The sequence below is a fragment of the Eubalaena glacialis genome, chromosome 10 (assembly GCF_028564815.1).
Source record: "Eubalaena glacialis isolate mEubGla1 chromosome 10, mEubGla1.1.hap2.+ XY, whole genome shotgun sequence".
NCBI lineage: Eukaryota > Metazoa > Chordata > Mammalia > Artiodactyla > Balaenidae > Eubalaena > Eubalaena glacialis.
This window is the reverse complement of record NC_083725.1, coordinates 74015819-74076348: the sequence shown is the minus strand read 5'-3', so window position 1 is coordinate 74076348 and position 60530 is coordinate 74015819. Positions and strand designations below refer to the sequence as shown.

At 51.9% G+C, this 60530-nt stretch overlaps 1 protein-coding gene across 2 annotated transcripts; it reads left to right on the top strand.

Moving 5' to 3' along the window:
• Nucleotides 1–13445: 13445 nt before the first annotated feature.
• Nucleotides 13446–53719, top strand: LMO1 (LIM domain only 1). Of its 2 annotated transcripts, XM_061202954.1 has the most exons (5): nt 13446–13568; nt 17981–18240; nt 48385–48598; nt 51160–51285; nt 53370–53719. In XM_061202954.1, the coding sequence occupies exons 2-5, from the start codon at nt 18216–18218 to the stop codon at nt 53473–53475; spliced, it is 471 nt and encodes a 156-aa protein (XP_061058937.1). In that variant the 5' UTR covers nt 13446–13568; nt 17981–18215; the 3' UTR covers nt 53476–53719. The 2 variants fall into 2 exon arrangements, with proteins under 2 accessions (XP_061058937.1, XP_061058938.1); XM_061202955.1 differs by lacking the exon at nt 17981–18240.
• Nucleotides 53720–60530: the final 6811 nt, after the last annotated feature.

The window sequence follows — 60530 nt, the reverse complement described above, 5'->3', positions numbered from 1 at the left end:
GTGGAGAAAGGAGGGACATTAGGTTTAGAAGGCCTTGAAATGTTGACCTGAAGAGTTTGGACGAGATGCTGTTTGCTGGCCTGTTATACAACATTACAGAAGACTGGGTGGGGCCGGGGAGACAGCCTCCATGACCTCCTGTGCCCTCTCCTGGGGAAGCCCTCTCTGATCCGGAGCCAGATGTGATGCTCTCCCTTGCTGGAATGCCTGCGCTTCCCTCAGTGGGTCTGCCTAAGGTCTGAGCCCATTATGCCTCCTGCAACCAAGAGTGTGTTAGATGAGTTTCCTCTGGTTGAACGTGATGGAAATCCAACTTACTCTTAGAACATCTAATCCAAGGGAAGGGCAGGAATGGAGCTGGGTCTCGGGGGAAAATAGAATTAGGAAGCAGAACACTATCAGGCCCGTGTCTGTCACTGTCTCTGCTTGTCTCTTCATGCTGGCTTAGTCTTTGTCTCTCCACAGAGCAGCTTTATCTATGTGGCAGAGAATATGAGTCTTGAATTTTATATCTTACAGCTTCAGCCACCAGAGAGGGACTAACTCAACTCTCTTGGTCCCAAGTCCAAAACTCCTAGCAGGGGGGACCCATCAGTCTAGCTTGGATCTGGTGCCCACTCCAGGGTCCATCAGGCCATGGGGGTAGGATTGCGTTAAGAGCTGAATATCTTTCACAGGAGACATACGAATGGAATGATGGATGGGGGCAAGTAATGGGAGGTTGTGCTAAGCAGACATCTCATAGTTGTCTACTATAGTGAATGTGAACCCTGGTGCCCAGCGTGGGGCCTGAACATAGGAGGCACAAGACACTGTTGGCTGTAGACAAGGGGAGCACGAGGAAGGCTGAGAGGCTTTCGGTCGAGACTTACAAAGCAGAAGTGTCAGGCCCACCTCCACCCCTTGGCATGGTTCTTCTGGCCTTAGCAGATCTGGGCTTATCTTAGGCCATTCAGTCTAGATCAGTAGCTTCCAGCTCCTGAACTCCTGTTAGGATCACCCCCAGACAAATGCTCAAGGTCAGGTTAGGTCTGACTAGCCTAGGCGGCTCCCCTCTGGGGCACAGGTTTGTGTGTTATCACGTTGCTCTAAGAGTTGCTGAGCCAACTTGCTGGGGCCCTCGGGCAAGGCATGAAGTAGGAGGGTGCCACCTTAGCCAGGGACCCACCTGGGTCCTAGGAAGTGGAGTTTTAGGAAAGGCAGCCCCCTGATCTTTTTGTGTCCACAGACCTGGGTCACATCTTCAGGTTCAGAGAATCTGGCTTAGAATCAGCAGAAAAGGTGAGTGAGGGGTGGGGACTGCAAGAGGCCCCACAGCTGGAACAGTTGGGCTAAAATAGCCAAGGGTAGGGTCAGGATGAACACCTAACTAGGCTCAAACCAGGAATGTCTAGGCAGCCTAAGACAGAGACTAATCCCGCTGGCCTTGACTCCTGCTCCAGCTATGCCCTCAGCTAAAAAGATATACTTCTGCATATCCTTTCCCGCATCTGTCCCAGGGTCAGGCCCTATGTGACCATCAGGGAACTTCTTGAAGGAAGGATGAAGCAGGGCATATAGCAAGGGTCTTCTCCAGGCCAGGGGAGCATTCTGGGCAGCTTCCTAGAAACCAAAGTCCTGGCAAAGCAAAGCCTGGAATTGGAAACTTGGAACTTGAAGAAGCCATTTTATTGCGGGGGAATCAGGCTCAGTGTATTCATTAGGGGAAAGGCGAAGCTGCTGTAACAGACCCCAAACTGCGATGGCTTGAATAAGATGGAACTTTATTTCTCTCTCTCATAACAGGAGGTAAGAAGCTCAGGTTGTCAGGGCTGCTCTACAAGGTCACTCAGGGACCCAGCTTCCTTCCACTTTGTTTCCCTGCATCCTTTCTGGTGTTGTCACCTGCATAGTCAAATCTGGGTATTGGAATGTATTCTAGCTTATGGGAAGGGGGGAAGACAGGAAGCCCTGGATAAGCAACGTCCTTGTACACAAGAGAGGGAAAAGTAGCTCATATCTCTCCTGCCTACAGATGAGAATAGTAAGTTGTCTACACCTATTTGCAAGGGAAGCTGGGAAAGATAGTCTCCAGTTGGGCAGCTGCCCCGGAGGGAGGGGAGAACGGAGGCTGGGGACACCAACAGCAGTCGGCCATGCTGAGGAAGGGGAAGTTGCCTGAGATCTGCATGAAGTGGTGTTCAAACCTGCATCAGGATCCAGGCCTGAGCAGTCACCACCAAGTCTGAGAGGCCTCAGGGCAGCACCGCAGGCTCTTTGCGGGTCTGAATTAGCAGCCGGTCTCCAGGCTGTGGGTGACTCAGTCTGCTGGGCTGGGGCATATTTAGTGCAGGCCCTGAGTAGTGGCTGACTGTGACCTCCAGCCCTGACAGGACTCAGATATTTCTATGACTGACCACAGGAGGGGCCCAAGTGTGAGGGCTCAATGCCTGGCTTGGAGAAACCCAGGCAGGTCCTGGGTAGCAGCAGCCATAGAGGACTAGGTGCTTCCAGGGTGATGGGTTTTTCTCCAAACTTGTATCATTTGGGAGCTGGTGGGGCCTCTCAGACAGGCTGAGCGTGACAAAGAACCCCTTGGGCCTCTTCGATTTGGGGGCAGGGGTAGGACAGAAGGACCCCACTAGATAGAGCCTGGAGGAAGCAGACCAGGAGCGCTTCCCCATCAGGTTCATGTACCTTGGCCCCTGCCTGCAGCATCGGGAGGACGGCTTCTGGGATGCATGTGCTGTTGGGACATGCAGTTGTAGCTCCAAGGGGACCACCTGCAAGTGAGTGTGTTCACTCTGGTAAGCTTGTCGGGAAACTGTCTGTTCTCTGGGACTGAATCACAGTGCTCAGCCCACGGGCCGGTCGGCAGGAGTCCATGAAGCTCTGGTACCAGCCCCAGCCCCACGAGTACGTGGAAATGCCCGGCTTCGGAGACCCAGCCCAGGATCACTCCAGGTCTTCAGCCCTCGGTGGACAGGTGATTAGGAGGACGGGAAAGGAAGCAGAGGACCCTAATCATGCAGGATGATTATTCGGGATTCTGATTGGGATTGGGATTGGGATTCTGAAGCTGCCGATCAGGCTAGAGCTTGGTTGCTGGGGTGGCTGTGGCCTCAGAGGGGACAGTGGGGCTCCAGGACGCCCCCGTGGTGAGGGTCTCTGATGGGTGGGAGGTGCAGAAGAAAGCCATTTGGAGACTGAGTGTGCCGCACTCGAACTGCCGGGGAAGCCTGCAAGCTCACCAGCACCGCAGAGGGCCCTGTCATCACCAGTTCTCAGAACAAGCTAGATGACTAGATAAATAAAAGAGTGGAGGGAAATATTTGAGGAGACAGATTCTCCCAACTGTGGTTAGGGTGGTGGCTGTGAGAAGGGCAAGGACAAGTTCAGAATCTCAGAGTTGGGTTAGACCCCTGGGCCTTCTTGTCTGACCCATTTCTCCCCCAAAGCAGGGGGTTGGAAGAGAAGATGCAAACACTTACAACTTAACAGTTTTTCTTTTATCCCCATCACACAAATAAGTATAAAAATAACTATGTAATTAACTAGATCGTTGTGATAAGAGCTATGGAGGAAAAGCAGAGGGCCCTGCCAGACTGTAAGAGGGAGATCTAACCTAGTCTAGTCTGGAGGGGAGAGGCCACCCTGACGAAGAGAGTGACATTAAATCCCAGTCCCACGGGGTGAGCAAGAGGTGGTCCAAATGAAGAACATTCCATGTAGACGGAACAGCGAGCCTGCAGGCCCTGAGGCAAGCAGTGGTTCAGACAATGACAAGGGCAGCGACTGCAGGTGGGAGCAAGTGGTGGGTGCCCGTGATGGGAGGTGCTTCAGGAGACCCTACTTGTGCAGAGCCAAGGGACAGGCTGCGGATGGGGGCTTTCTGCGGAGAGCAACGGAGAGCCATTACAGCTCTGACGGTTGGTCGACAAAATCTGATCTGCATTTTGAAGACATCTCCTGGCTGCATACGGGGTATGGAGGCTGTATTAGTGGGCCTCGGGGTGGATGTGGGGAGGCTAGCAGGAAGCTCTTGCAGCAGCATGCAAAAGATACTGGTCCCTCAGACTAGTGCAGTCGTGGTGACTATGTGATTGGAGGGAGTGTCAAAAATGACTCCAATTTATTTCTAAATTTTTTAAAATTACAAGTTACTTATTCATTATAAGTAATGAAAAGATTCTAAAGGTACACAATGAAGAAAGTTGGTTACTTTGCCCTTAACTCCCGCCTTCCACTCTCACCTGCTAAGGCCACCCTGCTGACAGTCTGAACAGGAGCAGCCTTGCACATCTTGCCTTTGTGTTCATCTAAGCAGAGAGAGGTTTTCTTTTAAATGGGATATTACTTGCTACTTACTCTGCAACCTACTTTTCTCGCTTAACAGTACATCACAGACACCCTTCGCAATTCCATAGCTGTAGGTCTAACTCCCGTTTAAAGAGCTGCATGATGTTCTACAGCTGGGCTGTACAACAGTTTATTTGATCATTGAGTGACATTGATATCAGATAGTTTCCAGTTTCCTGCCACCACAAACAATGCTGAAATTATAAGGTTATCCTTAAATACGGGTGATTTTCCTCCGTAAGATATATTCCCAGAAGGAGAATTTCTGGGTCAAAAGGTATGTGCATTTCTAATTTTAATCAATAGCACCAGGTTACTTGCCCCAAATTGTAACAGATAGTGCCTGATTACTTACTCAGCAACAAATGAGAGCACCCATTTTCTCACGTTTCTAGCAGACCTTAAATTTACTCTTAATTTTTTTTTCCAATCTGATGAATTAAAGTAATGAAAACTTATTTTGCTTTAATTTGCATTTTCCTAAACAATAATGAGGGTAAGCATTTTATTGGCCATTTAGATTTCCTCCTCCCACAACAGCCTGTTCATACCCTATTTCCATTTTTCTTTTGGGCATTTGTCTTTTTCTTTACAATTTATAGAAACTCTTTGTATATACGACATTTTCCCTTTTACTGTTTTATATTTTGCATATATTTTTCTGGTAAATCATTTGTCTTTTTTCTTTGCTTATGGTATCTTTTGCCATCAAAGTTTTAAAAATTAACTTAGTATAATGTCTATCCTTTCTTTTGCTACTCTTGCAGATATCTCCCACCAAATTTATTCATGTTTTCATTATCCAAATCTATTCCATTTTTCCTTTAAATTTCTTCTAATATTTTCATTGTTTCATTTTTGTATTAAAATCTCTAACCCATTTGGAACATAATCTTTATGGGAGTGGGTAGGGATCCCATTTGTTTCTTCCAGATGGATAACCAATTATGGCAGTACCATTTTAAAAAATAGCTTTATTGAGATATAATTCACATACCATACAATTTACCCATTTAAAGTGTACAATATAATGCATTTTAGTATATTTATAGATGGGTGAATCACCACAGTCAACTTTAGAACCTTTCATTACCTCAGAAAGAAACCTTGTACCTTTTAGCTGTCATCCCACTATTACCCCCACTCATCTGCTTTCTGTCTCTACTGACTTGCCTACTCTTGACATTTTGAATGAATGGACTCATATAACATGTAGACTTTTGTGACTGCCTTCTTTCACACAGCATAACATTGTCAAGGCTCATCCATTTTGTGGCGTGTATCAGTACTTCATTCCTTTTTATGGCCCAGTAATGTCCATTTGTCAGCTGATGGACATTTGGTTTTTTCCCACCTTTTGGCTATTATAAATAATGCTGCTCTAAACATCACTGTACAAATTTTTGTGTGGACATGTTTTCAGTTCTCTTGTCTATATACCTAGAAGTGGAATTAATGGGTCATATGGTGATTCCATGTTTAGCTTTTTGAGGAATTACCAGGCTGTTTTCCAAAGTGGCTGCACCATTTCACATTCCCACCAGCAGTTATGAGTTCCAATTTCTCCACATCTTCAGCAACATTTGTTATTATCTGACTTTTTGGTTTTAGCTTCTTAGTGGGTGTGAAGTGGTATCTTATTGTGGTTTGGTGTGCATTTCCAATGGTGTTGAGCATCTTTTCAGGTACTTATTGTCTTATTTGTATATCTTCCTTAGTGAACTGTCTATTCAGATAGTAGTACCATCTATTATTTGTTTTCTCTGATGAACTGAAACTTTTATCATATATTAAATTCCTTTCTAATTTGGATCTATTTATTGGCTCTTTGTTCCTCTGATCTATTTGTCTCTTCCTAGCTTAATCCTGTACTGTTCAGATCATGGTGGCTTTGCAGTATGTTTTATTATCTAATAATGCAATTTCCCTTCAACTAATCTTTCTTTTCATGTTTTCCTAACTAGCCTCAGATATTTATTTTTCAAATATACTTCAAATTAATTTTTTTATACTTCTAAAGTACTTTTAATTTGGGATTCTAATAGAAATTGCATTAAATCTGTTTTTGAAAGGATTCGCTTTTTATGAGAATAAGTCTTTTCTTTGAAACATAGCTATCTTTCTATAAGTTCAGATCTTGTTATATGTCCTTCAATATGATTTCATAACTTTCTTCAAAGAACTTTACCTTTGTGATGGTTGTTGTTTTAAAATCATTCCTTGGTATTTTACAGTTTTGTCACTATTGCAAATGATCTTTTTTGTCATTTCCATTTCTATTATATCATTGCATTGAGAAAAAAAACCTATAGATTTCTATTTACCTTGTATTTAGCCACCTTCCCAATTATCTAACTAATTCTAGTAGCTTTTAAACTAAATTTTATTGGATTTTCTTGATATACAATCACATCATTTGTAAGCAAACATGTTCTTGTCTTTTTTAAAAAAATCAGCTATTCCGATTAGTTTATCTTCTTGTCTTATTGAATTAGTTAAAATCTCCAAAAAATGTTGAACATTAGTGATGATAATGAGCATCTTGTCTTGTTCCCAATTTCTGGAAATAGCTTCTGAATGTCATGTATTTGCTATTGGGTTTTGGTAAACAGTCTTTATCAAATTGAAATAATTTTCTTCTATTTTTCTTTGTTTTGTATTTTATTAGCAATATTTGCTGAATTTTATCAAATGATTTTTGGCATCTGTTACTATAATCATATTTTGTTCCTTTCATTTGTTGATGCACTGACTTATATTGATAGATTTCCTGATGCCGAATTATGTTTTTGGTGTTAAAATAAACCCTTTTTTGTATGGTGTAAACTTTTGATACTTTTCCCATATCTAGTAGCTAATATCTTATTTCAGATTTTGCACTCATTCAAACTGGTCTGTGATTTTTTTCTTCCTTTTTTAGTTCAATCTTTATAAGTTTTGGGAATTAAGAAAATGCTAGCTAATAAAACAAACCAAGAAACTTTCCGACTTTTTCTCTTGTCTGGAAATAGTTTAGGTAACATTAAAAATCACCTGTTTTTAAAGGTTATATAAACCTCATTTTTACTATAATCTGTGGCTTGAGATATTTTTAATTTTATTCTTAATTATGGTAAAATACACAAACATAAAATCCACCATCTCAACCATTTTTAAGTGTACAGGTCAGTAGGGTTCAGTACATGCACATTGTTATGTAATCAATCTCCAGAACTCTTTTCATCTTGCAAAACTGAATCTCTATACCCATTACACAAAAACTCCCCATTTCTCCCTTCCCTCAGCCCCTGGCAGCCACAATTCTACTTTCTGTCTCTATGAATTTGACTATTCTAGATACCTCAATATAAGTGAAGTCATGTAGTATTCATTTTCCTGTGATGGTCTTACTTTACTTAGCATAATGTCCTTAGGTTTCATCCATGTTGTAGCATGTGTCAAAATTTCCTTCCTTTTTAAGGCTGAGTAATATTCCATCATATATATACAGCATTTTGTCTACCTATTTGTCCAGTGATGAACACTTGAGTTGCTTCCACCTTTGGGCTATTGTGAATAATGCTGCTATAAACAGGGGTGTACAAATATGTCTTCAAGACTTTGCTTTCAATTCTTTTGAGTATATGCCCAGGAGTGGAATTGCTGGATCATATGGTATCTTGTAATGTTTTAATAGCAGAGTTTTCATTTAAAAAAAAATCTTCTGTTTATTGGCCTATTCAAGATATCAACTTCTGTGCTCAATTTTTCACAGTTTTCTACTTTGGTTGGAAATCATCTATTCTGTCTAGGTTTTCACATTTATTTTCATAGGCTTACATACATTATTGTTATAATTCTTTAACCTTTCCTGTACATGTGACATACCTCTTTTCTTATATCTAATATTGTATGTTTTTGCTTTCTTTTTTTTCTTAAGCAGGTTTGCCTGAAAAAAAATTATCTATTTTGTTGGTCTTTTCAAAGAACCAGGGTTGGACTTTCATTTTTTCTTTTAATTATTTTTCTATTATTTGTTTATTTTCTATTGAATTAATTTCTAATTTTTAACTTTGTTAATTTCATCTATTTTCTTTTGGCTTTGTTCTCTTTCTGATTTCTTAGATTAAATACTTAATTAAATTTTCTTTTAGTCTTTTTTTAATGTTAAAAGCATTTAAGATGCAACTATTTTAAAAGACCTCTGTTATAACTGTAATAAATATATAGAAAAAGTAAAAAAGCATTTAAGGCTATATTTTTTCCTCTGAGTACAGCTGTGTGTCATAAGTTCTGTATGGTATGCTGTTATACTAGGTGATTTATAATTTCAGTTTTGATCTTATTTTTGATCCAGTAGTAATTTAAGGGAGTGTTTCTTAATTGCCAAGCAGTATATACTTTTGGCCTTGAAATTAGTCTTATTTGACATTAATATTGCTGTCCCTTTTCCCTCTCTGATTGCATTTACTAGGTGTATCTTTGCCCATTGCTTTATTTTCAGTCTTCTTTGTCACCTTGTTTTGGGACTATTTCTTGTAAACAGCATTTGGCTATATTTTATGTTTTAACTTAGACCAACTGTTTTTTGATAGGGAAATTCAGTCTCTTCACATTTAGTGTAATATACTGATATACTTTACTTATTCCATCTTATTCCATATATTTGCTGTTTCTTACACACACACATACACACACACACACACACACTTCTTTTTGGTTACTTTTGCTGGCTTGGTTGAAATTCTGCTTTACTTCCAGATATCTGGTATTAAGAACTGAGTGGCTGGTTTACTGGAACAAAATGAAGAAAGATTTGGGGAGAAAATCATGAGCTCAATTTGTATTTTAAATTTTAAGATACCTTTGAAACAGCCAAGTGGAAATATCAAGGGGGCATTTGGAAACACTGGAGTAGAACTCAAAGGAGAAATCCTGAGTAAGGGCTACATACCCCAACAGCCGTGGACAGCACCCCAGGGGAAGGTGTTCGGCAGGGAGAGGTGGGCCTTTCTGTCTAACACCTCTCATCTCATAAGGTAGGAGGTGACATCATCTGCTGAGACTGCAGTGGAGCAGGGGGATGAATCAGACAATTGGGGGGACAAGAAGAGAAATGAAACAGAAGTTCAGGAGCATGGGAGAGCATGTGTGGCTTCAGGAGACCTTCCGGGTAGCGAGGGGCAGTGGGAACAAAGCCTTTGTTGGCCTGATGTTAATGATGCCCTTTGCGTCTCCTGCTGATCTCCACTGCCACCAGGCAAAGTTGGCAGTGGGGGCTGTTCCAGCCCATTCCTGCTCCCACAGCCTCTCCCTTCATGCCAGTCACATAGCTAAAACAGGTTGGAATATGGAGCCCATACATATGCCGGGTACCAGATCTTACACATTTACAACAATTAGCCCTAAACTCTCATGCTCTGATTCTCTTCTTCTGGATCCTCCTCTCCAAAAAGGTGTAAGACCTTCTAGGAATGCTTACATGTGTTATCCAAGTGCCCTCTGGACACTATCAGATTTGGAGTTCTGGATAAAGCCATTTTCTCTCTAACAGTCCCAGGGTTGGGAGGTAGGGTTGATGGGCTAGGGATACAGATGCCTCCCATATAACTAGAGCTGCTCCCCAATACTCTTGCCGTCTTGTCGTCCATTGCATGCATGTGCTGCCACCAATGACACCAAGCTGCTGACCTAGTTGCTCTTGTCCCTCTTTACAGTTACCTTTTGTTCCTAGTGACCAGCTCTTTCAGAGGAGGCGTCAATAGTAAAGCCGTTAGTGACTTGCTTCCTCATCTGCACCACTGCCCTCTTCCTATGGGAGTGCCAGGTGGAAGTGGGTCGGGCCTCGCTTTGCGCCATACCTGGAATTGTTGACCCTCCAAACTCCAGGGCTTGCTACTCAGTCTAGATGCCCGTGAGGATCTCCTTTCAGGAAGCTCACTGTCTCTCCTCCAGCGTGGTTTCTGTTGGGGACCTTGATCCTTACAGTAGGTCTGTCCGTGTCTGAATCTCAGGCATAGACTGAGTTCAGTGTCCTTCACCAGTGCTTGGGGCCCATATAAGTTCAGAGATGGGCTGGGCATCTGTTTCAGTATCCCTGACCACCCATCATGGTTAAACTCTCTGAATTTTCTCTTCCTCTATGAAAACCAGGAGGCTGGTCTTCTAAGAGCTCACACAGGCCCTTGGTGTGAGTGAGGGTGGGGGCAGAGGAGGCTGGGTGCTCAACCCCTCAGGCCGGCCTCTTTGAGTGTCAGATCTGGCCAAGCAGATCACTCAATTGCAGGGCCATGCTAGTCCACATGGCGCTTCTGTGCAAATTAGCAAAAAGTGCCCTCTTTTGGTGGGTGCAGCCCATGTCAGACACATGGCTTGGAGAGCAGAGAGAGGGCAGAATTTCAGCCCCCTCTTGTCCTGTTGGCCAGATGCCCTAGTGCCAGGAACAGCCGGCACCAATCCAGGCAGTGGCCATGCCCAGCAACACAGAGAACTAAACAGCATGGAGATCCAAATATTAGACCCAGAGGAAGCATGCACCTGGGTTCTGGTCCCATGCCATCTGAGATCCTGGGGAGGGAGGAAAGATGGTACCCAAGGTTCTCTCCTTCTGAGCCTCCATTCTTATATCTGAATCCCTCCCCTACCTCTGCAGCTCCCATTTTCTCCAGTGACCCAGTGTAGACACTTCATATGATATCTGTCCTTCCACTCCAGAGGAGAGCTGAAACTATGCCCTCAGGGGCTGACCTTATACTCCAGGGCTCAATGGAATAATCCACATACCACTCAGTAATCCAGACTTCACATAGATACACTCACTTAGAGAAACGTAGGGGAGATGTTTCCTTAGAGGGCTTTGAAAGGTGGGCAAGGGCTTTCTAAGCAGAGGGATGCCATGAGAAGAATCACTAGAGCAAGAACCTGCAGGGTGTGTTCAATTACAGTAAAGCAGTCCAGAGGGGCAGAAGTGTGAGATTGTTGTTGGAGATCAATAGATAGCAATTGAATTGAACTGAAGGGCAGTGGTTGTTACAAAGGCTTCCCCAGATCTCCCAAAGGGCCTGAAATGATAGGATAAGTAGTTAGGGCTTTGTCTTATGGACAAAGGGGAGCCATGGAAGCTTTTTGAGCAGGAGAGTAGCAGGGTCAGGTCTTGGCACCAGGAAGATGACTCTAGCAGCTTGTGCTGGATGGTGAGGAGGAGGATTTGCCAGACCTAGTCATGGCATGGCTATATTCAGTGCTCATGGGAGACTGAGAGCAGCAGATTTGGGAGATCATCCTGAAGAGTACCTCTGAACAGTCCGCTTTTCTTTACTGAATTGAATATAATTAATTCAATCATGTCACAAACTTTTCCCAATATGAACTGTGTGGGTCCATGTGCAAGGATGGAGGAGGGCAGGAGGAATCAGGATGAGCCCTCCCTTCCCCCCAGCCCTCTCTCCACCCCTCAATCAGAATGTGTTTTGATAAGTTGGGGCTTGGGGACAGCATAAGGGTGACAAGCTGTGCCTCCCCCACCAATTAAATTTTTTAAAAAGCGGCTATGGAAGGAGCGAATATTAGTTTCCTGATTTATAAAGCCAAATGGATTAAGCTCATTCATTGCCCGAGGAAACAAAAAGGAAATCTTCAATACCTCTGTGCACATTGAGAACAGGAACAATACCGGTCTTTAGAAAGCAGAAACCTAATTTGGGGGAATCAATTACCCTCTGTGTCCCTGCCTCTGTGGGCTATCTCACTGGCTCTCTCACTGGCTCTCTCTCAATAGAGATTTCCTGGGAGGTAAAATGTGGAGAAGTTGGTCGACCATAGGCACACCCTCCATTCAGCCTTACAGACAGGAGGCAAAGAAGTAACGTTTGTGGAGTTGGGTGGGGGGGTGTGCCTAGATATCAAGCACTTGTGGAAATGGGAGGGGGTGAGCTGGGACTGGGGAGGGCCTTGGAATAAACGCTGGAGAATGGGGGAAGTATAGGGATGTGCAGTGAAAGGGCGAGGGAAGGGGATGATGGGAACCTGAGATTTATAACTGGGGGGAGGGGGAGCATAGTCCAGTCGGTGCACAAACAGGTGATGGGGGGAGGGGGACACTGCCCCAGCCTGGGCACCGCCTCCTGATTCTTCCGGTTTCTCTTGTGTGGTCTGCACTTGCCCTTGTGGGTTTGAGCGTGCAGTGGGCAATGGCCAGGCAATTAGGCGAAAAGGAAAGGGGATGGTTGCCTACCACAGTAGCCAGGGAGTCACATTCACAGCCACACACAGAAGCACTCGCACAATCTCATACATTCCTGCGCTGGGCCTCGGACCCTCGCCCTCAGTCCCCAGACTCAGAGCCACACCCAGCCCGATGCACTCACAGTCGCACACGTGGAGTCCCACACTCACAAGGACAGGGTCACAGACTCAAAACGACACCCCACACACTCCCACCCGAAATCACACACATTCCGCCACCCCCAAGTCCCAGCTGAAGCTCACACAGTGGCTCACCACCCCACACAGCCCACACTCTGGCATGTGATCACACACACACACACAGAGTCCCTCACACGCACACACTCTGGCTGTGCTTTTGTGTTTTGTCAGAATTAATGAGAAAAGTTCCCGTGCCCTGCGGGTAATTAGTGTCCTTGGAGTTAAATAAGCTAATGGCGGGCACCTCTGGCCCAAGCAATTATGTTTGTGTATTGAATAATTGATTCAAAGGGGGGAAGGGCCGCTAATCAGATCTGAGCATAATGAATTGATTTAATTAACAGGGGAATCTGAGGGGCCCTGGGAAACGCAGGCTTCACTCGGCTGCGCGAGCGCTGCCAGCGCGCAGAGAAGGGCGCGCGGCGGCGGCGGCGGCGGCGGCGGCGGCGGCGGCGGCGGCGGCGGCGGCGGCGGCGGCGGCGGCGGCGGCGGCGGCGGCGGCGGCGGCGGCGGCGGCCCGGCTCGGGCAGCGGCTGCCGGCTCGGGCAGCGGCTGCCGGATCGGCTCGGCGATCCCGGCCCGGCGGACGCGCCCCAGCCCCGCCCCGCCCCGCCCCCGGGTTGCGCCCGCCCGCGCGAGCTCCCTGTCCGCTGGGCTCAGCTCCCGGCGCCCGTCCGTCCGCCCCCGTCCGCTGCAGCGCTAGCCGGGCGCGGAGCCCGCGCGGGGCCGACGGGAGCAGCGCAGGCGGGCGGTGGCGGAGTCCGAGCCGCCCGCCCCTCCGCGTCCTCGGCCCGGGGGGGGAACCATGGTGTTGGACCAGGAGGACGGTAGGTGCCCGGGGGCCCGCGGGCCGCAGGGTGGGGGCGGCGGCGTGGGCCCGGCCGAGGCCACCCCGCGCGGCGGCAGCGCCCCCGGCTCCCGGCTGCCTCGGGCCGCTAGGCTGCTTCCCGGAAGCCGGGCGGTGGAGGTGCGCGCGGGTGTGTGTCGGGGTGCCGGGCTTCTCAGCGGGATTAGGAAGTCACACGGGCCACCCCGAGCCCGCCAGCCGCGCACGCTCGGGCCGGGAACTTTCTCACTGGCTCTTGTCGCCTCGCAGACACGGGAGCGCCTCTCCGATCCGCGCCGCGGGCTTCCCCGCAGTGCCCGCTGGCCCCAGTCTCCCCGCCTCCCACTTGGGTATCTGCACGCCCTCCCCCTTCTGCACCGACTGCGGAACGGCTCCCCTAGGGGGATGCCCAGAGAACCCGGCACTGTCCTGGGGTCCCTCAGGTCTGGAACTTCATAGCTGCGGGATGGGTGACGTTGCTTCACCCCTGGCAGGGCTGGGGAGGACGCTCGCTATCAGCTCCCCCAGTCCAGCGTGCTGGGAGGTGCTCCGCTGGCTAGGGCCCGTGGATGGGCCATATATCCAAGATATCAGGGCCGGATTCACCTTGAAGCTAATGAATTTTAAGCTTCAGAGTCCTTCTGTTGTAATTTGTATTAGTGATCTACTGTTCCTTTTCTTAAAACCCCCCCACCCCAGTTGCATAAGGAAGCTTGGCTCTCCCAAAATCTGGACCACCCCTGGATCCAACTCACACCCTTCCCATTCTAACTGCCAGTCTCTCAGGAGAACTCACAGCGCTGCTGGCCCAAGGATCATTGCCAGTTGCTAGGGCAGTTCTTTGGTGCCCAGGAGATGGAGCCCTGAGGCAGGAGGCTGGGAAATTTGGGGTTGGGAGGCAGCTGCTGGTCTGCAGGGAAGGGTCTGGCTGCCTGGCCTTTCTCTCCGGCCCCACTAGTCCCTTGTCCCACCCTACCACATCCCACTACGGTGATTAACTGTCCTGGTTTGCCCAGGACCGTCCCTGTTTTATCACTGACAGTCCTGGATCCTGGAAACCCCTCAGTCCCAGGGCAAACTAGGACATTTGGTCGACAGCCTATATCGACAACCTTCTCTGGGCTGTTGTGCAGGGGTGGATTGGACTTCATCAAGTGAGTGGGGAGACTTGTTTTCTGGAGTGCAGATTCTGCCTAGGCACCCACAAAGCCTAATAAGTTATAACTGCAGCTTCCTAGAAGGCCTGTCCAGGGCTTCCAGAAACCAAAAGAGGAAAAGTTTGCCAACCGTGTACTTCTCCACTCTAGCTGGTTGCAAATCTCTGTGCATGGGCTGCTTTTGTGTGAGTAGGGGGCAGGGCAGGGCAGGGCATCTGAACTTGGCCAGCAGGCATCCTGATTGTTCTGCAAAGTCTGTAGATTCACCCTGTCCCGTCAACTGTGGCGGCCACAGGGAAATGGCCTTTGTCACTCCAAATACCCCTTTGAGTGTCACCTGTGAGGCCAGCTTGTAACCCCATCTTGGAGACAGCTGCACTGTGTTGGGAGCAGGGCCCTCAGGCTGAGGCACATCTGACAGGCTCTACTGAAGAGTTCTGGAATATCTGGTCTGCCTGGGCCCTCGGGCACCAAGTCTCCAACCTCCTCCCCAACCCCCAACCCCAATGCAGGAATCCTTCCTCAGGACTTTACTGCCAGGTACAACGACAAAAACTTTGTAAAGCAGCCAGGAGCACCCCCTCTTCCCTCACCGTAACCTAGGGGACTGATCAACTGGCCTCCCTCTGCTGTCCCCAGAGGCATTTCAAGGGCATTTTGGAGCACTCTTGGCAGTATGGAAGTGAGAGTATATGCTCATCACCTGTGGAATGTGTCAGGTGCAGACAACCTCCCCCAGCCCCAGGGGATCCGAGGACTGCACCCTGGTGTTGTGGGCGTGCCCCTGGACCTGGAGGCGTAGGAGTGAGCGTGGGTGCAGGAGTTACCTGCCTGCACAGCAATTACCCATAAGCTGAGAGGGAGGCCGCTGGATGAGCCAGGCTCGTGTCTGGGTTTGTAAACCCAGCAGGCCTCTTCCCGGCTGGGAGCTCAAGTCACCCGAACTGTCCAAGGCTTGCTGGGTAGCTCTGTGAAGCAGAAGGCCTCTGCAGAGGCACTTCTCCAGGTGAGTGTGGGAACTCAGTGCTCACCACTGGGGCTGCAGAGAGAGCTGCCTGTGGGCACAAGCAGCCAGCCCTTCACACACAGCACCGATCACCTGCTCAGTACCCCAAGGCTGCACCAGTCCCTGGGGTGGGGTGCAAGGCCCCTGACTCCCTAGAGGGTTGCTGGCTGTGTGGCTGCTAATTGGGCACCCTGGGGGCTGGGAAGAGCTGGTGTTGGGAGGGAGTCCCGAGCACAACACATGGATGAAAGAGTGAGCAAGTGGCCCCAGCTAATGGAGTCCAGGTTTGTGGGTCAGGACCAGACCCTGAAAGTCAGGAGAAGCAGCCCTGGAGGTCAGGAGTAGGGCTGCAGCCCTTGTGGAGTGAATACCTCCAGGTAGCACAGAGGTGTCTACAGCAAGAAGCTACCCCTTGCCAGCCTGTCAGGCCCTGTGCTTGCTACACTGTCTGGGCCCCTCACTCAGGCTGGGGTGAGGGGCTGGCACTAAATGTGCCGGCGGCAGCAGTGCCAAAGCCTCCCTCAGACCCTCAGGGTACAGTTCAGCTGCAGTGACAGGGGAGAGATCAAGCTTGCAGTCCTGAGGGATGGTGAGTCTGAGCAAAATGATATATTTAACATCAAATATACTCAAGGACTATTAGGATTAAGTATTCAAGATGAAGGGGAAAGCGAAACTCTCTGAGCTGCGGATGAAGCAGCTCATTAGAAGCAGCCTCTCTTCTGTTTTCTCAAAGCTTGACTTTCCTGCCTAAGATAGAGGACCATAGGCTGCGGCACCACTCCCCCATCCCCCTCCCCAGTCAAGCACCCTGCACTGGGGCCTCCCAGGGCTTAAGGGGCATGACCTGGCCTCCAAGTCTCCTTTGTACCCACTACATACCCTTCCATTGTCTGGGGTGCCACAGTTCACAAAGCACATTCACATGCATTATCTCCTCTGATCCCCACAGCAACCTTGGAGATAGCAGAGCAGGTCTCCCACTTCACAAACAGGGAAACTGAGGCCTGGGGAGAGAAAATGACTTGCTAAGGTCCACTGTTGGTAATAGGCAGAGATGGGATGAAGTCTCAACTGGTGGCCCTTTGCCCCTCCAGGGACTCCAGCTTCCTTCTCCTTGCCTGGGTCTAGTCCTCAGAAGTGACTGCGGGGATGAGCCTCTGACACATCTGTCTGGAGAAAAGCCATTAAGATTTTCATGCCATCCTGGAACTCTGTACTGTCAAGAAAATAATGCTCTTGATATTGAAGAGTGGCCTTCCTGGAGCAGGCAGCCTGGGCACCAGACCCAGGGCTCTGGGAGAAAAGCAGGGTCAGAGGGAGAGGAGATGAACACTGTCTCCCTTCCTGCCTCCTGAGTTACAGAGCAAGAATTGTCAACTCTGCAATAGCAGGAATCTTTGTTTTCACTGCTATATCCCCAGGGCCTTAGAATAGTGCTTGGTGCATAGTATATGCTCAATAAATAGTTGTGGAATGAAAAAAACCTTTAAGGCCATGCTGTGCTTGCGCAGAGAGAAGTTGAGACAGGATCCCATTCTCTATGGAGTCAGGATGCTCTTGGGAGGGGCTGCTGGGGTAAAGGTGGTGCTGTAAGACAGTGGGAAAATTTGTGCCCTGCAGGGGGTTAATTTTGCCAAACAATCCAGGAAGCAACCAGAAACCTCCGGCAGAGGAAGTAGGAAGGGAGGGCACGAGGTCAGAGAAAGATTGCCCCGTGGGAGGGGGGCAAAATCAAGGCTGAGGGGCTGGGAGTGACAGACAGGTGTGGTCCACCAGGCAGTTACTGGGGATGAGGACCCTGGGTCCTGAGCAGAGCCACACGCCGAGTTGGGGCCGACAGGCCTCCAGGCGGCGCTGCGGAGCCGGGCAGACGCGCGTCTCCACTCCCCATTAACCCGGGAGGGAGGGGGGCCTCGGGAAATGTGTGCATTTATTCAGTAGCAGGAGTGCAAACCTCATACATTGAGGGAGAAAGGCAGCGGGAGACGGCCGCCGAGATTCCCCCATCTCTTTGAATATAATTTTAGATTGAGATTCAGATTAAATCCGAGGGGAAAACACTTTATGAGGCTGAAAGCTGTGTCGTTGCCAGAGCCAGGGTTATGAGCTATCAAATGCAATTACATTAAGACAGATTATACTGGGCAAATTGAGCCATTTAGAAGGTGAGAATCAAAGAAACGGCTCTGATCCTCTCTTCCCCCTTTTCTCTCCCTCTCCCTCTCTCTCTCTCTCTCTAAATTGCAGTTCATAGTTCCTTGCAATTCTGAGGCACAAAAGTAGGTGAGACTGCTTTTGTATCTGCGAAGTGCTTCACTCCTGAATGTAATTCTAGCTGAGTGCAATCTAGGTTAAGAGCCGGGCAAGCGGGTAATTAGAGCCCGCTAGCTGCCCGAGGACCGGCCGCCCCGCCGAAGCGCGCCCGGAGCCGGCGCCCTTCTCCCGGCCGAGCCGAGCTGCGGCTGGACACGGAGCGCCCGAGATGATGGTGCTGGACAAGGAGGACGGTAGGTGGCGGGCGGGGGTCCCGACTCCCCGCACACCCGCGCCTCCCGCCGCGGCGCGCGGGAACACACACGCCAGGACACCGGCGCGCACACGCCGGGCTGTGCCGGGCTTGCCGGGCGGGCGGTCCGCCGGGGGCTGGGGCTGGAGCCCGGGCCGGGGGGAGGACCGAGTGGGACTGGCGTGGGGAGATGAGGGAGCCCCGGGCTGCGCGGCCCCGGGGCCGGGACAGGCCGGACCGAACCGCGGGAGGGCGAGCTGTGCGCCGGCCGTGTGATGCTCGGCGGGGCCGCGCGGAGGCTCCGGCTGCCCTCCGATCTCGGCGCAGCGGTGGTTCACGTAGAGCGTTTTCGTCGTTGCGGCTGCTCCTCTCACCGCAGCCATCAGCCTCGTGCCGCCCGCGTTACCCGAGAGGCGCTCAGCGCCGAGCAAATCAGTGGCTTCGGGAAATCGGACTCCAGAGCTTGCGGAGAGCGGGCGCGCGGGGAAAGACGGTGGCCGCCGGGTGCCTGGCAGGCAAGGGGAAAGGCCGGCCGGACCCTCGGGGAGACAGCTGCCTGAAAGCTCGGTGAGAAAAAGGGTTGCCTCCTGTGATTCCCACTGTCTCCCTGTCTCTTGAAATCGGAGGCAGGAGTTTGGCCCAGAGGAAGAAAGTGTCCTGCTCCCGGCCAGTAGCACGAGTGCAGGAGCGGCATGGACTTGCCCTGGTCAAGAGCCTCACTGCGCCCGAGAGGTCAGAACAGAGGGACCCATGGTGGTCCCACACACCCCAAAGCCTTCCTGACTGGGAGTGCCCTGCAGTAATTGTCCTGGTATGTGCAGGAGAGGTTGGACAACCCAGTCCCCTTGAGGGTAAAACCAGGGGTGCCCTGTGACCCAAGGGCAACCCTCAGGGTCAAGAGGGGCCATTCCCTGGCTGTCCCAGGCCCTCCTGCCCTGTAGGTGAAGGTTACCTGGCTTGTTAAGTTTGTTAGTGTTGTCGGGAGGGAGATGTGAATGTAATTGTTAGCACCCACGCCATCACCTGGGTTCTACTGGTAAGGAACTGAGAAGGTGGGTTTTCTGTGAGTCAGCGGGAATCCTCTTAGAGTGACATCTTCTGACCTCTACTAGTGAGTAGTAGAGGTCTGTGCCCTCTTGCCCTCCAGGTCAGTGGTGCTACTGACATGGTCACTTGGTGAAAATCTGAAGTTAAGTGACTTAAGGTCACACAGGATGTTCACTTTGCTGCCACCATGTGCTGATGCCCCTAGCCTCCCCTCCCACCTTCTGAGACCTCCAGCAGGGAGGGACATTTAAAATATCTGGCCTGGGGGTGGCATGTGCGGGAGCCCTGTGGCCCGCAAGGCCATTTCTCAGCGTGAGTGTGGAAAGAGAGGGAGGGGGAACTAAATGCTCTGGCCAAAAGAATCCATTGTCCAGGGTCTGGCTGGGGTGTGACATCCATCTCCTGTATGCTTTTCTCTATTCATGGACCCCTCCCCTGGAGCCCCATGTGGGCCATCAGAGGGCTGGGCTGGCGCAGTTGTGTACAGATTGAAAAAGAGAAGAAGGGGTCTGGGGTCAGGCCAGATAAGGAGGGAGGAGACCTTGATTTAGCTCCTTTCTCCACTAACTCCCTGTGTAATCTCGGACCAGTCATGCCCATCTCTTCACTTTCCCTCTTGGTAAAATGAGGAGCCAGGGCAGAGGGTCCTTCCTTGGTGTTTGGAGGTACTCCCACCGTGGGGAGCATGTGGAAATCAGGGTATGTCTTTAGCCGAGATTGTCTGGCATGCTTGGCTCCCCAGGCCCAAGCCAGAAATCCAGAAGACCCAGGCCCTATACGTGGGCGGCCTCAGGCAGGGAGACTGGTCTCCCGCCAATAAGACGACGCCACCACCACCACCACCTCGGGTCTTGCACTCTGTGCAGGCACCCAGAATGCCCCGGGCTTTGTGATACTAAAGGTTTCCAGATGAGCCCTGAATGGGAATGGCTCTCTGGAGGTCATTATAGCCCGTCTCCTGCCTACACCCTGGGCATATGTATTTTCCTGCCTACACCCTGGGCATATGTATTTTCCCTAGTCTTCGTCAGACCTGTGGAGGAGAGCTCGCACTGCCCCACAAGCCCCCCACCCTGTCCAGTCTAAACCATATGGTGCTCTGTTGATGTCACTGAGCTCTGGGACACATCACAGCACAAGGAAGAAGGCTGGCTTAGGTCCTGAGGAGCCATTTGATTCTTGTCCTGCTCAGCCTAGAGCTGTCTTCCAAAAGCAACCTTTCTGCTCATAAAATCCACCCTCCACTCCCCATTGAAGTCTAGCATCTCCTGGTTCCAGGAAACCTTGAAGGTGGTACCTTCAGTTGGGGGAGGGAGAAAGGCTCTGGATATACTCACCCTCCCCCCACACCTGCTGCCTAAATCCTTCCTTGCACTTATGCCCTCCCAGCAGGTGGCCGTCTGGGCTGGGAGTCAGCATTGGTCCCCAGGGCCCCCAAGGGGTGTGTTCCTCAGGGCTGCGGACTGCACCCTTTGTCTGGCTGCAGCGGGAACTCAGGCTCCTATTAACCACCCCCAATGCCTTTTCTCCACCTGACAGCATCTTGTCGGAAGAGGCCGGGGCTCCTCTGGTTGAAGTCAGGTCCGCCAGCTGCTGAGGACCAAAGCTCTTGCTCTGCTGGGCTGCAGGGCTTTCATGTTGCACTTCTGAAAGATAATAAAATATCAATCGCTTTGCCGTAGCAACGGGTTTAAGAGACTTTCTGAAGTATTGAATCGTCAGAAAAAAATTTTTTTTTTTTGCTTTTAAGCACAGTGCATTATTAATAAAGTAATCCATTAGGTCGAGCAGTGAAGGGCCACCACAGAGAGGAGAGATCTGTTTTGCAAACGGTTAAACTTCAGGTTTTAAGATTAATTGCTTTCATTTGGATGCTTGCTCTTGGCCTAGGCAGCTCCACTTTACTGGAACTCAGGGTCCTGCCTTTCTACATGCCGTCGGGCCTGCCTGTCAGCAACGGAAGCCCAGCTCCAACTTTCCTGGAGAAACAGCCCTTCTTCCCCTGGCACCTGCTCTTGGGCTGGCACCAGGCTGTGGGCTTTCCGGGGAGGTTTGCAGCCCCAGGGGAGCAAGGGGAGTTACAGCCCTGAGTCCTGAGAGTCAAATTAGCCCTCACGCTGTGGGAGAAAAGACCCTTGAGCAGGGGCAGGCAGCAGAGGGTCTGAGCAGCCCCAAGAACTGTGAGAGCCTTGGGTTGTGAGGGACTGGGCAGGGGAGGATGCCAAGGGCACCCCCAAAGGGTGTCCCCAGGTGCATGCTGCAGAAGGACAGGTCCGGGTGTAAGCTGCCTCTGCAGAGGCCCAGCAGGAGGGCTGGGGTGACCACAGGAAGCAGCAGGCAGGCTGTGGAACTAAACATCAGACATAATTCCTAGGGCATTTTTAATAAGTTAAAAACACCTAAAGAGATTGGAGCTGGGCTGAGGAGGACCAGACGGTGCACCTTCAGTTGTTAACGACTACTATGAGTGCAGCGTCCACAGCTGACTCGGTTGATTCACGAGGGCAGGCTCTCGGCTGTGCTTGGGTGCTGACCAGCAGGACCTCCTAGAATATCCCGTCATGCTCTGGACCACAGAGGGTACTGGCGGCCTCTCCTGTGGCCAGGACCTCCACAGCCCTGGGGGGAAGGCAAGGAGTGGGCCCTGATGCTGTTCCGCACCACAGATCCCAGCCCATCAGCAGGACGGCAGAGCCCAGTGGACACTGCTGCCTGCTGAGGGCTGGTAAAGGCCTTGTGGGGCTGGCAGGGTAGGGACCAGGCCTGGCACCCACTGTATGCCTAGAAGAGGAAGGTCTCCATCTGCACCTACCAGGCCAGCCCGGGCTGCAGCCGCCTCCTCACTACAGGGAAACAAGGCATGACAGAACCTGAGCAGCACATACAGCCGTGTCCCCTTCCTGCCGAAACTCAGCCAGGCAAGGAGCCTGTAAAGATGGGTCTCCCCCACCCGCTCCCAGAGCCTGGGGTAAAAAAGCAGGTGCTTCTGTCTGTTCCCTGCTCTTCCATTCATCTGCCCACGCGGAGCACTAAAGGGGGGGACAGGGAAACAACATAAATTGGTCTGTCGTCCAGAATCCGTGTCTTGCTAATGTACCCAGATTAACTCAACTGTAAATTGTCTCCTCGGATGGCAGTGTCTTGCTAAAAGTTTCCCATATGATTCATGATTTGGATTGCTTTTAACGGCTATTGGCTAAGCAAGCCAGTGACTGTACAAGGTGATGCAATTGGCATTAGCAAGGGGAGGCACGGGAGCGTGTAATGCAGTCAATACTGCATTAACTACTGATGCCCAATTACAGGGAGTGGGAGAGAGCCTTTTGGGAGCATTAGGACTGGGGGAAGCTGAGATCACTGGCCGCTGCTCGCCTAAAAGCTTCACCCTTTGCATGCCGGGGCCCAGTGCTGGCCTGGCCACTCACTTGGCCTCTGTGGCCATAGGAACTGCCTCTCTCTCTCTCTCTCTCTCTGTCTCTCTCTGTCTGTCTCATCCCACAGTGATGCTTTTAGCACATGGAAATGTGCATTTTCCTAGAGCCGGGGCCTGCCTCTCATCCCTCCTGAGAATTGATTTCCTACCCCGCTCCGGGTCCCAGAGTCAGATGGGGTGGCTGCCCCACCCACTTCCATTTAAGGAACCACTCAGCAGGCCCTATCTGAGAGTAGGACCAAGGGGAGGTCTATTTTGGTCTCTCCCCCTTGGAACAGATGGATGATTGCCAGCAAGCATTGGCGGCCAACCTTCTGTGGCCGAAGGAGACACGAGGTTTAGCCTCAGTGCAGCTGCGCTGCTGGGGCAAGCAAGGCTGCTGGACCTGGCAAGTACTCCTGGCTGGGCCTTCTGAGCAGAAGACAGAGATGGAGAGGCTGATGGGGGAGTGACCCAAGCCAGGCTGGGGTCCTCAGCAGATGCAGGCCCCCTCCAGAGCTGCATCGACACAGGGCAGAGCTGCCCGCATGTAGCCAGGAGGCCAAAGCTGTAGTTGGGGTCCATCTCCAGGGGCCAGAGGGCCTCCCAGGAACCCCGATCAGACACATTAGGGAGTTTGGAAGGAGTTAGGGAAGAAGGTAGAAAAAAGGACCTGGGTACCCCCAGTGTGGCAAGTACCACGGGACTGGGACTGGTTTAGCTGCTATAGTGCTAAACCGTGCAGGTCCAGTACATCCACTGTAGTTCTGTGTTCTGTGCCCACCCAATGTTGAGATTGCTTTGCCTCTATACCTTCTCATCTCTACAGTGAGAACAGCCACATCTAGCCAGCATGATTGTTATCAGGATTAAATGAGATAATGTCCATGTACACCCTTGATAAACCAGGAAGCCTCATGCGTGTGTGAAGTGACAGTGCTCTCTACACAGCCACAGTATGATCTGAAATAGTCCTGTGCCCAGGTCAGTGCCTTGCTCACTGCCAGGCACTGGATCCTAACCCTCCCTCTTCTAGTTTATCCATAATGGCCATCAGTCACCACTGTCCAGGAAGCAGAGTAGAGTCACTACTCACCCCTGTCCAGATTTCCAAGGCGGGTAGCACCATGGGAAGAAGGCTCCAAGATCACTCTTTGCAAGCCCTTCCATGTATACGGGCATGGTTGAGGCTGGGCAAGAGAGTTGCCCAGGGTTATGTAGAGAGTTAGAGCCCAGAGCTTCTGCATCTTTCAGTGTTCCATGCCCAGCTTCCATGCCCTCTGCCTGTACCCAAAACACGATAAGGCTGAATGGTAGAAATCTCCAATGAGGAGAAATGTCAGTTGGACCAAGGCCATGTGTCTGGGCATCCTACTCATGACCCTACTGACAGCCCAGGGCACATGGTTCTGTCCTCAGATGTAGGTCCTCCTGGCAGGTGTTGATGGTTGCTAACGTGGCCTGAACCTTCACGGACTGGAGAAACCCCAGAGGTGCATATGACCTGTAGCCCTTGCGGCCTGCCTGCCCTACCTGGAGTTGAAAGACATTGAGGCACACAGGGCATCTTTCCCCCCTCAGGCTGAACTTTTCGTGGTGCTGCTAGAGTGAGTTTTCCTGGTAGGTCTGTGCTCAAGATAGGACTACACCAGGAGAGTCAACTTGCACTGGCTTGCAAGAGCTGATTTTGCACATCTCTTCCCAGCTCTGGGAAGAGTTCAGTGATATCACATGGGTAGCTTGACATCAGCCATGGTGGAAGTATGAACACCACGGAAATTGGCAAACACTACAAATCAAGGGTTTTTTCCCCAGAGAATCAGTTGTGAGATATCTGTCAGCACACCACTGGATTGCATTCATCTGGGACTCTGGACCCAGCTCTTTCTGTTCTGCCACCACCCTTCTCCCATCCCATCTACCTCCTTTCAGAGGACCCAGCCTCTGCTACCCTGACATTCTGCCTGAGACCTGCTGCCACACTAAGCTGGGCAGGTCTAATATGTCCACTCTGGTTTTGTGTCCCATGCAGACCTGGCATTTGCCTCTATACCCTTGCTCATGTTGTCCCCTTGCCGCATCCTCTCCCCTTTGGTTGGCCTCGTAGGAGCCTACAGGCAGTCAAGGCCTCTTACAGACCATTCCAGGTCCTGCTCAGAGTCACATCCACCCAACCTAGCAGCAAGCTCATCTCTCATTGGTTGGAGTATGTTTATTTTGTGTTCTGGCTAAGGCAGGAGCCTACAGTGGCTGACATAACTGGGGGCAAATTAAAAGCAGATGGTAGAGAAGAGTAAGCAGGCTGGTCCAGGTAGCCGAGGCAGATGCCCCAGAGTGCAGGCCTAGTGGGTCAGATTGGGTCCCTAGCTCTACCTCCTGCCCCTTCCTAAGTGGGCTTTCTTGAATGGCCTACTGTCTTCAGGTGTAGCCTGCTAGCATGAGTCAGGAGACCTGGCTTCTAGTCCCAGCTGACTGCTGTGTGACTTCAGACAACTTCCTGAGCCTCAGTTTTCACGTCTCTACAATGGGAGCAACACCTAACTGACACCTAATGTCCATGTACACACTTGATAGGCCTGGAAGCCTCATGCCTATGTGAAGTGACAGTGCTCTCTACACAGCTACAGGATGATCTCTTTGGCCTCGGCCTCTCAGTCTTTACACAACAGTTCTTGTTTCAGTGAACCCTTAATTAAAAGTGAGCATTGTACCGTGCATGTGTATCAGTTAGTTATTGCTATATAACCAACCACCCCAAAAGTCAGAGGCTCAAAACAACAAGCATCTATTTAGCTTTTGAACCTGTGGGTCAGTGATGGAGGCTGGGCTTGGCTAAGCGGTTTTTCGGGTCTCGGCTAGACTCACTCATACCTGGGAGATGGCTGATCAAACTGGATGCTGGGGGTAACAAGACTATGTCCCTCATCATCCAGCAGGCTCTTCCAGATTGTTCTCAGGCTGGAGGCAGGTCCAGGGGAGAGAATGGACGCAAATCTTCTTGAGACCTAGACTTGGCTCTGGGATGTTGTCACTTTACATTCTGTTGGCCAAAATAAATCACAAGCCCAGCCCAAGTTCAAGGGATGGGGAAACAGATTCTATCCTTGAAGGAAGGAGGTGAAAAGTCACATTGCAAAGGGAGTGGATAGGGGAAGGGGTAGAGATGTGGTGCCGTGTGCAGGTCTCACAACTCGCAAGCCCAGGGCTGGGCTGGGAACCCAGGCCATCTGCTCTCCTCTGTGCTCTGCCAGCTCCCAGCTCCCCCGTTGTGGCTGGCAGGCTTGGGGATGGGGGAGAAGGACACTCGGGGTAAGGGGAGCTCATGGGAGAGGGGTGGAGCCAGCAAGAGGATGACTTGGGGTGGGGGTGAGGGGGGCTTGCGGTTGGGGCACTTGTTGGGGGCTGATATCAGAGCCCTGGCCCATTCCTCCATGGGTGAGCCTGGAGGGGGACCAGAGTGAGGTCAGTCCCCGCTGCCTTCTCTGGCTTTTCCTCTGTCCTGCAAAGCCACCCATCGGTTAGAAGGGGCGTGAAGCTCCGTGGTTCCCAGAGCTGATTGAGACCTGGACATACATGCAGATGCAGCCAGGCGAGAATCAATTCATTGGTTAGCCCCTTGCCTCAAAGCAGGGCAGTAGGTGGGCTGGTGAGAGGCCCGTGTACATTCATAAACCAGCTGATTGAAAAGCAATATTTCAGATAAATACAAGCCAGCGATCTATCAGTGGTTGTAATAAAACCCAGGCTTCAGGCTGTGATTTTATTTTGAAATAATAAGAATTGCTTGATTCTTTTTACTTGAGTTACCATGGTAATTCCAGCGTGGAGCAGTGTTATATTGATTTAGAAAGTGGACAGTAATATTTCTTTTGTGTTATTCTGTTTCTAGGCCTTGATTTCTAATTTCCACTTGGAGATTACTTTTATAAATTTCTTAAGTCCTTCCACTTTTTTTCCTCTCTCAGTATAATTTTCCTCTCATACGCCGCTATGTTCTGAGCTTATTGGTTTGCTCTTATTTTAAATTAAACTTGCTGGTTTCAGATATTGAAATGACATCTTTGTCTGTGTCTGTACTTTGGTTTAGCAAAATATTACAGTCTGACGCTTTCTGCTTAATAATTTAAGGGAGGCATTCTGTCGGCCCTCACTGGGTGCTGATAACTTATGACTCAACCAACGCAAGCCTTAAACTCCTGACATTTTAATATTGTGTGGTAGGAGTGGCCACCCCTCTGCTCTGAGTCTCAGTGGAGAAAAATCCATGTGGTACCTCAGAAGGGAGTTTTAATAATTCAACTTTGCTGGTTGGCACAATGACTTGATAGAGAAGGGGAGGGAGGCCGGTTCTTCTCGGGTAAGTGGGAGCAGCTCTGGTCTGGGCTCCGATGGCTCCCACGAGCACCCGCTCCATCCTGTCTTTCCTCTCCCCTGAATCTTTAAAAACTCCAATTCCTGATCCCTTGGTGACAGATTGTCCAGGAAGGATTTGGGGCGGGGGGGCTGCCTGTGGGTGCCATCATGAATTCTTAAACTCTCTGTTTCTCAGTTTTCCCATTTGTAAAACAAGTGGAACTGGCTCGGGCTTTGAGTCAGACAGCCTGGGTTCAAATCCCGCCTCGGCCACTTAATAATTCTAGATAGTAAACTGAATAGTAATTCTTACTGGTAAAATGGGTATGATCACGAACACCTTTTAGGTCTGTTGAGCCTTCACCCAGCACATCTCTTGTTGGTCTTAGAGATGGTTGGTGCGGTCTCCCTACCCTTCCTAGGGTTTTAGGAGGAGCAAGGGAGAAAGCGGATGTGGGTGTGCTTTGGAACGTTTACTCTGCTCCAGACATGCCTGGGGTTCAGAGCTTGGCAGGACTGTTCTCTGGAGAGGACCCAGGGTGATGGTTCCACGAGGAAGTGGGTCAGCTCCACCCACTTTCCTGGTCTGCCCAGTGGAGAGCAGGGAGCCTGCTGTCCTCTGTCCTCTCCTTACAACACTACACAACAAGGATGGGGCTCCAGAAGGAAGCTCACAGCAGCAGGGGTTGTGGGACAGAGATCTGTCCACAGGCTCTGTCTCTCTGGCCTGAAGAAAGGTCCCTACTCTCCTGTGTGTGTATGCCAGTGTGGTGGTGTATTAGTTATCTCTTGCTGCGTAACAAATTATTTCACAATTTAGCAGCTTAAAGCAACACCCATTTTTTAATCTCACAGCATCTGTGGGTCAGGAGTCCAGGTACAGCTTAGCTGGGTCCTCTGCTCAGGGTCTCTCACAGATGATGATCAACGCGCTGGCCGGGGCTGTGGTCTCGTCTGAAGGGTCATCTGGGGGAGTGAGCTTTCAAGCTCACTCATGTGGTTGTTGGTGGGATTCCGTTCCTCATGGGCTGCTGGACTGAGGGCCTCCATTCCTCCCTGACGGCTGATCAGAGGCTGCCCTCGGTTCCATGCCTCGTGGGCTCCCCCATTAGGGCAGCTTGCTTCCTAAAGCCATCAAGAGAGAGTGTCTGCTAGCAAGCAGGAAGTCACAGTCTTTTATAAGATGTGACACATGTAATCACAGATGTGACATTCCATCAGTTTTGCTGTATTTTCTTCCTTGGGAGCAAGTCTCTAGGTCCAGCTCATACTCAAGGAAGTTGGGGGAGGGGGGGTTACACAGGGTATGAAGACCCTGTGTAACAGAGGATCATTAGGACCATTTTAGGAACTGGCCTACTGTGAGAGGTCAGCCTCTGGAACAGCGTCTTAGGCCCCAAGGTGTCCAAGGTATCGGGAGGCCTGGTACCTCTGTTTCCTGCATCACCTCACCCCAGGGAAGGCCACAGATGTCTCAAAGCCTTTCATTTCATCTTCACAGCACCTTTGGGAGGCTGGAGATCAAACACTAGCCCCATTTTGCAGAGGAGTAGGTTATGCCCAGAGAGGGCAATCTTGCAAAGCAGCCATCTGTTACTCCAGGGCCCCTCTTCTGACTCAGAGGAGGTGAGGGTGGTTCCTTCCTGAGCCAGCCTCCCCACAGCTGTTGGACTGAGGGCCTCAACCCCTCGCTGGCTGTTGCCGGGCCAGGTGGAGACGGTGTCTTTGAGGTGGCCTGGGCAGAGGCCACTTCAGCAGTTCCTCACGTGGGAACAGGGCTGAAGGAGGCTCTCCTTTGGTCTGGGACCAGAACTCATGCATCCTCAGCCTGGCTCTGCCACCAACTCACATTCCTTGGGAACGTCCCAGTACGTCCCTGGGCAGGCCTCTTTTCCTCTCTGGGTTTACGTTTTCCCACTGATGTTTCAAGGGTCGCTGGCTGCTTGATGCCTAGTGGTACTGTGCATGGAGACGTGACCACCGGTGGGGAACGGGTGGGGTGAGGCCAAGGCCAGGAGAAAGAAACCACCCCGTTGACGTTTCTGTGTCTTTCTTTGGTCTCCTGGGGTCAGGAGAAGTAGAGATCCCAGATGAGAGCATTTGTGGCCTCCGGCCCTCCATACTTGGTCTTGCCATATTTGAATCCAGGTGGACGGTCCCATCCCTGGCTGTTCCCAGGCAGAGCCTCAACTAGGAGGCAGAGGGGACCCTTGGAGTAGGCCCAAAGCCTGGAGGCCAGTGAGCAAGTCACAGCCTCAGACCTGAGAGGACCCTGGTCAATTATCTCCTTTTATCGATGGTTGGAGGGCGGGGGGACTGAGGCACCAAGAAGCATCTATTTCCTCTCTCAGCTGACGTTGAGATACTCAGCTGAAATCTCAGCTGAGATACTTTCTGAGTAGAAAAGTCTGGGGCCCAGCAGAGGCTGCATCCAACCTGGGATGGGACATCAGGGCTGAACCCCATCTCTTTGCCTGTCAATCAGAGGCTGTCTCTTGCAGGTGGCTGCTCTCACCCCAGCCAGAAGCTGTTTCCCAACTGCCAGGCATCTTGGCAGGGGCTAGGGCTCCAGAGGAGCAGAGGGCAGTGGGCAGGGCTACCTCGGGCACCAGGTCCTGACCTGGTACTCAGCCCAAGTGCAGAGTGTGATGTTTTGACCTGCCTTTTTGCCCCGAGGATGTGTTCACGCTACTCTTTGATCCTCAGAATGCTTTATCAGAGCGGTGCTAAAATATGCCTTATATAACGAGAATAACATCTCATTAGTATTACTGAAAATGTAAAGGAACAAAATGATCCAGGAAAAAACTTAAATTGGTTGAAATAATTAACACAAAGCAAAACTGGCAACAGCTAAGACTGCACCTGGCAAAATATGTTAGTGACTAAAAATTGACAGAGGAATCAAATCTTCCTGATAAAATTTATCTGCCAAAGTTGGCTCAGGAAATATCTTCTGGTAGAAATAATTACTACAAAAGAAGTCTCAGCAACAATGGAAGTTCTAATTTGTAAGATTTGATTTGAACCCAAAGCTGATCATAAACCAAATAGTCACTTAAAAATTTAAAAATAATTTATCCCAATGAAAATAATTTCAATAAAATGAAAATGGAGAAAGAGGAAGAAATGGTTTAACTCTAGTGAATAGAAAATTGATCAAGACATTGAACTGACTTAATGAAGCTCCCTAAGAACTACTTTCTTGATGAAAAATCATCAATGTTGATATAATTCTTATTAACATATAGGTGTTAGGGGCTAGCCCCTAGTAGATGTTTAGTAAATATTTGTTGAGTGACCTGTGAGTGAATGAGTTAACAGGTGAAGGAGGGCGGGAGGAGAGCAGAGAGGATCATAAGAGTTCCTTTATCCCAGAGAGAGGGCACATTTCCATTTTATTAAGATCATTTGGGCTACTCTGGAATGTTTTTCGACATCACCAAGCTATTCTCCAATTCTCAGTGGTCACCTACTGTGTGTCCTACAAATTTAACTCAATTCTGACACTATCTACCTAGAGATGACAGGTTAAGGGCTCAGTCCCACCAGACTGCTTCCACTTCAGAGGCCAGTCGCAAGTCCAGGTTGTCACCTGTACTTCTGACCAACACACTGTAAATCGGGGTTCACCCCCTCCTCAGGTGTGATAGTTTCCTAGAATGGCTCACAAAGCTCAGGGAAACATTGACTTACTTTTACCAGTTTACTCTAAGGAAATGATAAAGGATACAGATGAACAGGTGGATGAAGAGGTACATAGGGTGAGGTCTGGAAGGGTCCTGAGCACAGCAGCAGCGTCTGTCCCTGTGGAGTTGGGGTACAGGTGGACATGTTCACCAACCCAGACCTTATCAAATCTTGTTCAAGACTTTGTATAGAACTTCATCACTGGCCACTCCCCAGCCTTTCCTGGAAGTGAGTGGGTGAGGCAGAAAGTTCTAACCCTCTAATCATTTGGTCTTTCTGGTGACCAGCCCCATCCTGAGGCTACCTAGGGCCCTCACCCTAAGTCACCTCATTAGCGTAAACTCAGAGGTGCTCAAAAGGGACTCCTTATGAATAACAAAAGATACTCCTATCACTCAGGAAATTCCGAGGTTTTTAGGAGCTCTGTGCCAGGAACCTGGAACAAAGACCAAATATATTATTATACTACATCTACTCATATGGAGAATAATTGGAGGGGATAAAACTAGGGACAGAAAATAAAAATAAAAAACAGCCATGATGTAGGAGGGAAGCGTTCTTCCTTTGGAGCTTTATAGTGTGACCACTGTAGTGTGACCTCCAGCCTCAGACTGCCCCCTGCTCCTTCCTGCAGTTTCCTTCCTTCCAAGCTTGCAGTCTGGGCCTGGGGCAGTGGCAGGGGGATGCAGATGGGGGTCCAGATGGTCAGAGAGGAGGCAGTTGAAGTCCAGGAAAGAAATGGTGGAGGGCATGACTAGAGCTGCGGCCTTGGGAATGTGGGGGGCTCCTCTGAGGTCTCCTGGTGGTCAAGATCTTGGCTAGAGCGTCTCAGCTACCAGCAGCAGGGCCTGAGTTTCTGGAGGTGAGCCCCAGGGAAGGCAGACTCTGACTGCAAGCCTGTCCTTACCCACTCTTGTCCCGGAGGCCCCTGCTGGCCCTGCCCAGCTTTGGCCTGAGGCTTCCGCGGCCCCTACACGTCCTCTTCTGTGGCTGCCCTGTGACTGGACCAAGATCCTGGCTTTCCAGACTCCAAAGGAGTGAGCCAAAGCCTGTAGGCCTGAGGCAGGCGGGAGCACACCAGGGCAGGGAAACAGCAAGTCCAGACCTGCCCAGCTACCCACTTCCGAACTCCTGTGATCTCATGTGATCTGTCTGTAAAATGTTTCGTGGCCTTCCCAGCTCTGGGCCGGTTTTCTTTCTCAGACTGGCTTCCACGAAAGCTCCTGATTCTGGGAAAGAGCTAAGTCTCCCTACCCTTATCTGTGTCGAATACAGTCCACCCCCTGATTATATATGTGAGTAGGACTGGCCCGAGAAGAGCAGAACTTGTGTCTAAGCGCACTTCCATGGGGAGCTGAGTCTAAGGCCCTGCCTCTGCAGTGAACTGTCCCTCGGGGCATCTGTGTGCAGCACCACTCCTGCCTGGCTGCCCAGGGCCTAGAGAGCCACCCAGCCCATTCCACACTGGCCACACTCTTCTCCCCATGGCCCACATTCCCAGGTGCTCTGCCTTCCCTTCCAGGGTGAAGGCTTTGGATTCTTTCCCTCAAGAGGAGAGAAACCCCAATAGCGTCCGTCCAGACCTCAGATTCAGGGGCAGCTGGGTGCACCCTGCCACAGTGCAGGCCTGACTCTCTCTGCCGGCCACGTGCCTCATCTCGAGTCACCCTCTCAGATTAGCCACAAAGGGTGCTGCCCCAGCCTGGGCACTGAACTCTCTCCCTCCAGCAGTTTTCATTTGACCCAAAGGCAGCCTTGTTGCCTTCCTTCCTGGCCTACGTGGCCTGGATCTGAGCTTGCACACCCTGTCTTGGGCGGGGCTCTCAGACCCTGGGAGAGGATAGCACTCTTTACTGAACCTCGGCTGGGGGCCTGGAGGACCTCACTCCGATCCTATTCATACTGCATGTACCGTAACTTGTGGTACCCGATGTAGGACAAGCTTGGGGTCTAAAACAGGGACCCTACCCAAGAGTGTGCCCAGTTTGCAGGTGGAGCATAGGCCTCGGAGGATGCAGAAATTTCAACAAAGAGAGATCTAGGAAGACAAAACACGAGTGTAGTAATGGAAGCAAATGGGTCAGAGAAGACTGATGGATCCACTAGGGTCTGAGTTGCCTAGGAGCAGGGCTGGAAGAGTGGGCACAGTCAGATTTCTGGATGGGAGGGACTGGGGAGGGAAGCAAGGGGGTGCTCTGGAGCCCTTCCCTATGAAGTAGCTGGGGTGAGGTAGGGTGACCAGGGCCCGGCCTCTCTGAGGGCTGGCTGCTGGACCTCCCAGGGCCCCTCTCCTGATCCCAGGACTTAATTTTTTATGAACTGGTTTCTCCTGTTCTCAAAGGAATATTTGTTTTGTTGTTTGTTTGTTTTGCCTTTCTTTCTAACAACTTTATTGAGAATAATTTGCATGCCACCAAATTAACCTTTTAAAAATGTGCATTTCAGTGGTTTTTAGTATATTTAGAGTTGTGTGACCATCACCATTATCTAATTCAAGAACATTTTCATCACCCTAAAAAGAGACTCCATATTCATTAGCAGTCACTCCCCAATCCCCTCCTCCCTGGCAACCACTAATTTACTTTCTGTCTCTATGGATTTGCCTGTTCTGGATATTTCATATAAATGGAATCATACAAGATGTGGTCTTTGTGGCTGACTTTTTCCCTAGCATAATGTTTCCAAGGTACATCCATGTTGTAGCATGTCTCAATACTTCATTTCTTTTCATTGCCCAATAATATTCCATTATATGTATATACTACATTTTATTTATCCATTCATCAGTTTATGGGCATTTGAGTTGTTTCTCCTTTTTAGCTATTGTGAATAATGCTGCTATGAACATTCATATACAAGTTTTTGTGTGGACATATGTTTTCATTTTTCTTGGGTATATATTTAGGAGTGGAATTGCTGAGTCATATGGTAATTCTATGTTTAGGGATATTTGTTTTTCACTTTAAATAAACAGTACAAGAGTGTTTAGGAGAGAAACCATGCTTGGCTGTCTGAGCTTTGGGAAAGGAGCTTGCCTGCAGCCTGGTCCCCCGGGCTCCTAAGGGTCAGCAGAACCTTGGGTAAGTCCTTTCCCCTGCTGGCTTCAGTTTTCTGATCAGTGAAATGGGATTCTTATGGATCCCTGCTCACCTCAAGGGCTTTTGTTAGTAATTACTACTTACATAGCGTGTCAAGGATTGCAAAGCACTCCGCTTGTTTTAGCTGCTTTGCTTCTTTGGCCCCACAATTTGGGTATTATTACTCGAGTTTTGCTGATGGGGAAACTGAAGCTCAGAGAGGCTAAAGGACTTGACTGAGTTTACATTGTGGGTTAATGGCAGAACCTGAACTTGAACCCAGACTCATCAGAGTTCAGGTCCCTGGCCTGAACTCCTGTCTCACCTGTGTCTCTGGGCAAAGCAGGGCATTATGCAAGGGAGATCCCTGTCTGAGCAGCCATCACGTTCTATTCTCCATCCTGGGTGCTGGGAAGTCAGGGCCCAGACGTGGCAAGGTGTGGGCTCTGAGGCAGAATGGTGCTCTAGGAATCAGGACTTTGCAAAAGTCCCCTTTTACCTGTGTGACTTTGGATAAGTTGCTCCACCTCTCTGAGCCTCAATTTCCCCATCCACAAAATTGAAACAGTAATTACTACTCATAGCACTGGAAGGGGAACATGGTAAGATGTTGTATAGGAAATGCCAAGCACGATGCCAGGCAGGGAGAAGGTGTTAGGTTATAGAACACCCGAGGAGGGCTGGAAGAGGGTGCAGAGTGCTGCGGGACCTTTGAGGAGAAGTGGCTGGATTCTGGGCTGGTCAGAGCCGGTGTTAGAGAGGGAAGGTGAGAGAAAGTGGGCTGTGCCAGTGTTCTCCAGCCTGGGGCTGCCAGAAACCAGGAGAGGTTTCCAGGGATCTCACAAAAACCTCCCATCTCCAGGAGAGCTTGTAGACAGGCCCTGCTGGCACCAGCAGTCCTCACCCCCAGCCTAGCCCACAGCTGCCTGAGAGGGGGGCTTGCATGACTGCCTAAGTTAACCCAAATGGTAAGAAAACACTTTAAATTTATTGTGACATTTGGATTTAATTAAAAAGTACACACTTAGGGAAGTAGAACATAATGGGGAGAGAGGCAGGGTGGCTTTTCCCCTCCTTTCTTCCCCAAACTAATTAGCGTTGTATTTTAAATTGTTTATGTGCCGCTAATCATCATAATAAATCATTTATACTGAAAAAGACACAGTCGGCTGTGCCCGCCACGTAGGTTCCGCTCTCCGGGCTCTATTGCGAACAAATTGATCTGGAAGTGAATTTATTAACCACTGGGGAAGAAATCATTAGTGCTTTCTCTAAACATTCCCCAGGTACGCTTTATTGCCGCAGTTTACGCTGTAACTAAAAGGAGCATTACCCAGGCCCATGTTGTAATTTCCTTACAGAGCTGGCAGCCCACTCCCAAGCCAGGGGGTGGGAGGGGTTGGGGAGTCCCTGCCTCCTCGCCCATAAGTGGTCTGGTGACCCCAGCCCTTTCCCAGGGCTGCTCATTCCAGAAGGGGCCCCTTGAGGTCTCTGCAGGCCCAAGGCCTTGGCTACCTTCCTGGTGCCTCTCAGAGGAAGAGTGGTTCACAGTCGATCGTGTTTCTGTCTCGGGAGTGTGGCTTACAGTTGGGGGTTTAGCCTCGGGTTTGGAGAACTGAGGGGCAGGGGCTGTGAGTCACTGAGGTCATACAGGCTTGTTGTGGACCAGCTTCCCCACCCGGAGATGGGAAGGCATCAGTGGTAGGCTGATCGTACACTTAGAGGAACCAATGTGGCTGAGCAGGAACCCCGGCAGGAACAGGGGCTGCCAGGAGCATCCTCTGCCTGCAGGCGTCCCAAGGCCCTCCTCCTGCGGCCCCTGGGACCTCCTCCTAGGATTGGCTGAAGCAGTCTGTTCTGCTCAGCTTCCTGCTGAGGCCCGCTGCCCCGTGTGTCCCCATCCACCTCACAGCGCAGGGCCAGGATGGTGCTCAGTATGCCATACATGGTCTGACAGGTGACAGGCAGCATGATTGTCAGCTCCCTGGCTACAGATACCATGCCTCAGATCACGCAGCCTGTGGCCACAGCAGCCTTCCCAGCAGCCTGGCTACCCTGTGATGCTTTCTCTCCCTTTGCACTGGGGGCTTCAGACCGCTCTCACTTCCCAGGGCCTGCACTCCAAGACCCTCACAGCAGGCTTTCTCCCACCAGGTTTCTTGAAGGGAAATTCACTTCTGAACCAATACCTTCTCCCTAGGAGCCCATGGCTGCTCTAGGATACAAATCCCTGCCTGTCTGACTCCAAAGCTCATGTTCTTAACAGCTTCATCCACTGGGGCCCCATGAGCCTCCTCAGCCAGGTTGGGGGTGCATGGGGATCTAGCTCACGTGGGCCTTGCCTTCGGCTCTTTTCATCCGGGTCTGCAAAGGAGGGGGTAGCAGCCCCCAAGGCCTCAACAAGAAGCCCCAGGATGGCACCTCAGGCAAGTACCCCAAGGTCGTGCTGGGTCCACAAGAGCCGAAGGCGCTCCTGTCCCTGCGGCTCCCGGGGTCTTTCTCCCAGCTCCCTCATCCTCCCCTCCCTCGTGCAGCCCAGTGGCTAGCAGATGGGCCCTGGCTGCTTTGAGATGCAAGCAGGACCCAGCAGCTGGCTAGACCAAGCCTGCCTGGAGGGTCCCCTCCTTGCGTCTAGAGAACACATTTAAAAGTTTGAATTCAAAATTGATTTTGAAGGGCCCTAATCTCCGATCCCCTGGCGCTCATGGTGTGTCTGCAGCTCCTGCCAGACTCTCGTTTTCTGGTTCAGCGCATTGGTGCTCGCGTCTCTGTTGCTGTGAAATTGAGACTCGTCTGAGAATCGGTGCCTTCCTCCTCCTCTGTGGAGACTGCAGGCCCCTTGGGAGCCATGTTTCATTAGATGGGTGACGCGAGCTTTCCGGGTGCCCAGGGAGCAGCTGAGTTGCTGTCTGGGGAATGCAGCTTCCAGACGCTTCCCCGCTAGTTCCCATAGCTGTGCAGCTCCAAACAGCATCCTGCCAAGGGCTCTGGGGGCTGGCTGCAGCAGCCCAGGATGGGATGGGGCTTGGAGGAGGCTACAGATAGAGAAAGACTTGGGACCTGGAGATTTTCTGTAGCAAACTTCAGGGGCTTTTTCCTCCTACTGGTCCTCAGAGGCTCAGACTAGGCGGGGAGCGGGGAGTGGGTTACATCATTAAGCCAAAAGGACCCTCAAGTGGAGAGTTGCAGGGGATAGGTCTATGCCAGGGAGGAGGGGTGCCCTGGCCACAGGTACAAAGGGAAAGACTGAACTGCCAAGGTTACACAGATGCCTGAGCTCCAGGACTGAGAGTTGGGATGTAGTATTTACGCATGAGGAGAGGCACCGAGGGGGGCTTCATTCCTCATGGGTCTGCAGGGCTGAAGGACAGGATTGCTGCCCCTTTATCTAAGGAGTAGAGGGTTTATATTTGCACAGGAGCAGTCATTTCTCAGCTGGAGCCCTGGGGTGGGCCTATTCAAATTCCAGATAGTGGCAGGCGGGACCTAGGCACTGCCACAGTTGAATCTGCATTTGTTTCTTAGAGCTGCATAGCTACAGGTGTGTGGCACAGGGCAGCACCAAGCCAGATTAAGGCTCCCATCTCTGGGGAGCCTGCCTATCTGTGTCAGCCCACTCTGCCCAGCAGACTCTTGCCAGTAATATCCGGATAGATTCCGTTCAGTCTCTTCATTCATTAATTGAACTGATTAAGAAACTGGTTAAAAAGTGACCGCTATGGCGTTCAACCCTGGGGACACAGTGGTGAACAAGACAGAGCCCCCAAAATAGGCCTTCATGGGACTTACATTCTTATAATAAAATTCTTAAACATTTTCTTAGGTAAAATCACAAAAAAGTAAAACAATTACAGATTGTGGTAAAAAACTGAGAAGGAAATGACCAGGGAGTCATTTAAATAAGGAAATAAAGAGATCAAGGCTGGCCTCTCTGAGATGATATTTAAGCTGAAGCCCCCAAATGAGAAGGAGCCAAGCACATGAAGAGACAAGGAAGGGTGTTCTGGGAAGAGGGAAACAGCAGATGCAAAGGCCCTGAGGCAGAAGGGAGATATGGAGTGTAGCTGAAGCACATTGCAGGTGGAGGAGCAGAGGCCAGACCACATAAGGATATCATGGGGTTAATGAAGAGTGTGGATGATATTCCCAGCCCACTGGAAGTTAAGGAAGGGTTTCAAGCTGAGCAGTGACCTGACCTACTTTGTTTTGAAAGATTTCTCCGGCTGCTGTTTGAAGCTGGATTGTAGATACTAAACAAGAAGCTGGTGGGGTGCTTAGCTGATAGTGCAGGGAAAGATAGTGGTGGCTCTGGAAATGGAAAGAAGCAGGTGGGACGGGGTGGGGCCCAAGCAGGGAAGAGGGGATGAGGATGATGGAAGGTCTGAAGATGACTCTGAGTTTCTGGCCTGAGCACCTGGCTGGATGATGGTGTTAGGACTGTGAGGGGAAGCCTGGGTAAGGGTACAGGTTTTGGGGGAGGAGATCTAGAGTCCTATTTTGGATCTGTTGCTTTCTAGATGTGTCTGGGGCTTTACAGAGACGACCTGAGGATGAGAAGAGAAGGCCTACACCCGTGCCGGAGGAGCACACATTGCAGATAACTATGCAGATAACGTAGGCATCATTCCCTGTGACAAACTCCAAAGAGCACATGCAGCTTCTGATGTTTCAAAGTGCCCCTCAGATTCTGTTTGCAGCTGCTCCCATGTCTCGGTGCATTGTCCAGGTCCCCTTCAAGTTATCGACTGGGTCCCCTAAAGCCGTTGCCTAACAGCAGGCTGTGCTGGGTTCGGCTTCCCTCAGCAAGGAAGACCCGTGAGGTATGTGTGGAAACGCCTCAGCCCCTCCATCTCTCCACACTGGAAGGTCCCCGCGGGCTCAGGCTTCTGGACCCACCATTCCTCAGGATGTTTGTCTCTGCCAGAACCTGCTGCAGAAATGCCTGCTGCTTCGGACTGCTGCATAGGAAATGGGTCCTCTGGGGGGATACTGGGGACCAGAGGCCCATCCTTCCCTGATTTGTCCCTGTAAGGTGTGTTTCAGAGCTGCCTTCTTTTGGCAGGGCCCAGTTTGGGTCCAAGCAGAAGTTCACTTTCCCCATTGCTTAGGAAAAAAATGACACGATGCTGCCTCTAGAGAGAGCAGGAAGGGGGTGGGGCACTTCCTGGCCAGCAGCCTGGATCCAAAGCCCTGCTTGGCCACTCGCAGGATGCCCCTGGGCAGGTTGTGTGATTTCCCTGACTTCAGGGTCATGATGAGAATGAACATTAACAAATATAAAGCATTTGGCCCGTAGTAGGCATTCGGTGCGAGGTGTTGTCATGTGGTCAAACGCCGCAGTTGTTTGGGGATGGGACTGGGCAGTGCTTTCCTTCGGCCTCTACTGTGGTGATCTGTGGAGACCAGGAGGAACTTGGCACTTCAGAGAAGGCAAGCGTTTGCTGGACCCCCTTTAAATTTCTTACCTTTAGCTGGGCCCCTCTCCAGCTCCCCCCACACCCTCCCCTCTCCCCTCATTCACACAGAGCCCCTGGCTGTTGACTGAGGCTCCCCGACTCTTGTGGCTCTGGGTCTGCAGCCACCAGCTCTCCCCTCACAGCTCGGCTCTCCCCAATGAGGCTTCTTCATCTCTCTCAAGGTTGCGATGCAAACATCTCTGCTCTGCCTCTACATGGCCTTCCTTCTCCCTTCCCAGCCCCTGTGCTGTCTTTGTTCTTAGATTCTGGTCTGTGTCCCCTTTCTGGCCCTGCCAGAAGCCCTTTCAAGATCCTACAGCAGCAATAGCTTCTGAAGGAACAACAGGTGAGAAGCAATAGCCTGTGACCCACCAGAGCCTGGAGACAGTGCACTGCCTGTCATTCCTCCGGGTCTCAGTCCGGGCCCTGCTCTAAGCTTGCCCCCCAGAGTCCCACCCTAGCATCACCTGTGTCCAGGCTGCACAGGAGAACCCAGATGCTGCCCCAGCAAACCTTCTTCACCTGGGCTGTTCAGGGAGGCCACGGGGTGTGTTCTGGGTGAGAAACGGAACTCTGGATTCTGGCAGGCCAGGGCTCCAATCCTCCCCCTGCCACCTTTCAGCTGTGTGACCTTGGGTAATGGCCTGAACCTCTCTGGGCCTCTGTTGAATAGGGTAATCATTTAGTGCCTCAGGGTTAAAATGAGGATTCACTGAGACAACAGATGTAGTGAACAGTGGGTAAATGGTGGGTTTTATGAAGAGGCATATAAAGTCTTGACGGAGACTGAGGTGTCTCCTTAGTTTTTTTGTTGTTGCTGAGGTATATATATGCAGTAAAAGACACAAGTCTCAAATGTTCAGTTCAGTGAAGTTTTCTGTGTGTATGCACCCATTTAAACACCACCCAGATCAAGATAAAGGACATTTCCAGGACCTCAGCAGGCTTCCTCACACCTCCTGCCAGGTGATGATACACCCCATTATTCTGACATTGATCACCATGGATCGGTTTTCTGTTTGGGAATTACATATAAATAGAATGATACAGTATCTACCTTTCTGTGTCTGGCTTCTTTTGTTCCACATTATACTGTCTGATTAATGCATATTGTGGTGTGTACTGGTGATTCATTCTTTATCATTGCTGTGTACTATTCTATTGTATGACCATAGCATAATTTATTATCCATTTTACTGTTGATGGACATCTGTGTAGTTTTCAGTTTGGGGCTATTATGAGGGAAACTGCTACGAACATCGTCGTACATCTCTTTTGGTGGATATAAGCTCTCATTTCTCTTGGGCGCATACCTAGGAAGAGAATTGGGGGGTCATCAGATGTGCATAAGTTTTCTTAGTTGATTTTTTTTAAGCTACTGTGTCCAACATTGTTATAAGTATTTCATGTCCATTATCTAATTCAGTCCTCCAAATAATCCTTTAAAGTAGTCTGTTCTCATTTAGCAGGTGAGTATATTGAGGCAGAGCTGGGGAGTGATGGAATCAGAATTCCAGCTGAGGTCATCTGTCTGCAGGGACCACCGTCAGTGTGTACCTGCCTGCCTCTTCTCTCGGAGCCCGTTGAGGGGCACTGCTAGAGTCAAAGGGGCCCGTCCCCCCGCCGCGCTGACCGCCATCCCGGGAGCCGAGCCCCCCAGCCCCTAGGGGAGTTGGAGGCCACAGGAACCCCACTTCCCTCCCTCATCAAATCCAGTGAGCAGCTACCGGCGAGGGGTTGTGCACAGGGGCAGTAATGAGCGTGCTCTAGGTGGCTGTAGCCGTGCGCTTCAACAGTTGTTCTCGTTGGCTTTTGATTCCAAATGAGTAGGAAATGCTATTAGTTCAGGCCTCGCCTGGTGCATGGCAAGGCCCTGGGATAGGAGTGCAGTGAGACGAGAAATTGTGGAGATAAAACTGGTGTGAAATGGAGGCCTTCGCATGAGGCTGGATGTGTCCGTGCGAAATGAAGTTACTTCTGAGAAAACGAGATTTAAAGAGATTCTGCAAAATTAGATTACACTTTCAAATTTCCTTATTAAACAGGATTGATGCCGAGGAGGGGCCGCTGGCTGGCTCTGTTTGGGATCCTACTCTGCAGTTCCAGACCCGGGTGTGGGCCCCGCTGGGTACAAGCACCTTGCAGGTGGCAGGGACCCAGACCCTACCCCTCCAGCAGCTGACATGGGTGTGACGATTGTGGGACTGATCACTTCTGGATAATTTCCCCTGCTTTGCATGGGTCCATGTGGGCGAAACCTCAGGGCTTGTGCTCCTCCATTTCCTGGGGAAAGTGGAATTAAAAACAGAGCACCAGGCCTCTCATTCATGGGTTTTGTTCAAATCAGAGCTTGATTTATAGCTACGATCCACTTTTTGGAAGTGTAGTTTTTTAAAAGGCAGTAAATGTGCATGTGACTGCTCAGGCATATGTGTGTATATTTTTATGTGACACCCGTGCACGTGTGTCCTTGGATGCAGGGGTGTGTCTTTTCATGCAACTTACTGAGCACCTACTGTATGCTAGCGCTGTGCTGGAGCCCGGAATAAAGCTGTTCTGGGGAGAATAAGCAGACACAGTCCCGCCTCTTGTGGACCTTGTACGCATGTGTGTAATTACACGTATGTGTGAAAGTATGTGTGCAGCTGTGTTTGTTTGCACGTGTGACCTGCATGTGCATACCTTCTGTGTCTCCTAATCTCTGTGATGTCTCCCTCCCAGGTCTACTAGCATCTCAAGGTAAGCAGCGCCCCGCCTGACATCAGAGCAGATGAGTCCAGTGCTCGGGCCCTGAAGACAGGCTGCCAGGGTTCAAATCCCAGCTCTGTCTCATTCTGTGTGACCCATGACAAGTCACAACCTTTCTTGTGCCTTAGTTTTCCCATTGTTAAAATGGGAATAGGTTTCATCTGGAAGGGTATTTGCTGGTTTCTGTGATGAAAGAGGTGCATTTAATGCAAGGTCTTATCCTACATACGCCTGAGGACATCCTTAGAAGTACATGCTAGAATCATTCCCACTGTGCAGGTGGGGAGACAGACAGGCCTTGAGAGACACAGTGATTTATCCAGGATCAAGAACAGGGCTCCACACAGGAGGCCAGACAGCAGCTGATCCATGGAGCCCCCGCTCTATCTGCCTGCAGGAGGGGCAGGCGCCCCACACCACCAGCGGAGCCTAGGACAGGCTCAGGGGGGAAAACGTGTCAACAGTAGACAGCCGTGGGGCCTGCATGGTACCCGTCTCATAAAGCAGTTGTGAGCTGAGCACTGCTCAGTGTTCAGTCAGTGATATCTCCCTGCAGAATGCCCTTCGCCCCCAGGAGAGTCCAGCCCAGGCTCCCTGCCTGTCCCCCAGTGTGAGAAAAGGAAGCCCCAGCACTGTGCTGGGCAGCTGTGTTTTGCTATGTGGGCACGGATTTGGAACAGTACTGAGGCACATGGAGAGATGATGAGAAATCCCAAGCCTGTGCCCCAGGCCTCCCAGGGCACACAGGGGGACCTGCCCTGAGCTGCCACAGCCCCCTTCTCCTCTGACTGGTCCCTGAAGCAGCCTGTGGGACAGATGGGGCTGACCTCCTGCACACATTTGCAGTGGCCACTAGACTATCCTTTGGGTAAGACTGGGCTCTAACCAGTGCCTGCGTGACTTTAACCATGATTGCACATTCAAATCAGGTAATTCTCCTCCAAATGTGCCCATCACTGTTGTAGCGGCCTGACATGGAGCTGTGACTAAAGTCATCCTTCCCCATGTGCTGAATGGGGTGACACCAATCAGAGCTAACTTTTGACTGCCAGGTTCGGTTAATCCTGAGCACTTCACACGTATTAGCTCCTGGATTCCTCACGGAAACTCTATGAGGGCTATTCTCATATTCATTTTATAACAAAGAGGTACAGAGGAGTTAAGGTCATATAGTCAAAGGTGTCAGATAAACCCAAATTAAAGGAAACTCCATAATAACTGGCCCCGTACTCTTCAAAAATGCTAGTGTCTTGAAACACAAAGAAAGGCTTAGGAATTCTTCCAGATTTAAGTAGACTGAACTTGACAGCTGAATGAAATGCGTGATCCAGACTTTTATTTTGCCATAAAAGATATTGGGGGAACTGATTAAATCTGAATGGATAGATAATAGTATTAGATCAATGATAATTTCCTGGTTTTGATCATTGTACTGGAGTTACGTGAGAGAATGTCCTTGCTCTCAGGAAATCAAACCAAAGTATTTAGGGGTATAGGGGCTTCATGTCTGAAACCAACTCTCAGATGAGTCAGGAAAAGAATTATAGGACGGGAGGGAGGGAAGGAGGTAGATGGATAGATAAACAGAGAAGGATAAAGCAAATATGGCAAAATGTTCATATTTAGAGAATCAGGGTAAAGCGTATACAGGAATTCTTTCTATTCTTGCAAAATCTGGAAGTTTGAAATGTCAAGATAAAAAGTTAAAAGAGCAAAAAAACAAGTGTCAGAACAGGAAAGGCATCCCAGGGTGCATGTTAACAATATACCAGTTCCTGTTTGTTGGTCCCAGCTGGCTGCCAGACCCTGTGCTGTGGCTTCCTCTGCAGAACCTTATTCTACCCTCACTATAGTCTGGTGGAAGGAGACTAGTATGGCCCCATTTCACAGATGACAGTTGGGAAGGTAGAGGGGTTTGTGCCAAGCCCTCCAGCTACTTGGGACAGTTCCCAGATTGGAAAGTAGGTTATCTGAGTTCAAAGTCTGTGCTCTTAGCCTCAACTCCACTGTTGACTCTGACCTTTGGGGAAGAGTGGGGCAGGCAGGACAAGGCATTTCTTCCTGGAGCAATGGCGGAGGGAAGGCTCTAGGGCAGAAGCAAATGAGATCCATTTGCAGGATGGAAAGGGATATTATTCCTGGGATTCTACAGGGAGCAGAGCCAGCAGTGCCAGGCAGGAGGTGCTGGCATGTGGGAGGGGGCCTCGAATGCCAGGTAGAGTTCCCAGTGGTGACCACAGTGGCTTCCAGCAGGGGAGCCACAGGGCGTGACCTGGAGTGACGCGGGGCTGGATGGCGTGGGCATTCTGGGGAGGAGGACCTGCCTCAGAGGAGCTCACTCTGAGCAGAGAGAGTGCTCCACAGCCGGGCTCAGTGTGCTGTCCAAACTGGAGGCACGGGTGGGACCAGGAGCCGGTGGCCTTGGCACCTTAGAGAAGTCCCATCTGAGGGACACGCTGTCCTGGGATAGGTGGGCAGGAGTTGCTGAGGACTTGGGTCTGGCCTGGCAGACCACTCTCGGGGATGCGGGAAGAGCTGAATGACCTCTGGCAGTGCCTCCCGGTCACCGGGACTGTCTGGCTTTTCCCCAGATTAAAGAGCTGAGGGTAAGTGTCTGGCAGCCGGATGAGTCAGACTGGGAGGCTGCCTCCTTCCACCATCAGCCTGCCCAGGGTAGAGGTGGGGTAGGAGTCTGGCCCATCTCCTCGCAAATGTCGTCCCCCTCACACCCCGAGATTTGGGGGAACACACGGGGCTGAGTGAATTGATTTATTTTGCTGGGTCCCGTGTGTGCGTCTGAGCGTGAGCCCACACGCGCATGCAGGGGCAAACATCATCCATTGTAAAATATCAGTGTTTTCATGGGTGAGTAGTAATTACTGGGTAATGCTTTAAAACCTTTCCTGAAGGAGCGCAAAGCTGTTTTTTTCTAAAGTCAGGAGTACATTAAAAGGATTACCATGTAGATTTGATTTTTAGATAACACTAAAATGGGTCCCAAATGGACTTCAGCAAAGGGATGCTATCTCCTTAATGGAAAGTGCATGGCCTGAGGCTCAGCTCCCAGAGCCGGGCAGGGGAGGGAGGGAGGGAAGAGGTGTCTGCAGGGCCGACAGGCAGGCTGGGTGGGAGCTGGGGAGGCAGGACAGGAAGGGAGAACCCAGACCCTCTGGGGAACATCTTGCTCTATTTGGGAGAAGGAGACTATAGATGCCCCCCTTAAAGCCCCTTCACCCTTCCAGGAGTGTTTTCAAGTCTCCTGGACTAGCCCAGTGAGAGCAAACAGTGTGGGTGCTCGGTAAAGAAGGGAGGGGTGAGTCAGACTTCTCCCAGGACCTCAGCCTTCCCAGGCGAAGAAAGCTCAAGGTCCCCAGATGCTCTGGGACCTCCTCAGCCAGGCTGGGCCCGGTGTTCTGTGTCTCAGTGGACATCAGACACTGGCAGAAGCCATGTGGCTTCTTAAAGAGTTCTCTGGGGCCCAGGAAGCAGAGTCCAGCACCCTAAAGCAGGGTATTCAGGCCTTACAGAGCACTCGCTGTATGCCAGGTGGGGGACCTGGGGCAGCGTGTGGCTTTGCCCCCCATATCGTCCCTGCATCCTCTAGGGGCTGGGTCCCACTGGTGATGGAATGACCGGCTACCATGTGGTCCATAGCCCTGCAGGCTCAGCCTCTCTAGGAGCCAGGCCAGATGGAAGATGGAGCAGGACAGACGCTCCTAGTGCTGGGATCCCCCTTCATTTGGGGGCATAACTTAGTGGGCCAGATGTATCCCCTGAGTAATGATGTTCCAGCCACTCACCCCCCTCCCAGTGATAGCACAAGTGTAGAGCCCTGGGAGGGCTCAGGGCTGCTGGGAAGGGAGCCAGGCCTGCTGCTAGCCCTGGGGAGCAAGGGGAAAATCAGCCGTGGGGGGAATAGAGAGAGGCTTGGTCTGGGGTTTTCCAAGCTGGAATGTATATGCATAGCTATGCTGGCTGGGTGCTCCTTCCACAGGCCCCAGGGACAGTAGTTTTACCCTGGGAGCCCCCAGACCTTTCCATATCCAGCACTTTGAACCTCTCCCCTATTTGATCCTGTAGGCCAGGCCTAGGAAGGAGCCTCTCAGGCCCCCCTTAGCTCTCGGGTGGGCCTGCTCCCCAGCGGCCTCTCTGGGCTCCTCTGAGCTCTGTGACCGGGCTGGCCCCTGTCAGAGGAGACGCAGGCGGGCCTGAGGACACAGTCATCCTGAGCCCCATCACTCTCTCAGACCAATTAACCTTTAGAGCTGCATTAAGGAAATTAGGCAGCAAACTTCCCAGCTAACAGATGGGCCCGCGGGCACTGGAGGAGGGAGGATGCTCCGCCTCCTGCCTGCCCTCACCTGTCCTGCTGCTCCTGGGTGCCGGGGGGCCGCCCCCTCTCCAAGAGAAGTCTGAGGAGGCAGCGAGGCTGAGAAAGAGCATAGGAGGGAGGAAGAACCCCAGAGGCCAGCTTGATCAGTGGCTCACACTAGCTCTTTGGACCGTCTGGGCCTCAGTTTCCCCATTTGTAGAATGAGAGCATTTGCCTGCATGAACTCTGGGGGCCCCTTTCACCTGACATCTGTGGATTCTGAGACTGAGGTCCTTTGGAAGCTGGTTCTCTCCTGGAGCCTGAGGAAGGTCACAACCCAGAAGAGGGAAGGGAAAGGAAGCAGCTCGGACTCTGGGCCGGGGGCAGTGAGGGGGAGAGAGGGAGAGGAGGGATGCCAGGGAATGGGAGCTGAACCCAGAGCCCTGGAGAGTGCAGGGGTCCTGTGGAGACCTTGGGCCCAGGGGGAGGGAGTCTTCAGGGGCTTGCTGGAAAACTGTGGAGGCAGGAGGGCGTGGGCTGTTCCCCCCAGCGGTGACCCCTCAACCCATCTGAGCCCTTGTGAGGGTCGCTTAGACTTAGACAAGTGCAAGGCAACCCCACCATCCAGCTGGGCTCTGAGACTCTCTGCACTTCCCTCAAAGCCTAGTCTTCACCACCCTCGAGCCTCAGGACTCCACGTGGATGTCCAGGTTCCCAGACAACATCTGTCCCACCTCCTTCTCAACTGCCCCTCCCTATGGCCTCAGGGCCGGGGGCTGGGAGCCTGTGCCTCTGTGCACACACATGCCCACGCCTGCACACCTTGCCTGTGTGCATGGGGTATGCGTGAGTGTACATGCTTGCCTGCTGGGAGGTCTGCCTCTCCCTCCGGTCAAGGCCATGCTGCGATTCCTGTCTTTTGTACTTACCACTTTCTTGTATGTCGGGAAGCTCATATGGGCCCTGGGAGAGGGCCAGTGTCTCCAAGATTCTTATCCTGGTAGGATGAGCAAGGATGCTGGGGCACCGATGCTCCCCTTCCTCAGGCTAGGGCAGGTAGGAAGTTTGAATCTAGCTAGAAACATTCCTGAGGAAAGCGTCAACTAGGCCAGGCCCAGCTACCTCCCCAAGCACTGACCAGGAGCTCCAGAGCTCCTGCTGCCCCCTGGGAGTATCACAGGGGCATCTCACTTTCTTCTTTTTTTTTATTTTTTTATTTTTTAAAATTTATTTATTTTGGGCTGTGTTGGGTCTTCGTTGCTGCGCGCAGGCTTTCTCTAGTTGCAGCGAGCGGGGGCTACTCTTCGTTGCGGTGCGCGGGCTTCTCGTTGCGGTGGCTTCTCTTGTTGCGGAGCACCAGCTGTAGGCTCGCGGGCTCAGTAGTTGTGACTTGCAGGCTCTAGAGCGCAGGCTCAGCAGTTGTGGTGCATGGGCTCAGTTGCTCCGCGGCATGTGGGATCTTCCCGGACCAGGGCACGAACCCGTGTCCCCTGCATTGGCAGGCAGATTCTTAACCACTGCGCCACCAGGGAAGCCCTCACTTTCTTCTTGACGCCTCCACAATCAAGAGGCTGTAGCCTGACGTGTTAGGTTAAAATGGTCAAGCACACAGCAGTGTGAGGAAGTCTTGAGGTGGCAAAAAGATCTGGGAGTTCTAGTGGACCCCAAGCCCGAGATTCCATTCTCAGGGCTGCCGAAAGAGCCAATGGATGGTGGCTGCATGAGGAGGCCTCAGGCCCACCGTGGATCACACGGCACAGGGGGCAGTGGCTGGATGGAGAGGAACAACTCAGGGAGGCGGGCCTGAGGACTAGCTGTGTGCCCTGCAGCAGAGCAGACCCGGGGCTCCCGCAGCTTCTGGAGGACCTTCACGGGGCAGGGGAGGAGGCCGTGCCATGCAGCCCACACAGGGCGGGACCCAGGCCCAGGGGAGGCGGCTGCTGGGGAGACAGGGAGGGCTCCTGGAAGGGGGCAGCAGAGAGAAGCAGAGGGATGTACCTTGAGGTGGGAGCCGCGGGGCCCACCGTGTCCACTGTCTGTCCATCCGCAGGTATGCCCATGCTCTCCGTCCAGCCCAAAGGGAAGCAGAAGGGCTGCGCGGGCTGCAACCGCAAGATCAAGGACCGCTACCTGCTGAAGGCGCTGGACAAGTACTGGCACGAGGACTGCCTCAAGTGCGCCTGCTGCGACTGCCGCCTGGGCGAGGTGGGCTCCACGCTCTACACCAAGGCCAACCTCATCCTGTGCCGGCGCGACTACCTGAGGTGGGCGGCCTCCCACCCCATTGCACCCCAGCCCTTCTGCTCAGAAAGCCCCATCCTCCAAGGCTGGCACCGCTCTGCCCTGCTCTAGCCCCAGCATCCTGCCTGCACTCATCCCCGCCCCTGCCCTGCCCCTTGGACTCCGTGCCCAGCACGGGTCCTGGGCGGGCACATCTGTTACCATTGGGCACCCAAGAGAAGCTTCCCGAGGGCACCCGTCTGGCTCTGGCCCTGCCTTTGCCAGGTGCTTTTGACCCACCCCATCCCTGAAATCTGGGAAGGGACGCCCTGGAGGGGCTTCCAGGAGCAGGTGGGGAAGCTCTGGCTTCCCTGGGCCCCTCTGGCCTGATGGTCTCCTTCTCAATCTCCCCAGGGCCCAGCTCCCCATCCTCCAGGTGGGCCCTGGGATTAAACACCCCCACGCCTGGGGAGCCTGGTAGGTAGCCAGACCCTAGAAGAAGAGGTGCTGATGTTGGAACTTAAAGACCTGGGTCTGAACTAGTTCTGCACCTCTTCCCCCACCTCAGGTTACCCCTCTGTGAATGGTAAAAAGACTAACGCTTCCCCTCCTCGCATTCCTCTGAGCTCTAACCCCCCCTCCTCCACAACCTGGATCCTATTCCCCGGGGCTCCCCCTCCCCAATTAACCCTCCCTTAGGCCATCTATGACATCAGCAAGGCTGGAAGGAGGCCACAAAGCAGGGGCCTTGGCTGAGACCCAGCATCTGCATTTGGCTCCCATGCAGGCTGCTGGGTGGCGGCAGGGCCTTGCGGGGAAGGAAGGCCCATCGCATTAATTAGTAGGTCATGGCCAGGGCTTCTTGGGGCTCCCTCTGCTCAGGACTGGACATGTCGGGGGGGAGGGCGGGGTTATCAGCAGAGGCTCCCCTATTTCCCCGAAGAGCCTAAGATTTACCTGCCTGCACCTTCTCTTTTAACTTCTGCCTTTGCAGGAGTATTTTTTTTTTTTAAGTGGTGCTAGAAACCAGGATGTGTGACTCAGTGCTCCCGACTGGGGCTGGAGGAGAGATGCTGAGGCCAGGAGGAGGAGTTAAGGATGCTTCTGGGGACTCACCCCTCGACAACCTGGAAGGGGGTCTCCAAGTCTGGAGGTTTAGGACATCACCTGGGGGCTGAACCTACCAGGTTGAGGGGAGGTGGCAGACCATCTGATGAGTCCACAGGACCTAGAGAGGGACGACCACAGTGCAGGATGGGCTCATCTACAGAGCTGATGCACCCACAAGCATCCTGGGCCCTGCCAGCTACTGGAGCCTGAAGGTATTCTCCTGGACTCTGGCAGAGGCTCAGGAATGACTTCGGGGCCTGGTGGGCCAGTGGGCCAGGGTGGGCGTGGGTATGGGGCTTCCTTGAGCTGCTCAGCCCCAGAGAATGGCTGTCCAGAGCCTGCCTCTCTGCAGTCACTTCTCATTGGACTGGTGGCCAGAAAGGCCCCTCTTGGCAAGCAGATGCTGTTGGCCTGGCCTTTGTCTGCCTTAATCTGAGCCACCAGGCAGCTCAGGCTGATGAATAATGGAGCCAAGCTCATCTGCAGGCGCCCGAGCTTGAGCTGGACAAATCAGGGATTAGAGGGCCTCCCGCCCGCCTCTCAGCCCCCTTGCCTCACTTGGGGCTTGCTCTGCCAGTATGCAGAGCAGAGGCCTGGCTGGCTCAGACCCCTGGAACATTCAGCCAAGGACTGGCCTACATGGGGAAGGAGTGAGTTCCCTGTCCTTAGAGCTTTGCAACCGGCAGCTAAGAGGAGGGGTGCCTGCCCCAAAGAGGCGTTGTGCCAGATGGCCTTGGAACTTCCCTTTGGCATCAGTCCTGTTTTAGAAGCATCTTTGAACAAGATCATCTAGTCCAGCCTTCCCATTTTAAAGAAGGATAAACTGAGGTTCAAGAAAAAGGAGTTAGGCAAGTCAAACCATGAGGTGGTAGCAGAAAAAGACCACCCCATAGGGTTGTTGTCAGGATTAAATGAGTTGGTCTTTGGAGAGCCCTTAGAACAGTGCCTGGCACACAGCAAATGCTACATAGGCATTTACTAAAGGAGCTGTGACTGAGAGGTTACAGTTTTCACAACAAACCTGTGAAGAATGTATTATGGTCCCCATTTTACCTGAAATAAATGAGGCTCAGAGAGACTCGGTAACTTGCCTGAGGACACACAGCCCATGATCAACAGACTGTCTCTAAATTCAGGCTTGTGTGAGTCTGGAGTCCTTGCTCAGGGCCCAGCCCAGTGTTATTCTGGTGACCCCAGGTACTTGAGGGACCCCAGTGGAAGCCTGGGAGGGGACATTGTCAGTGAAGCGGGGGGACGGGCAGTGTCAGCCAACACCTGGGTCCCCAGAGTCTCCTTCCTGGGTGAATGTGCCAATTTCTCTGAAGACTTCTCTCTTAGCAGAATCTAGACACTGTCATCTGTGCTCCTTCCCTCTTGCCCAGGCCCACCTGCTGAACCAGGGGGAGGGCAGGTGGGGCCCTGGGTGGAGGCAACTCCCCTGTCCCCCACACCACCCCAGCAGGCCCCTGAGCCCTCTGCACCCTTCCCCCTGCAGGCTCTTCGGCACCACAGGAAACTGCGCCGCCTGCAGCAAGCTGATTCCAGCCTTCGAGATGGTGATGCGGGCCCGGGACAACGTATATCACCTCGACTGCTTTGCCTGCCAGCTCTGCAACCAGAGGTGAGTGCTGGCCTGTAACAAACCCAACACACTCAGCAGACCCCAGCTGACACCTGCTGCCACAGACCAGGAGTGCCATGGAGACATGCATGCAAATGCGGGTTCTGTGTGTGCACGTTGTTGTGAGCATGTATGTTCATGTGTGTGTTTTATGTATGCCTGAGCCCTGTAGCCAAATGTGTGCCCTCCAATACCGCATGTACATGTTTGTGGAGTACAGCTCTGTGCAAATGTAATGGACGGGGCCATGCATGAGCTGTGTGCAGTGTGTGTAGTGTCCATGCATGTATTTTTATTTTTTATTTTTTAATATATTTATTTATTTATCTTTGGCTGCATTGGGTCTTTGTTGCTGCGCGCAGGCTTTCTCTAGTTGTGGCGAGTGGGGGCTACTCTTCGTTGTGGTGCGCGGGCTTCTCATTGTGGTGACTTCTTTTCGTTGCAGAGCACTGGCTCTAGGCGCACGGGCTTCAGTAGTTGTGGCATGTGGGCTCAGTAGTTGTGGCTTGCAGGCTCTAGAGTGCAGACTTAGTAGTTGTGGCACACAGGCTTAGTTACTCCGCGGCATATGGGATCTTCCCAGACCAGGGCTCGAACCCGTGTCCCCTGCATTGGCAGGTGGATTCTTAACCACTGCGCCACCAGAGGAGTCCCATGCATGTATTTTGAAATGTCCATGTACGGGGCGGGGGGGTGGTGGGTGTCTGTGTGTGCATAATAAATGAGTATGCCTGTGCATGCATGTTTTAAATGTGTGTGCACAAGGGTTCTGTATGCATGTCCTGTGCCCTGTGTGCGTGCTACATGCAGGAGCACGCATGGACGTTCTAGCGAAAAAGGGTTCCCAGACCTGGAGGGTGAAATCCCCTTGGGGAACGGTCACTCACTTCTGTGATTCTGGTTCCAGCCCAGCCTTGTTTCTGGTCTTTTGGCCCCTACTTTGTGCCCCGAGCCCTATGGGAGATCCTAGGGACCTAAGGAGCCAGAGCCCTTCAACCCTGGCTGTGGGCCGGGCCCCAGAAGGCAGGCCCTTTTCTCAAGAGCCCCCAGGTGAGGAAGGAGCTCATACAAGTGTTCCCAGAGGGTGAGGTCCAGAGGGACCTGCAGGGAATGCTGGTTTGGCTGGGGCTCTGCCCAGACTTACTGCCGGGAGGGCTCGGTGACGTTGCAGCGCCACCTGGTGGTTGAAGTGGGATCTGCTGGGACTGAGCCTGTGACCCTGGGGTCCCACTACAGCCTCAGACACCCTGGGGACGTCTTTGGGGGAAGGGCTGAGTCCTCCAGTGCTTGAGGAGGACTGGGAGGGGCAGAGAGGCAAAGCAGGGCCTTCTTTGGGTTAGAGGGAAGATAGTGGGACAGGGTCACCTCCTCCTGGAAGGATGTTCCCGGAAACCCACAGATTCTGTTTAGAGGAAGAGTGCCCTTCACTGAGCCATTTCCTTAAGCTGGGGAGCAGAACAGAGGGTTGGAAAAGTCAGCCATTTTATCCCTTCCTCCTGCTCCATCTCTGCCTCTCTCCTTCCCTCTCCTCGGTTGGTCTTTTCCTATTTCTCTGTTCCTTCTCTCTTTCTCCCTCTCTGGCACTGAGGTACATTATTTCTACACCTCCCCTCCGACCCCACCCCTGCTCCCACCTCCACAGGAGCTCTCACTATGTGGAAGGGCTGTGGCCCGGGCTTATCTGTCTGTCTTACACCTCAGGCTGCAGGGCCTGGCTGAGAGACTTTCAGGGGTCCCCTCTGGATTGACCGGGTTTGCATGGGACTTTCAGGGGTCCCCTCTGGATTGACCGGGTTTGCATGGGACTTTCAGGGGTCCCCTCTGGATTGACCGGGTTTGCATGGGACTTTCAGGGGTCCCCTCTGGATTGACCGGGTTTGCATGGGACTTTCAGGGGTCCCCTCTGGATTGACCGGGTTTGCATAGGACTTTCAGGGGTCCCCTCTGGAAAGCTCGAGGAGCAGGCTTCCCAGGGACCTCACTTCCCATACGTCCACTTCCTGCGCCGGGTGGGGTCCTGTCTGGAGCCTCCACCATCCACTGGAACCCCTCCATGGCCTCTCTCTCCTGCTTGGATTTTCCAGATTTTGTGTGGGAGACAAATTCTTCCTGAAGAACAACATGATCTTGTGTCAGATGGACTATGAGGAGGGGCAACTCAATGGCACCTTTGAATCCCAGGTTCAGTAACGCCCGGCACCTGGCCTCCCGGCCCGTCTGTCCGTCCACCCACCTGCCCACCCGCCTGGCTGGCCAGCCACTCTCCTGCCGATTAGAACTCCTCTGTCCTCGATGGGAGGAATGGCCCTTCCTCCACCGCCGCCCGTCTGTGTGTGACCCCTCCTGGGGCCAGGCTGGGCCTGTACAGTCTGTCTTCTGTATATAAATGGGAACATTTATTTTATGAGAAATGTAATGCGATTTTATTACTGGCGTGGATTAAACTTATGAATGTTTCCGGGGAGGTTATTCTGCATTGATCACATGACTGACACAGACCTGGGGCCCCTCCCCTTGGCTTGGGAGTAAAACAAGACCCTCCCCTTGGCCCTTGGTGGGGAGGGGGCCCTGGAGCAGGACACGGGGCTCTAGCGTATGCCGTTGCCGGCAGGGCGGCTCCAGGTGGGCTTTAGCGGGAACAAGCTGGAGGGGAGGGGACAACCCCAAGCACCCACTCAGCCAGAAGGGGGGGCTAGGCTCCCCTGGCAGAGCATATACCCTGGCCCCCAAGATGAAAACCTTCCTTCCCTGGGCTCCTGTGTTACATCCACCATTGAAACCCCCCCAGACTGCCCAGACAGGGACCCAGCTCTGGTCTACCTCCATGGTAGGACCCCAAATCCTGAGCTCCCTGCCATGGGAGCACCATTCTTAAAGCCCTCTTAACCTTCATGGGGACAGACAGCATTTGCTGTCTCTTCCTTACAGCCTGGGCCCAACCTGGGGCCTGCCTTTCTGCTCCCCTGGATGAGTGAGAACAATTCTGTTTCCCTGTAACTCAGCCCACGCAGGCGGGAGGGTTTCGTTCATTCAGTTGGCAAATCTGTCTGTCTCAGCCCTGCGCTGCAAGTACCAGACACAAGGATGAATCATGGACTGGACACAGTCCGTGCCCTTGAGGAGAAGGGGGAAAGCCAGGAAAACAAACAGAGTACATCAAGGTGAGGATGAACACCATGGGGAGACCTGGGACAGGCTGGTTCCCTCCAGCAGGCATGGGACCATTTGTGATGACTGCAGAGTCAGACAAGTCAACAGACACACAGTCAGACACATACGTGTACTGGCAAGCAGGAGAGATGGACACACAAGTAGACGGATGTGTAGGCAGAGATAGGTAGGGACAGACAGAAGGCCGGCAGGTACTCAGACTGGAAGACAGCCAGACATCCAGCGGCTGAGCTAGGCTCACCCAGGGCAGCAGGGAATCCAGGGAATCTTGGTCATGGCTGAAGCCATAGTGCCGAGCACATAGCCTGGAACTGAAAAGGTGTCACTGAACAGTATTAAAAAGAGAGGCTCCTTGGGTCCAAAGCCTGAACAGAGAAGGCTATATGGACAGGCTCCCCTGACCATCAGGCCACTCACTCCTCCTTCCCCAGGGACGGTTTTTATCCTGGCCACAGACCAGAGCCCAGATGGAGTCAGCCGACAGCCTCAGCCTCTGCCTGCTCCTGGGCAGGGAACTGGCTGCCTGGGTGAAGAGGGGATGCACTGCCATCTCACGTCACCTGCCCCCGGGCCTGCTCCTCCGCTTGAGTGAAGCGGGAGGATGGCTGAGCTCTTACGGGCACTTGGAGGAGGCTACGTCTCCAAGATATGATTTTGTGGCCAATGGCCCAGTCCGTGGGAAGGGATCTCTAGGGCCAAGGATCTTGGGGTAGGAGTTCTCTACTTTGGGGCTTCCACCTTCTATGAAGGAGCTGCACCTGTGTATGTGAGAGAAAAGAGAGGCTGCAGTGGGTATATTTGAGTGAGTCTGGTGAGACCAGGGAGCTGTCATTTGTGTGTCACCATGTGAGATTGTGAATGGGTTTGAGCACATGAGCTTGAGGCTGGAGTCTGTAATGAGGGATTTTTTTCTCACTCAACATGAACATTATTTCCCTGGACTGTAGCAGAGCCCTCAATGCCAGACCCTCCCTGGGCCCTTATGTCTAGGATGGCTGTGCCCACCCCAAGGACCCAAGTCCTAACTTTGGAGTCTGCTGCAGATAAAGTTGTAACAAGTTAATTACATGGTTATCGAGAGATAACGGAGCCACTCGAATGCAGTTTCTGGGCAATTACAATTGTTTCCAACAGAGTTACCATATTGCAGCCATGAAATAACGTGTCATTTTGCAGTAATTATGTAATTAACTTGTCTCACACTCTAGGTTGCACAACAATTAATTCACTCACAATGAGATCAACTCAAAGTCAGGCAGCCGGGCTTTGAAAGCCCCCAAGAGCAGAGCTGGCCTTCTAAGATGACCCCAGCCCCACTCTGCTTGCCCCATACCTTGACGGGGTGCTTCCTCAGCCTAACATGGCATGGAACATTCCAAGTTCAGCATCATGGCTCCACTTACTGCTGCCTCACCATCCTCATCCAGGAAATGGGGATGATCTGTTTCCTGGGACAGCCACAAGGCTGAGATCTACACTGTGAAGTGCTGTGCTTACATGAGCTGGGGTCACCATCCTGGATATCATGAGGTCCTGAGTAGGAAACCCTTTGCACAGGAAGACCCATAGCAGTCCACAGCTGCCCCCAGGAAGAGGCCACACAGGTGTTGCCTCGGCAGGTGTAGAACCAATGGTGGGGGGGAGGGGAGAGAGCTAGAGAGGGGACCAATCTCTCTCTGTAGCAGGGCAACCAAGCTGGGGCTGGAATGGCTACTGGGGGCTGGGGATTATGCACCTGGAGAGGATTTGCAACCCCCAGAGGAAACCCAGGAAAAGCCTGACCTCCCCCGCCTCCCCAGCCACTGTGTATGAGAAACTTGTTTAAGTGTAGGGCATGAATGGTCCTGACCTGGTTCTCCTTGAGGCCGTAGCTCATCACAGAGGACTGAAGTTGAGGAAGCCAGGGAGCACTGAACGTGACCCATTAGAGGCTGTAGCAGCTCAAGCCTCAGCCTGGGGCTTGTGGGTAGTGGGGATGTGGAAAGCCTTGCACTAGCTATGCACAAATCCCCTCCATCCCCAGCCAGCCCCTGGGACCCCATCTCCCCATCTGCTTTCCTTAGTGCCCTGGTGTCAGATACACTCTAACAAGGGGCCTGGGACCCATGGAACATGGCACCTGCTTATGCCCCGACTCCTTGGTCTGAAGCTGGACCACATAGTCTGTGTTTGGAAAGAAGTTTGATTCTAACCTTGACACTGCTGCAGGGCCCATCATGGAATCTCATATGGGTCCTCTTCTCCTGGGCCTGGTCCCAGAAACCATGCCCCACATCATGAGACATGTAGGAGCCACAGGTGGAATCCACGTGAAATTCCTGCCTGGGAAATCTCATCTCTACATGGAGATAACTGCTCTCTCCCTTAAAGCTGTCAGAGATAGTCAAGGCCAGACTAAATCTGGCACTGAGTGATCCCCAGCACCACCCATCTGCGGATGCTGCCACCAGGTGAGGGTAGGTTAAGAAAAGATGCTTTGTAGCTGTGACTGTGCATCACTCCTGGTGAAAATTCCAGTGAGAGGATTCTGTCAGTCAGCAAGTCAATATTTAGCTATATGTTACCTCCCAAACTATAATTAGCTAAAAATGAATGAATAAAGATGAGCTGATACGAAGGTAAGTTGGTCCAGAAAAATACTTGATCAAGACTGGTTTATCATGAGAAAATGATCAGATGAACTAAACACATACACGGACACACAGAGACATGCGCACACGCAGCTAAAATCCAGAAAAGAGTGCTGGTTCGTCAGCACCTCATGAGCAAACCTCATCTCTGCTCCTGGCCCCTGGGGCAGACTCTCATACTGCTTTATCCCAGAAAAGGTAGCAACCTCCTACCCCCAGACACAAGGTTGAAGGGTGTCCAGATCTCTTCAGACTCTTGGTACCTCCAGAGTAGATTGTTCCTGAGCTCCCTCCTGTTGGGGCCATTTTCCGTCACCCAGCAATAGCCCCTCCAACCAGTGGGTCTGCCTGCAACCTAGCGACACCTCTCTGTTTCTGCTGCCGTGTTGAGCCCCAAGGCTCCAGTGAGATCACACTCACCAACTCTCCCCTCGGGGCTGGGTCCAGTGCTCACATAATAAGTTTCACATCAAACTTCTTTCCACCATGTGGTTTCTCCCTTTCACCACCTGCACCCCCTTCTTGGATCAGGGGACGTCCCTTGCTGGGGCTCCTTCTACCTGGGTTAGACCCTCATGACCCTCTCTAGGGGCTCAGGGCTGCACCTAGGAAGGGGAACGCCATTGCTGCTCAGGGCATTCATCAGGGGTGCAGGGCAGAGGTGAGAGGAACTTTACTATGAAACTGCTGTAGCAGGAAGAGGGAGAAGCTGGGCCAGGCCTCAGAAAGGAGAGAGAGAGATTAGCTTTTAAAACCTATTTCCAGTGGGGGGAAAAAGACCTGGATTCAAATATTCTGGACTCTACAAAATGGTTTTTATTCTGGGGCAGCATCCGTCTTTCTGAGAACTGATGGAAACCCTCTGTGCTGCTGGGTTCCCCAAAACACTGGTTTCTCCCTCTCTCTAGACCCCAGGCTGCGCATCTACCCAAGGCTTCCAGTAGGTGCTGCCTAGACCCCGATTCTCTGAACTCACATGCTCGGAGCCCAAGACAAGCAGCCCAGTCCCAAGTCTATCCCACTGGCACTGGGTTTGGCAGAGATTATGGCCTTTGCAGGGAAAGCGTGAGTCCCTTGGGGGCTCAGGCGCCCTTTGGCTGCCTGTGGCGCCCAGAATGGGGGTCTGCATCCCCCCATTCCCCTGCCTTCTTTGCAGGCACAACCAGATTCCAGAGGAGAGCTGGGCCAGGGGCTCTTCCTTCAGCTTGACTTACAGACTCACACCTCCTGGGTCTGCTCTGTGAGCAGTGGGAAGCCCTGTGCTGGCCAGAGTTCCCTATAGTTCTGGACGACGGGTACACTGTTGTCTTCCAGAGTCTGAGGTGCTAAAGGGACTGAGGCAGTTCTCAGGCCACACCTCTCGTTCTACCTGGTCTGCTGCACTTGGGGACCACGGGGGCTCTCCCCACAGGGGGCCAAAGGCTTCCCCCAAATGACCCAGGCTCCCCTTCTCCCGCCTCCCTCCCCATCTGCCAGCACAGATCAGGGACCACTTACCTGAGACAGAGGAACACAGAGACAGGGAGAGGTGAGGGAGGGAATGAGAGAGGGGGCAGGGAGGAGGAAAGGAGAGAGTGAGGAAAGGGAGGAGAAAGGGGATGTGGGAGAGATGAGACAGAGGGCAGGAGAGAAGGGAGAGAGAGTGGGCAAAGAGTCTGGGAAGAATCTTCTAACTGCAGGGAAGGCGTGGGGTGAGGGCGACCGTGGTGGCAAAGGACAGTGTGGCATGGTGGTGGCATGTGGCTCAGGAGCCAGATTACGTGGGTTCTGATCATAGATCCTCTGCTTGGCAGCTGTACAGCCTTGGGCAGCTTACTTAGCTCCCATCTTACAGATGAGGAGTTTTCTCATCCTTACAAGGGGCGTGTTGATGGTGCCTACTTCTCAGGGCTGCCTTGAATATTAGCTGAGTCGTCACATGGACAGCACATACTCACAACTGCGACTGGCTCATGGTAAACACCAGAACATGTAGTCACTGCTGGAACATTCACTCTATACAGCCAGGTCTAGGTCCACTTGTTCTGAGGCCTGGGACCCTCCCACAGGAGGCCTGGGCTCCCCACAGCAGCCTCTAACTGCACCCCACAGGCTGTTCCTGGGCATCGGTGTGTGCTTTCTGGAAAGGGCACTGCACCCTGGGACCAGTGTGGGACAAACTCAGTGGGCTTTCATAAGTAAAAACACGCCTAACCCACTTGAGCCACTCTGTAACTCTATTAGGGAAGTGCTATTTTTATCACCCCCGTTGCTATGGGTGCTACTATTATCATCATCCCCATTTCACCGTTGAAGAAACTGAGGCTCAAAGAGCCATTCTAGTAAGTAATAGAACCTCGATCTGAATTCAGACCTGTTCTAACTCCAGATTCCAGACAGGTAATTCTCATGTGAAATGGACACCTAGAGGCAACCCTGTGCAGTGGAAGGATCTAGGAGTGCACAGTAGCTTTTACCCATGACAGAGCCCCTGGACCCCCTGCCCCACCCCTGTTTCTCACTACAAACCATCCCCTAACTGAGAACTTGTTTCTTGGGTAAGGAGGGCCCTTGGGCACTTCTGTCCCTTATTGCACATCCTAACTGAGCCTGTCACTGGTCCTGGCCTATGCTGGGTGCTGAGTGGGATGAGCAATTCCAGATGATGGAGTCAGAGGCAGTACAGGGTGGAGCAGTGGTGGGACTCCAGGCAGCTCATCCAGTGCCCGGGCTGGAGGTTTCTCAGTCATCCAATCGCTGTGCTGGAGTTTTCTCAGTCATCCAGTCCCTTGGCTGGAGGTTTCTCAGTCATCCAGTCCCTGAGCTGGAGGTTTCTCAGTCATCCAATCCGTGAGCTGGAGGTTTCTCAGGGAGGCAGTCCCCAGTGCATCATCATTCATTCAGTCAGGGAACCAGCCTGCCAGCCAGTGAGCAGACATGAATCAAGTGTCTGCTACATGCAAGGCATGGTGCTGGGTGCAGAGGAATGGAAATGCCAGTGGAGAAGGCAGACAGGGTCCTTCTCTGTGTGTAGTTTACAGCCTAGTGGGGGAGACAGATGATAAACAAATAGATCAATAACAAGCTAAATATAGTTCTGAGTGGCTAGAGGGAGGCCTACTTTAGACAGAGTGGGAAGGAATGACCTTTTCTGGCCCATTCTTATGGAGCATCTTAATCAAAGGGCTCACTTTGGGGAAATTGAGGACCAGAGAGGAAGCAACGGCTAGGGCACACTGTAGCCAGCCTGGTCTGGAAGCCTAACCTCCTGGCCCTCAGCCTGGCCCAGGGCTCTGTCTCCTGCATCTTGAGACCTGCATTCCAGCCAAGGGTCCTACTTGGGCACACAGTGCATGGAGGAGAGAAAGCATCACTCAGCCCTGACGCCTGCTCACTGCTTCTCTCCCTTTGTTTTCCAGGTTAACAAGAAATAGTTTTCCTTAAAATACCAAGAAACTGGACTTG

Bases quoted from the DNA above. Each gene is read 5' to 3' on its own strand.
- LMO1 (XM_061202954.1), top strand. From the start codon at position 18,216: ATGATGGTGCTGGACAAGGAGGACG. The intron at 18,241-48,384 runs GTAGGTGGCGGG...GTCCATCCGCAG, and splicing joins GGTGCTGGACAAGGAGGACG to GTATGCCCATGCTCTCCGTC. The intron at 48,599-51,159 runs GTGGGCGGCCTC...TTCCCCCTGCAG, and splicing joins TGCCGGCGCGACTACCTGAG to GCTCTTCGGCACCACAGGAA.